At 56.5% G+C, this 59955-nt stretch overlaps 2 protein-coding genes across 2 annotated transcripts; one reads left to right on the forward strand and one right to left on the reverse strand.

Moving 5' to 3' along the window:
• The first annotated feature begins 3527 nt into the window (after positions 1-3527).
• On the forward strand, positions 3528-16882 carry LOC115506938 (putative GTP-binding protein 6). Its single transcript, XM_030304880.1, is given in 12 exon segments — positions 3528-3896; positions 3959-4301; positions 8790-8927; positions 9501-9571; positions 9706-9836; positions 10186-10253; positions 11174-11227; positions 11230-11331; positions 13436-13644; positions 15306-15454; positions 15993-16145; positions 16516-16882. Coding segments are annotated over 12 exon segments (1923 nt in total). The 3' UTR covers positions 16652-16882.
• A 4060-nt stretch (positions 16883-20942) lies between these two features.
• On the reverse strand, positions 20943-44882 carry PLCXD1 (phosphatidylinositol specific phospholipase C X domain containing 1). Its single transcript, XM_030305293.1, is given in 8 exon segments — positions 20943-22407; positions 29225-29408; positions 30757-30869; positions 30872-30911; positions 31728-31856; positions 35899-36035; positions 40034-40171; positions 44857-44882. Coding segments are annotated over 7 exon segments (960 nt in total). The 5' UTR covers positions 40152-40171; positions 44857-44882; the 3' UTR covers positions 20943-22168.
• Between the last annotated feature and the right edge of the window lie 15073 nt (positions 44883-59955).

Genomic DNA, 59955 nt, shown 5'->3' on the forward strand with positions numbered 1-59955 from the left:
GGAGGAGGGGAGGACATAGAGGGAGACACAGAATCCAAAGCAGGTTCCAGGCTCTGAGCTGTCAGCACAGAGCCCGATGCAGGGCTCGAACTCACGAACCGTGAGATCATGACTTGATCTGAAGTCGGATGCTCAACTGACTGAGCCACCCAGGTGCCCCTAAAATCCAATTATTTTAACCTTAGCCCATCCTGACCACACATAAAATTTCTTTCCAAAGATTTCCCCACATAGACCTTCTATGACTTTCCTTTCCATTTAGATTTTCTCCCAAGCCATTTCTTTTAAAATAACCAGTCTCATTTAGGACAAGATTACTTTCTTTTACCTTCAACAAAAATATATTTCAATTTTTTATATCTTTATTTCATATCTCCTACTTCTCTACAGAGTTCCTTTTCTTATTTCCATCAGTGTTAACTACATTTAGCAGAATTTTAACTCTTAGAAATCTTAGTCTCCACTGAAAACTAAGTAGTAACCAAATGTGAACTCTACGTTACAGCAGAATTTCTTTAGATGACAAACTTATGAATCTATTAAGCATGTTTCCTCACATATCCAAATATCCTTTGTTTCTCTGCAACAAGTCAGAAGCACAAACTTACATTTAGTAATTAGTAATTAGCCTCTTATCTCGCCTGATATCCAATTAATTCAATCTCAATTCTCAATTTATCATGGAAGCAAAACTTTAACGTTTTAGGTTACCAAAAACTTTGAAAGCTGTCGTAAAAATTACCCATGAAAACTTTGAGACAGACAAAATTAACCATCATTATAAGTCACCTTTTTGCTGACAAATTGTAACAGAGATAACAAGACCTTATTTGACCTTCAGAAAACATTAGGTAGAAAAAAATTTTATGGGGGCGCCTGGGTGGCTCAGTCAGTTAAGCATCTGACTTCGGCTCAGGTTATGATCTCACAGCTTGTGGTTTTGAGCCCCATGTTGAGCTCTGTGCTGACAGCTCAGAGCCTGGAGCCTGCTTCAGATTTTGTGCCTTCCTCTTTCTCTCTGCCCCTCACCCGCTCACTCTGTCTCACTCTCAAAAAATAAACATTAAAAATTTTTTTAAATAAAAAAAGTTTTATTTACTTAATGGTAACTTTAAAGACATGTCTATCTTAAACCAACAAACTTAATACGTTTAAATATCAAATCCCTTTCAATATCAAATATGTTCCATCTGTGTTCATTTAACACAGATGTTCATTTAAAACACAGATGTTCGGGGTGCCTGGGTGGCTCAGTCGGTTAAGGGTCTGACTTTAGCTCGGGTCATGATCTCACAGTCCATGAGTGCGAGCCCCATGTCGGGTTTTGTGCTGACAGCTCAGAGCCTGGAGCCTGCTTTGGATTCTGTGTCTCCCTCTCTCTCTGCCCCTCCTCTGCTCATGCTCTGTCTCTCTCTGTCTCAAAAATAAATAAAAACATTTAAAAACATTAAAAATAAATAAATAAAAATAAAACACAGATATTCAATCTGTGTTCATTCATTAATTTGTTCCCAATTGTCTATTTCTACCTGGGGCACCAGTGCGGAAACTTGAAATGGGTTAGGGTTAAAGTTAGGGATAGGGATAGGGGTTAGGGTAGGTGTAGGGTTAGGGTAGGTGTAGGGTTAGGGTTAGGTATAGGTTAAGGCTGCCGGTCAGGCTTAGATTTTGGCTTCCAGAGCCAGCCTCTTGTGTGGGCCACTCTTCAGCAGGGCGTCAGGAGCCCCGTCGTGCAAATCCAATTGAGCTTTGGAAATGACATGGTGATTTTCCACATTCCCTCAGATTGATCATGCACCGCTACTGGGACCCATGTGCATGGTGTTTTCAGAGTTAGGAATGGGTCCTCATCAGGAGACAGCCTTAGCTTCAGTGAGGGTTCGGTCCAGAGACGTCACCAGGGATGAAGTGACTCCAGTCTGGTGATTTCCCTCGAGGGCTGAAGTGAGGGCCCATGAAGGGTGCAGGTCAAGTGTAGGTAAGGGATAGAGTTAGGGTTAGGGTGAGGGTTATGGTTAGGGTTACAGTTAGGGTTAGGTTTAGGTTCAAGGAGGTTCCAGGCTCTGAACCCAGAGCAGTGCAGTTGTCTCCCTGAAGGGCTGAGTGGACTGCACAAGGGACGGTTCCTGTCAGGATTAGTCCTTGTGTTCCAAAGCCAGACAAATGTATGTGCCACTCTTTGGGTAGGCTCAGGAATCCTCTACTGCAGCTGCAGTCACGCTTGGGAAATGACATGATGTTCCACATTCCATGCCGAGTATTTCTACACTGATTCTGGAACCCGTGTGTTTGCTGTTGTCAGACTTTGGAATTGGGTCCCCATGGGGAGAGAGCCTTAGCTAGGGTTAGGGTTTGGTCCAGGGACATCGCCAGGGCCGAACTGACACCAGTTTCATGATCTCTCTCGAGGGCTGAAGTGAGGGCATATGGGAGGGTACGGATCAAGTGTAGGGTTAGGGTTTGAGACAGGGTTAGGCTTAGGGTGAGGGTTATGGTTAGGGTTACAGTTAGGGTTAGGGTTAGGTCCCAGGAAGCTCCAGCTGCTGAACCCAGAGCAGTGCAGTTGTCTCCCCGATGGGCTGAGTGGAGTACACATGGGAAGGTGCCGGTCAGGATTAGTCTTTGGGTTCCAAGGCCACACAAATATATGGGCCACTGGTCGGGTTGGCAGCAGGAATCCTCCTGGGCATCTTCTGCCGGGCCTTGGAAATGACATGTTGATGTTCCAGGTTCTGTGCCAAGTGATCCTGCACCGCTCTTGGACCCCATGTGCATGGTATTGTCAGGCTTTGGTAATGGGTCCCCATGGGGAGAGAGCCTTAGCTAGGTTAGGGTTTGGTCCAGGAATGCCGCCAGGGCCGAAGCTACTCCAGGCTGGTGATCTCCCTGGAGGGCTGAAGTGAGGGCCCTTGGGATGGTGCAGGTCAAGCATAGGGTTAGGTTTGGAGATAGGGTTAGGTTTCGGTTGAGGGTTATGGTTAGGGTTTCAGTTATATTTAGGGTTAGGTCCCAGGAGGCTCCAGGGACTGAACCCACAACAGTGCAGTTGTTGACCAAAAGGGCTGAGTGGAGTGCATAAGGGAGGGTGCCGGTCCGAATTAGTTTTTGGGTTCCATGGCCATTCAAATGTATGGGCCACCCTCCAAGGCAGGATGTGGGATCCCCCAGGGCAGTACTAGACCTGCAAGGTAGAATTCCGGACCCCCGAAAAGGTCTCAGACCCCCAAGGCAAGATGTGGGAAACCTGGAGGAGCACTCGGACCCCCCAAGGCAGTTTGTAGGATCCCCCAAGGGGTGCCTTCACACCCCTAAGCAGGGTGTGGGAACCCTGGGGGAGCACTCTGAGCCTCAAGTCATGATGTGTGTCCCCCGCGGCCTCACTCGGACCCCAAGGCAGGATGTGGAGACCCCCCCTCCGGGGCAGCACCCGGACCCCCAATACAGGATGTGGGACCGCTGAGGAAGCACTCCTATCTCCCAGGCTGGATGTGGGACCCCCGAGGGAGCTCCTCTAACCCCAAGGCTGGATGTGGACCCCCGCGGCCTCACTCGGACTCCCGCGGCAGGATTTGGAGGCACCCCCACCCCCGGGGCAGCCTCGTACCTCCTGGCAGTATGTGGGACCTCTGGGGGAGCAGTCAGGCCTCCAGGACCAAACCACCGGTCCCGCTCAGAAGCCGGATAGGGACGGGTGTGAGGAAGCGCCCGCCCAGGGTCGGATGCCCGCGCCTGCCCCGCTGGTGGCACTACCGATGCGGGCATACACCCCGAGCAGGATCCGCGGAAGCGAAGCTAATCCCCGGCGGCGGCGTAGTCCCAAATTTTGCCTGCCCAGGACCACTCGCGTCAATCAAGCGGCGACGAGCACGTTAAGTCCGGCGGCCAATGGGGAGTTCGCATGGGAACACGCCCCACCCGAAGCCCCGCCCCATAGCGTTCCGGTGAGCGCGGGAAGTAGGCCCTGCGGGCCGCCATCCGCCCGGGGGCCTGGCTGTCTCGCGTGGTTCTTTGCCACCGGGCTCCCAGACCCGCGCCGCCGCTGCTGTTCTGCCCTGAGCGCGCGCTCGCCACCTTCGGGCCCGGGGGCCTCAAGGGGCGAGGGGGCGGAGGACGGGGCCCACCGGCTGATGGCCCGAGAAGCCGAACGGGAGAGGTGGAGGAACCAGAAGATGCCGAGGACGAGGAAGAAGAGGAGGAGGAGCTGCTGAGGAGGGACCCTTTGCTGCCGGTGGGGACCCAGTGTGTGTGCCTGGCTCACCCTGAGGTCAAGTGGGGACCCGGGAAGCCGCAGCGGACCCGAGGTGCGCAGGAACTGCGCCGCGGGCGGAGCCGGGGACTCAGAGGCGGGGCTTCCAGGGGGCGGAGACTCGGGAGAATCGGGCTGGAGCTCAGTGGGGGGTCGGGGCTTGGGGGGCGTGGTTGTAGGCGCTTGAACTCCGGAGTGGAGGCTGGGGACGGGGCTTTCAGGGCTGGCGCTGGGGGCGGAGATTCGGATGGGCGGGGCTTCCAATGCCAGAGCTCAGGGCTGGCGCTCTGGGGGTGGAGATTGGGAGGGGCGGGGCATCGGGGGGCGGAGACTCGGAGGGCTTGGGCTGAGGGGGCGGGGCGCCAAGCGCAGCACTGAAATGCCAGCACCCATCCCCCTTAAACCTGCTGGCGGCAGCACCAGCTCTCTGCTGCCTGGCCCTATCCCCTCTCTGCCTGCTTCCTGGTTAATCCCTCCTCTCCCCTGCATTGTGTGTTGTGTCCTACCCGTTCTTTTGTAAAGAATCTAACAAAAGTCTAGAGCCAGTGTGCCCCGTCTGTGTGTGTTTGTGAGTATGTGTGTGTGAGACGGATCCTTAAGTACCTTACTGTGCAGCATTTTCATTTATGTAACCACTGAATACTAAAGATTGCGCAAGAAGACGGTTATAGTACATGCACTTTATACCCGGAACCGCAAACCCTTGTCTGCCTGCCCTCTCCAGGGCAGCTGCCTGGGACCACCACCGTTCCCCCCAATAGCTAACAGCCAGTGCTGTGCCCGTGCTGATGGAGGCTCGGGGCACAGCATGCACTCACGGCAGAGAGCCACCTCCTGGGCCCACGTGCTTCGGGTGGGCGAAAACGTGGTTCGAGGGTCTCAGCAGGGCGATCCTGAATGGCTTGGGAAGACCAGACCCCGCAGTGGAAAGGGGCAGGCACAGAGATGTGAGGACAGTCTCCAGAGAGGGGTCCTCCAGGGAGCACGGCCTGTGACCCCCGGCAGGCTGGCTGGGTGGCTTTGGGGAGGCGGGGGCACTTACAGTGGAGTCCCTGGGTGTCTAACACACACTGATGTGGGCTGTAAGTGCTGGGGTTGTCACGAGTACTCTGCATTGAGCAGGAGGGTGACCTGATACAGTGGGTTCTTTTAATTCCCCTCTTCCCCTTAGACCTTTATTAACATGTCATTCGTACAATTAGCCTTCTGCTGGGCACAGTTCAGTAGCATTTAGCACATTGCAGCCAGCCCCTCTGTGTGGTTCATATCACCACAGGAGGCCCTGTCCCCTTAATACCAGCCACTTTGCATCGCATCCCCATCCAGTCCCTCACAGCCACGAATCTGCACTCTGTTCCTGTGAACTTTCCTGTTCAAGAACATTCCATCTCAGTGCTATGTTCCTTGTTTTCTCTTTTAAATCCTTTTAGAGTAGTGTTAGTTGCACAGGAAACTTGAGAAGACAGTACAGAGGGCTCCCTATACCTCCTGTCCCACCTGGTTAGCCTCGTGTGTTACCAGCATCCCCATCAGAGCAGGACACGTATTACGATCCAGGAACCTACGTGAACATGGAATCACCCAGAGTCCATGGTTTACAGTACGATTCACTCTCAGTGTTTCCTGCTCTGTGGGTCTAGACAATGTACAATGTTACGGATCCATCATTATAGGATTCTGCAGAGGGTTTCACTGCCTCTCCTGTTCATGCTTCACCCCACCCCCTTCCTGGCAACTGCAGATATTTTTACTATGTGCCTCGTTCTGCCTTTTCCAGAACATCATAGGGTTAGAACCATCCACTACGCAGCCTTTTCAGACCGGCTCCTGTCGCTCAATCGCATGCATCTAAGGCTCCTGCGTGAGTTTCTGTGGCCATACAGCTCATTTGTTTCTGGTGGTGCTAAGACCCTATTGTCTGGATGGCCCCCAGTGTATTTATTCATCCACCTGCTGAGGGACATCAAGGTTGCTTCCAAGCTGCTGTAAACATCCACGTGCAGCTTTGTGTGGACCTAAGTTTCTGTTCACTTGGGTAAATACCAGGGAGCATTCTGCTGGACCCTCTGGTAAGAGCACATTTGGTTTTATAAGAAAGCACCAAACTGCTTTGCCAGCGGCTGCACCACTTTGGGTTCCCATCAGTGACGAAGGAGGGTTCTTGCTGCACCCGTGTCACCAGTGTCAGGTGTTGTCCGCGTTCTGCGTCTGGGCCAGCCTCACAGGTGTGCGTGGCTCTCGAGGTAACGTGCATTCATTTCCCCGACCACATATGGTGTAGAGCGTCTCTCCCCAGCTTCTGTGGTCAAGTGTGTGTTAGGTCTTCAGCCCAGCTTTTGTTTTTTTATATTTTTATTATAAATTTTTTTAAAGTTTATTTCTCAGAGAGCGGGAGAGGTGAAGAGAGAGGGGGCAGAGGGTCCCAAGCCAACTCCCACTGACAGCCCCGCGCAGAGCTCGATCTCACAAACCATAAGATTGTGACCTGAGCCAAAGTCAGACCCTCAACCGACCGAGCCACTGAGGCGTCCTGTTTGACCCAGCTTTTGATCAAGTTTTTTTTTTTTAATTTTTTTTTAAACGTTTATTCATCTTTGAGAGACAGAGCATGAGCAGGGAAGGGGCAGAGAGAGAGAGACACAGAATCCAAAGCAGGCTCCAGGCTCTGAGCTCTCAGCACAGAGCCTGATGCGGGACTCGAACTCATGAGCTGTGAGATCATGCCCTGAGCCGAAGTTGGACAATCGACCCACTGAGCCACCCAGGGGCCCCTTAAAATACATTTTTTAATGTTTATTCACTTTTTGAGAGACAGAGACAGAGTGCCAGCAGGGCAAGGGCAGAAAGAGAGACACAGAATCTGAAGCAGGCTCCGGGCTCTGAGCTGTCAGCACAGAGCCCGACGTGGGGCTCGAACTCACGAACCACGAGATCATGACCTGAGCCAAGGTCAGACGCTCGACCAACTGAGCCCTCAGGCGCCCCTCAAGTTCTTCTTTTATTGCTAAGTTTTAAGAGTTCTTCTGGATAATAGCCCTTTCTCAGATGTTTTTTACAAATGTTTTCTTCTAGTTTGTGGCTTGACTTTTCAGTTTCTCTACGTCATTCACAGTCGGAATTTCTTCATCACGACTCTTGTCCTGTCTTCAAGCTTAGAGATTCATTCCTTGGCCTTGCCCAGCCCACTCATAAGCCTATTAGCGGATTCTTCCTTTTCGTTGGAGTGTTTGTGACAGCCAGCATTTCTGTTTGGCTCTTTCTTCAAATTTCCATCTGTCTGCTTACGTTGCCCAACTGTCCTTGCGTGCCGGCTCCTTTATCTGTCAGAGCCCTTAGCATATGAATCATAGTGGTCCGATAATTCCAGCATTCCTGCCATATTCCACTGGCTCTGACACTGCTCTGTGTCTTTACATCACGTTTGTCACCTGTCAGTATACCCTGTAATTTTCTCCTAATGGCCGGATGTGATAGATGGGGTATAAGGAAATGGTGTCAACTGGTCTTCAGTGGTGTGGTGCCAAGGTGTGAGGCAGGGGAGGGGAGGTGTGGGGCGGGGAGGGGAGGTGTGGGGCAGGGGTGGGGAGCTGTGGTGCAGGGGTGGGGAGGTGAGGGGTGGGGGAAGCCTCCGTAGTCCTGCGAACAGGGCCCAGTTGTGAGTGAGCCCGTGCATGTGAACTGTGAATACACAAGTGTCCTGAGGTTTCATCCCCACCTGGTGGATCCCTGAGCATTAGCGTTGGGGGTCCCACGTGGCACTTCGACCAGACCCCCAGGCCGGTGGCTGTGGGAGTGGCCACAGGAGCAGGACCGCCAGGGGGGTTGTGGGAAGCTGCAGGTGATCCACGGTTGAGTGGGGATGTGGCCCCCCACGGAGGTCAGGAAAGACCGCGTCTGTGGGGGTTGCTGATGCCCCATGTGTGACGGTTAAGGAGGGAAGTCAGGGGACCCCACCCAGAGGGGCGGAAGTGAGGAGGACCAGCGAGGTCCCTCAGGAGAACCTGAGGACACTGTGCTCCAAGGCGGCCGCTGGGAGAGGGCGGACCGCACTGGGGCACAGAGGGCGCTTAGTACAAGTTTCACAGGGGTGTTACCCAGAACGCTGGCCTCCGTGTCACAGAGCCCTGAGCCCCCCTCAGCCCTGTCGGCAGCAGTCAGGACTCAAAGCCCCAGGACCCACCGGCACCAGCGCCCCACTCCCTGCCTAAGCGGGGGCTCACAGCCCACCCTGCAGGCAATGAATGTAGCCAGTTCTTGGGCTCCGTCACAAGACCCGCTGTGCACTGGGTCACGACAGACCGCGGGGGCCTCACCGAGCACACGTCCCGTTATCTGCCCAGCCCTCGGCGTCCAGCGTGAGCGGAGGCTGCAACGGTCTGGGCCTGGAGGCACACAGCTGTGTTTCGGACCAGGTGCCTACCTGGGTGCTGCGTCCGGACCTCTGTGCCGCCGTGCGGGCAGCCATCCGAGCTGGGGAGCACGGGGCCCCGGGGCCGACCTCGCAGGGGTGTGTCCCTCACCCTGGCCCTGTGTCTCCCCGAAGCTGACCGGCAGGTGGCGGAGGCGGAATCTCTGGTCCACACGCTGGACCGCTGGTCGGTGGTGGAAAGGATGGTGGTGCCCGCCAGAACACCCGACGGGAAGGTCGCGTTCGGCAGAGGGACCTTGCGGCACCTGACAGGTGGGCCCTGCTGCTTGGCTCTCTTCCTCCTGAAGCAGGAACGGTGGGGCTCGCCGTCTGGGCCGAGTAGAGGCGTCCTCACGGGAACTTGGATCAGACGTCCAAAACGCCTCCGTGCCCCGATCGCAACCTGAACTGTGCCCAGTGGGGCCGTCGGGGCAATTCAGAGTCCGGTGGAAACCGGCCCCGGGACCCCAGCCCGGCCCTCCCCGCAGACAGGGTGCTGTGTGTGAACCCTGCCTTCCAGGGACCCCCGGGGGTGTCACACTTCAGAGCGGCGAGCCCTGCGGATACGCTGAGGGGGTGCTCACCGCCCGGCTCTGTCACCGCAGGTCATGGAGCCATTCAGACCCCGTGGGGTCGTGTCACCTGCGTGTGCAAGACCCACGACCCCTGAAGGACCCTGAAGGGACCCCGGTCCTCCCCTCCCCTGCCTCACACACCCGACTTCCCAAATACGCACTCAGGGAGTCGAGGGGTACCCGGTGACCACAGCCAGCCTGAGCCCAGGGTCGGCCCCACGACAGACCCCATGGAGCCCTGACGTCCGACCGAACCTTCTCTTTTCCTCAGAGAAAATCAGAGCGTTGCCAGAAATCACCGCGGTCTTTCTGAATGTGGAGAGGATGGCCCCGCCCACCAAGGTACGCGGGAGTCTCTGGACGCGGAGGGAGTCGGGTCAGACGGAGGAGGCCCCGGGATCGCGGACGCCTTCCCGGCGGCCCCCTTCACCCGAGACACCGCTGCAGATGCCCTCACTCCCTCCCTCCGTTTGCAGAAAGAACTGGAGGCCGCCTGGGGCGTGCAGGTGTTTGACCGGTTCACCGTTGTTCTTTCCATTTTCCGCTGCAACGCCCGGACGAAGGAGGCCCGGCTGCAGGTGGCGCTGGCTGAGCTCCCCCTTCTCAGGTTCGGGGCACACCCCAGCTCTCGCGGCTCGCGTAGTCGCGTGTCCGACCCGACCCGTTGCCTGGGGTGCGGTGAAGACGGAAGGCAGGGCTGGCCGTGCCCTCCTGGACGAGGCCTGTCAGGCTCCTGTCCAAGCAGCGTGCCTACCCGGACAGGTCACCCCGCCGTGGGCCCCCCCCCCCTTCCGTGACGGTGAAGATCCAGGCAGGAGGAAAGACCCCCTGCCTCGCTCTCTCCACCCAGAGTTCTCATCTCACCCTCGCGTCTGTGTGCTGTCACCTGGTGCGCTCCCCCTAGATGGGCACGGACGTCTCACCCTCTCTACTGAGACGCCCCCTTTCCACGGCAGGTCCCACCTGAGCGGCACCACCCGCCTGGATGGACGGGGAGGAGGCTCACGCTACATCATGGGGTCAGGTAACGTGAGGTCTTGTCACCGCGTGCTCAGAAGGGGGTATGTCACGGCAGCCACCCTTAGGAAGGGGACAGCAGCGCTGAAAGATCCCAGTGGAGCTGCATGTGACCTCATACATGGTCCCATTCACACAAACTAGAATATCTACGTGGTCTGCTGGGGTGGCTGCAATGAAGGACCACAAGCCAGAGCCTTAAAACCTCAGGAATCTACTCTGTCAGCTCTGGAGACCAGAAGTCTGAGATCTAGGGGGTGGGGTGGGGGCAGGGCCACTGAGATCGGGTCGGGGGGGTGGGCAGGGCCACTGAGATCCAGGTGGGCAGGGCTGTGCTCCCTCCAGAGGCTCCAGGGGAGGGTCCTTCCTGCCTCTTGCAGCTTCTGGGGCCCCAGGCGTCCCTGGGCTCGTGGCTGCGTCCCTCCCACATGGGTCTTCACATCTTCACACGGCTTCTCCTCTGTCTTCTCTTATGTTATGCAGACATTTGTCTTTGGATTTAGGGCCACACTGATCCAGGATGACCCCTCAGATCTCTCACCAGTTATATGCGCCCAGACCATATTCCAAAATGAGTTCCCGTTCACAGGTCCCAGGGGTCAGGATGTAGATGTGTCTTTGGGGCACCGCTCAGGTGGCTCTGGATATCATGGGGGCTGTCCTTCTGAGGCTCTCCCTTACTCCCAAATAAAGGGGAGCCCAGGTGACCTCAGAGGGCAGAAGTCCGGAGGCAAGGCCACCCTCCACTGGGTGAAGCCATCTGTCAGACAGGAAGGTGCTGGGGCAGTATAGAAGAGCAGACCGGCGGGGCGGGGGGCGGGTCCCAGGGGCAGAATGCCTGTCCACAACGCACACAGGGACCCGCGTGGCTCACTCTGCTCTTATGTCTTTGTGAGTGTGCTGACTCGCCATGTTGGGTGTTTGTAGGAGAATCGCTCATGCAGGTGCAACGGCACCTGCTGAAGGACAAGGAGCTGAAGATTCGAAGGCCCTGGACAGACTTCGGGACAAAAGGCATCTCCTGGGAAGGCAGCACAGACGGCGGGAGTTTCCTGTGGTCTCCATGGTGGGATACACAAACTGCGGTGAGAGAAGTTCTGGGGGCTTCTGGGGGGTCCACCATCCCCCCACCACCCTGCTAGTGCATTTGGGGAGAAACCGCTCACAAATGCAACAAGGCCCTGGGATTCAGAGGGCCGATGGATGATGAGAACAGGTGGAAAGCATGGCTCATGTCCCCAGGGCATTTGCAGGGCCCACGGCGGGTGCCCCATCAGGTCACTAGCGTGGTCATCGAGTGCTGGACAGCGGACTGCACTCCCTTCTCTTACAGGTGTGTTGAGACTGAGAGAGAGACAGAAGGGTGACGGTGTTAAGACCATTCATGGTGGGCAGGCCCGTAGAAGGATAAAAGTGGTTCAGACTGTGCGCAGTAGGACCTCACCACAGGGCTCGTGGTTTAGCTTAATGTGTGCGCTCAGCGCGATCGTCTGCAGGACACGGAACCTCGGGTCTCCTTCATCCCGAAGCCCTGAGCTCACGGCTGTGCTCGGTAAAGGGAGACAACAGCAGGTGCGACTTCCTCACCTTCGGGGTCCGGTCCGCCAGCGGGTGCCGGGCTGCACGAGGTCCACTCCCCTGCCAGCATGAGGTCCCCACCAGCCTCACGCCACCGGCTCCCTGTCCTCAAGGAGGGAGGGAACTTCCCACAAAACCTGGAACAGAAAGTGCGGGGGCACCGCAGCTGCAGAGAATCCCGCTTGGGTAGATACAGGCTCTCACCCTGTGGGAAACGGCGAGTGCGTCCGCACAGCGGCGTCAGCACCGAGCTTCTGGAGCTCCGCCGAGGCTACCGAACTCAGTACTACTAGGTTATGCCCACGGCCCGTGGCTCACCAGCACAGAGGAGTCTGTGCCCTGGGACCTGTGTGGTGAGGGCACCTGTGTGTCCAGGTGGGGCTGCCCTACCGGGTCATCTCCTCATTCACCTGTGGGGCGGGCTGAAGCCAGTGGCCACCAGTAATGTCCACGAGCTGGCGTGGTGCTGGCGTGGCCCCGGCGTGGCCCCGAACACGGGGGCCAGGCGCACACACGGGTGCATTCTTGCAGGAAGGCTGAGTGGAGGGGACGTCCTCTGGGGCCATTGCAGACACATACAGCTCCTGCCTGTCTACACCGCCACACTCCATTAACGCTGTCACCCCCATCTACCCCCCCACACCAATTTCACCACCACCCCGTCTACACAGATGTCCAGTCCAACTTATACAACTCCAACTCCAACAACACCCCTGTCTACACAGATGCCCAGCCTACCTCACAGTGTACCTGCCCCACTCCATCATCACTCCATCTACACAGACGCCCAGTCCACGTTATACACATACCCCAACTCCAACAACACCCCTGTCTACACAGACGCCCAGCCTACCTCATACACAGTGTACCTGACCCACTCCATCATCACTCCATCTACACCGACATCTGGTCCGCCTTATACACATACCCTAACTCCACCAACACCCCCATCTACACAGAGGCCCAGCCTACCTCACACATAGTGTACCTGCCCCACTCCATCATCACTCTGTCTACACAGACGCCCTGCCTACCTCACACACAGTGTACCCACCCCACTCCATCATCACTCCGTCTACACAGACGTCCGGTGCACCTTATACACATACCTCAATTCTACCACCAGCACTCTGTCTACACAGACACCCAGCCCACCTCACAGACAACACACATGCCCCACAGGCACCACGGCCCCTGTCTAAACCATCACCTTTCTGCCATGCAGATACCTACTGCATCTCAGACATGCGGAGAACCTGCCTCGTCTATGTGGACGCCAATCACGTGTCACCCACACGTGTACAAATGTGACCGCTGTGTCTATACTATCCTCATGTGCACGGGTGCCCTCACCCCCTCAGCCATCACCACCTTGTCCGCACCACCGCTGTCCTGCATACAGGCACTCGTACCCTGGGCCCTGGCCCTCTGGGCCGCAAGCGTGACGGAGAACAGCAGGTTCTTTGACCACACAGGGTGGAGACTAGGAGCTCAGAGACCTTACAATGCATGGCCGCCCCTCGGCCAGATGCACGTGGGTTCGACGGCTACCGAGGTGGGACACGTGTGAGGGGGCCTCACACAGTGCGTCCACTGTGACCCACCTTCCAGGAAAAACCACACTGATCAAGGCCCTGACGGGTGATAACACCACCCGGCCCCAGGATCGGCTGTTTGCGACACTGGACGTCACAGCCCACGCGGGGTGGCTGCCCTCCCGTGTGGCTGTCATCTACATGGACATCATCAGCTTCCTCTCCCAGCTGCCCCACAGCCTGATCGAGTCCTTCTCTGCCACCCTGGAAGATGTGGCTCATTCAGTGAGTGTGGGATGATCCCAGAGGCCAAATTACCTAAAACACCTGTGTAACCTGGGGCCCGGTCCCTTCACACGACACAGCCTTGGGGACCAGGTCCCCTCACATGTGACACAACATAGGGATCTGGGACCTTCACACACGACATAACCCTGGGTAGCAGGTCCCTTCATACATGACACAACTTGGGGGGCAGGATTCCCTCATGCACAATACAACATGGGGGCGAAGTCCCTCAAGCATGACACAACTTGGGGGCCAGATCCCCTCACATGTGACACAACCTTGGGACTGGGTGCCCTCACACACAACACAACGTGGGGGCTGGGTCCCCTCACACGACACAACATGGGGGCCAGGTCCCCTCACACATGACACAACCCAGGGGCCGGGTCTCTGGACACACACACCCTCAGGAAGGTGGTGCCTAAGCCACCCTGAGACTGAGCCCTGTCCGGTGACCCCTTTGAAGACTAATTCACAGAAGGAGGTGGAACCGCTGTCCAGGGCGACCAGGCGCCTGCCCCTCAGCCCTCAGGTCACCTGTGTGCACAGCTGTGGCCGCGGGGACTCAGGGCATGCTCTCTGTGGTCTTGCCCCCAAACTCCGAACCGTGGTGTAAACAGGAGAATGAACCAGGCCGACCTCAGCTACAGGGCGTCCCACAGAATGCCTGCACGGTGCTCAACGTGGTCAGGGCTCAGAGGGGCTAAGGACAGGTGACCGGCAATGTGACAAGTGTCCTGGGTGGTGTCCAGAATGGAGAGAGGCCAGTGACTCGGGACAGAGCCTGGAATGTCGTCACAAGTGCACCCGGGGTCACCCCCGGCTTGTGGCACACGCCATGACTAATGTTGGCTGTGGCAGCAAGGTGAGGGCCACGTGTCCACTCTGCCATATTTCCAGAAAATCTAGAACATTTCTGAAGTAAAACATTTTTTTTAAAAATTTTAAGCGCATCTAAAACCTGGAAGTGAACATTCTGGAATGTGGGTGGTGCCTGTTCCCAGGGGCAGAATTACAGGCAGCTCTTTCTTCTTGCTGCATTTTCCAAATTCTTTTTCATTTATCTTGGGAGAGAGGGAGAGAGAGGATCCCAAGCGGGCTCCACGCTGTCGGCCCCGAGCCCGAGGTGGGGCTTGAACCCACCAACCGTGAGGTCATGACCCCAGCCACAACGGCTGCACCAGTCAGATGCCCGCGTTTTCCCAATTGTGCATCGGTCACCTACCTGTAAAGATACTTAAACGTAGGAAGAGGCGTCCTTTAAAATTTGGAGTAACGCAGACTCAGGCTTCCGCGGATGATGAACAAGGCACCCGGTGGGGGGTCGGGGGCCTACCTGAGCCCGCAGGTAGGTGCCTGCAGTCTTCGTGCGGGAGCCGCCCAGGGCCCCGCCCAGGGCCCCCGATCACATGGAGGGCGGTGGCCTGGCCACGGCTGGACCCCTGATCAAAGGACACTGCGTGGGTCCCGGGCCAGCTCTGGTCTCAGGGAGCCCCCGCCCCCTTCCACCGCGACCAGGGCAGGGGACAGCGAGGGGGCCGGGCCGGCTCCCACTCCCACCCCACCGTGCGGTGCCCGTGAGAGCCCCCGGCCGGCGCGGGTCCTCCTGTGTGACCCCCGGAACCCCGTCCCCAGCACGGGGCCCGTCTGCTCCCCAGGATCTGGTCGTGCACGTGAGAGACGTGAGCCGCCCCGAGACGGAGCTGCAGAAAGCCAGCGTCCCGGCCGCCCTGCGGGGCCTGCGCCTGCCCGCCTCGCTGCTGGACTCCGTGCTGGAAGTTCATAACAAGGTCGACCTGGTGCCCAGGTGAGTGGACCCCAGCCTGCCCCCCTCCCCCCGGACCTCATTCCCGCAGGTACTGGTGACGCGGCCCGGTGACCTGTGGCGTCCGCCGCCCCTTACCGACCCCGCCTCTCACCGCCCCCCGCCCCTCCCCGACGGCTTTCCACGGAGCGCCCCCTGCTGGTCCCGGGAGGGAAAGGGGCGGTCCCAGCGCCTTTGTCCCGGCTGCCTTCCCTCAGGTGCCTGAACTCAAGACAATCGCGATGCCATCGGAGGGGCGGCGTGTTCCGAACCCCTCACCCCCACAGGCCCCCTGTGTCACCGCAGCCGTGTTCTGGGGTCGCATGTTCTGAACCCCTCACCCCACAGCCCCCCCCCCCCCGTGTCACCGCAGCCTTATGGTTTTCTCCGTCCCTGTGTCCCTGTCCAGTGGGGTCGCGCCCTCTCCTGGGACCGTCTGACACAGTCACAGTTCAGGCCCCGTGAGCGGGGGGGGGGGTTCTTGGGGACCCCCGCTGGTGTTCCCCGGGCCGAGTGGGGTCTGCCCGCCGCCCCGACGCAGGTACAGCCCGGCAGGATCCCAGGCCGTGGCCATGTCCGCCTTCCTGGGACACGGGCTCCCTGAGCTGAGAGCCCGGCTGGAGGACGCTGTCCTGAGAGCCACAGGGAGACAGGTCCTCACGCTCCGAGTCCGGCTGGCGGGGGCACAGCTGAGGTGCGTGGGGCTGGCCAAGCAGGTGTAGGAAGGGCCGGGCAGAGCACCAGCACACGGGGCAGGTGCCGGGTGTCTGACGCGCCTGCAGCAAATCTGGGTTAATGACTTGGCCTGCGGGGCAAGCGGCCTCCTTGAGCTGACAGGCATGCAGGGGGGTGGTTCGTTGCAGTAAGTCCCCCACCAGTGACAGCAAGGCGGTGTGCGGTTGGGGGAGAGGGCTCTGTGGGGACAGGACTCTTCGGGGACAGGGGACGGGGCTTCAGGGGTAGCGTTCTGTGGGACAGCGCTCTGCCTGGGACCAGTTCCTGGGAACATAGCCCTTTGGGGTCCTTGCCCGCCTCACAGACGTGTCCCTTGCTCACTTCCTCAGCTGGCTGCACCAGGAGGCGACAGTGCAGGACGTGGACGTGATCCCTGATGCAGGGGCGGCCAATGTCAGGGTCGTCATCAGCAGCTCTGCCTACAGCAAGTTCCGGAAGCTCTTCCTGGAGTCAGCCAGCCAGTGAGGGAAGGGAGGCTGTGTGGCCTCAGCACCGCCTTGGGGCGTCCTGCCCGCCCCCTCAGGTGCCTTGCTCCCTGCTGGGCCCAAAAGGCTGGTGGCCGCCCCCTTGCGGCCAGAAGTCAAAGGTCAGGTCTCAGGGTGACTCCGCGGGGATGTGCTTGTGACCTGAGTGTGGGTTCCCTTCCACGCTGTTCCAGCTACAGGATATTAAAAGCTCTGCTATTGTGTCTGTAAACCAGCCTTTCTGAGTCTTCCAAGGGCCGGCCACCAGGCACACGGTCCTGCCAGTGTGGCGGGTGTGGGAGGAGCCACTTGGGGCTTTCCGGGTGCTGGTCCCCATAAACTCAGGGCTGCCAGGCCTCCCTGTTCCCCACCGCAGTGTCCCGGCAACAAGGACTGTCTCCCAACGACCCTGAGGCCTCCAAGGGCACACACAGGTCAAGGAGAAACAAGGAGACGGGGCAGTGTGGATGATGGGGCAGTGTAGACAGGACAAGGTGTGGACAGGGCAGCCCAGCCCATCCTGAAACCAGGAGACTGGCCAACCCCGGGGATTCGCTCATATGGGGACCCCGAAAAGACCACAGTGGGCAGGGGAGTGTGCTGCGTGGGCCACCCCCAGCCCCCAAGGTCCCGCCCGGTCTGCCTGCCCCTGGTGTGTGCCCACTCTTCCCTGAGGCCCCGCAGCCTGGCTCTCTGTATGGGACCCACACCAGGGCCACCCTCTTTCAACCCCCGACTCTGTTCTCACCACTGCAGCACCTCCCTGTGCAGGAGACACAAGGAAGGGGTGCGGGTGGGTCAGACCTCTGGTCCCTCACTCCTCCTCACAGCCACCCACCCCAGTGTCCACACCCCAGTGTCCCAGAGGCCCCACCCCAAGGCCCAGAGCCACAGGGTCCTGACGCCCAACTGCTTACAAGCATGATGAGGAGGTGGCTGGCACTCAGGGGGGCCTGCATGGGAGGGTCGGGGGAGGGGTTCGGGGGCCCAGGAGGGAGGATCAGGGACATGGGGGGAGGGACCCCGGACAGAGGGTGTCGGTCTTCCCACTGAGGGGACCAGGTACAAGACCGCCCCCCCCCACGAGCACCCAGGCTTCCCCAGGACCCCTCTGTCCACAGATGGGCCTCTCCCCTCCCAAGGCCCGGTCCACTGTGCCGCGAGCAGCTGGGCCCTGAGAACATGCCCATGTGCTGGGAGGCAGGCAGTCACCCCAAGAAGGGGGCCCAGGCACGGCCGACCCCCAAGGTGCCCACACCCCGATTCTGACATAGGAAGGGCCAAGTATGGGTTTGAGTGACCCAGAGACACTGTCACCTGATGGCACTTCACTCCGCCAACGTTTATTCAGCAGCCACAGGGCAGTGTGCACACCCGAACCACGCGGCCTCCTTTCCCATGGGTTCGTGGTCCACACACGGAGCCACCACAGCACCTGCCAGGCACATCCTTCTGACAGAGTGCGTCCCTCAAATACACAAGGCTCAGACACTCATCTTTAAGTATGGGCAGGGGACGCCTCCGTGGCTCAGTCACATGTCCGACTTCAGCTTAGGTCATGATCTCACGACTCGTGGGTTCGAGCCCCAGGTCAGCTCTGCTGACAGCTCGGAGCCTGGAGCCTGCTTCAGATAAATAAGCATTTTAAAAAATTTAAATAAATTAGGGGCGCCTGGGTGGCTCATTCGGTTCAGTGTCCAACTTTGGCTCAGGTCATGATCTTGTGGTTTTTGAGTTCGAGCCCCACGTCGGGCTCTGTGCTGGCAGCTCGGAGCCTGGAGCCTGTTTCAGATTCTGTGACTCCCTCTCTCTCTGCCCCTCCCCCGCTTGCACTCTGTCTCTCAAAACAAACATTAAAAATTTTAAATGAATTTAAATAAACTAAATAAAATTAAGTATGGGTGGGGAGGGGGGCATCTGGCTGGCTGTGGATGGACCATGCAACTATTGATCTTGGGTTCCTAGGTTCAAGCCCCATGTGGTCTGTAGAGATCATTCAAAAATAACATCTTTTTTATTTTTTAAATTTATTTTAAGTTTATTTATTCATTTTGAGACAGAAAGCAAGCAGGGGAGGGGCAGAGAGAGAGAAAGAATCCAAACCAGGCTTCGCATCTCAGTGCAAGATCATGACCTGAGCGAAAATCAAGAGTTGGACGCTTAACCGACTGAGCCACCCAGGCGCCCCTTTTGTTTGTTATTTATAGAGACCCACCAGCTTTCTTTGGGTTAGTATTTTCTATTTACTTTCACCCTTCTGTGTCTTTCTCTCTCTTTCTTTCTTTCTTTCTTTCTTCTTTCTTTCTCTCTCTCTCTCTTTCTTCCTTTCTTTCTGAGAGAGAGGGAGAGAGAGAGAGGGAGAACACAAGCTGAGGAGGGGGCAGAGAGAGAATCTCAAGCAGGGTCCACTCTCCATGCAGAGACCAACACAAGGTCAGTCCCACAACCCTGGGATCATGACCTGAGCCAAAATCAAAAGTCTGATGCTTAACTGAGCCACCCAGGAACCCCAAAATAACATCTTTTAAAAAAAATAAAGTATGAGGGGCGCCTGGGTGGCTTAGTCTGTTGAGCGTCCGACTTTGGCTCAGGTTATAATCTCATGGTTCCTGAGTTGGAGCCCCTCGTCGGGTTCTGTGCTGACAGCTCTCAGAGCCTGAAGCCTGCTTGGGATTCTGTGTCTCCCTCTCTCTCTGCCTCTCCCCCGCTCATGCTCTCTCTCTCTCTCTCTCTCAAAAATAAATAAATGTAAAGAAAAAAAATTTTTTTAAGACTGTAGAACAAAATAAATAAAATAAAAAATAACAAAATGAAGTAAAATAAAATTAAATGAAGTTAAATTAAGTTAAAATTAAATAGGGACGCCTGGGTGGCTCAGTCGGTTAAGCAGCTGACTTCAGCTGGGGTCATGATCTCACGGTTCGTGGGTTCGAGCCCCACGTCAGGCTCTGTGCTGACAGCTCAGAGCCTGGAGCCTGCTTCGGATTCTGTGTCTCCCTCTGCCTCTGCCCCTCCCCTGCTGGCACTGTGTCTCTTGCTGTCTCTCTGAAAAATAAATAAAACATTAAAAAAAATGAATAAAGTACAGAACCTTTGCTTCATGTCCACATTAAGAGACTTAAAATACCAGAAAACTGAAAGGTTTGACCCAGGATTTTAAGTTATAAGGCAACAATAAAGTGCGGCCCAGCGAGGCAGGTGAAGAAACCTCCCCATGACCCGGGGAACCTGCTCCTTCAACACCGGGCCCTCCACACCGTGTTGCCCAGATGTGTCCGTCACTTGAATGACAGAAACAGAAATCCACGAACGAGGCGGATTTCGTGGGATTGAACAGTCGTGAGGAGCGTTCCGGACACAAATGGAAGGTACTTGTGGGCCGGACGTGGCCAGGAACTACGGCCACGGGGCGTTCAGAGGACGCAGCATCTTGTCCGGCGCCGTCCCCTGCGGGCTTCGAGCTTCCAGCTCCTGGGGCTCGGGCCGCTCCTGGAATGATGGCATCCGCATACCGAAAACATAAGTGGATGTTCTGGAAAATGACCCCTTGGACCTGAAGAGAACACACTCCAACACGGAGGAAAGCGTCGTCTTCAAGACTACCCTGAGAAAGCCTAATGTCCTCCTCCATCGGAGGCAGAATGCTCCGGAACACAAGACACACAGGAACTCCAGGGAGCCCTTCGTAGGGGAGAGGAACACCCACATACTATCGGGGTTCACCGTTGGGCTGAGAAGCTGAAAGGGCCAGCACCGTCAAGGTCGTGTGCGCAATGCGGGACTTGTGACGTTGCGTCCACGCGGCTGGATCCCCGGGTACCGGGGAAGCGGAGCAATGCTGTCCTGCCCCTCACGGGGAGCACGGCCTCATGCACACCCTCAGGGTTTTCACTCCCAGAGGCGGCCAGCCGCCAGGAGAATTTACTAAGTATGTTGCCCCAGGGGGTGGGGTGTGCTGCCCCTGGGCCGCAAGGAAAACCCGTTTGGGGCAGAAATTTGCATGAGGCCACGCAGTTTCCGTGGGAAAGGCAGACGTGACAGCGGGACACCGGCGCCACCCCCCCCCCCCCACCGTGGTTCTTCCTAGACACCGAATGTTGCACAAACCCAAAGTGCCTTGCCAGGCTGCCGGCCCCACTTTTCCAACCACATCCCCTCACTTCCTGTGTCTGCGCCCCAGGTTGGTCATTCTCGCTGTTTCCCACGTTTTCGTTATGACCGTGTCCGTTAAGGTGATCTCTGCCCGGTGGCGGGGACTCACCGACAGCTCAAGGGATGGTTAGCATTTTTTGTTTTTTTTGAGCGATACGGTATGTTTCAGTGAAGGCACGAGCACTGTTTTTCTGGACACCACGCGATCGGTGCGTGGTTAATAGACTACTTCATCAACACACAACTTGTGTATGTCCCGGGAAACCAAACAATTCGTCTGACGCACTTTATTGCGGTTTCGCTGGACCGAAACCCACAGTATCTCCAGCGCGTGCCCGTGTCGGCTCAGGGGTCGGCTCGAAGCCCATGCATGTGGGCTTGGCGAGCGCGGGCTGGATGATGGCGTTGCTTTGCCCGCATATAGCGTGTGCTCCCGAGCCCGTGGTTGCCGTCTCTGATTAGGAATCCGCTAGCCCTGAGGGGGGGAGCCGCAAGGCCCCCAGACGCCAGAGCACCACGAACAGAGAAAAGAACAAAATAGAGTTCGCATCTTGGGCAAATAGAGACAGACAGACGGACAGACAGACCCTAAGAAACCACAGAACAAGGATGTTGGAAAACTGACCACTGCCCAACGTGGTCCTGGGAGAAGAATGGCACGTGTGCCCGAGAGGGGAAACCCCAGCACCACTTGGCCTAATTTCCGGGGATGCCTGAAGGTGGCCTCCCGGCGGGCCCCAGGATGCCATGGCAGCGCCCAGGGTGGACACCCAGCTGCCCGTCACGCGTGTGGGCCCACACTGGCTCGAAGAGAGCGCCAGGGAGGCGTCTGGAAAGTGAGGGAGTGCCAAACACCTCCTTCGAGGGCCCTCTGCTCCTTCCATCCCTGTCGGAAAAGCCAGAGTAGAAGCAGCCCCAGGAACCGTGGCCTGGGGACAAGCAAACGTGCGGTGGTTTCATCGGAAACAACAGTATCTCTTCCCCATTTTAGTGGTTTTCTCCGTGGATCGGACATGCCCAGTCCTACCCCACAGACGCGGTACTTTCGGGTTTTATGCAGCTCCGGGAAAGTGTCATACGTCATCCTGCTGCCGCCACAGCCCCAGGCGAGGGGATGCCCCACGGCAGCCACGGCACCCACCAACGGCAGCCACGCTGCAGCTAAACCTGAAGAAACAGATCCCAGGTTCCGGGTCCTTCTTCCTCTGAGGATTCGAGCACACGTCTCTGATCACCAGCGTGTTCTTTCCACTCCCGCCCCCAGGAGCCGTGAGGCTGGGTGTCACCCGCAGGGGGCGCTCCGTGGATGGGGGAAGGTGGACCCTGCCCCGCATGCCCCCCCCCCCACCTGCGCCCGTGCTCCGTGTCAGCATCGCAGCAGCTTGTCATTGAGCCTGATGACGTCGCTGACAAACGTGTCCACCCCGATGAAGTCCCCCGCGATGATGTTGGTGCACCGCACGCCCGGCCCAGGGCACTGCTCACGCACCCACGCGCACAGGTACGGCAGGTTGGGGAGCGTCATCTTCTCCAAGGACTCGGACGGGTGCGCCAGGATGTACGTCAGATTCTCTGTCAGGTTGATGCCCGCCACGAACAGCCCGCCTGGAACAGGAAGGAGAGGAAGCTGGTGCCACGGCAGTCAGACTCCCCCGGCCCTCGTGTCCACACACTTCAGAGCACAGACTCTCAGAGCTGCGTGCAGATTAGGGTTCCGACGGCAGGGACACACATGTCCACATCAGTGCCAGACTCCTGCCACTCAGCATGGGGACAGATAATGTCCGCAGGGACGTGCATGTCTTAATTCCCGTGAGGTGGACAGAATAACATCCCCAGAGATGACCATGCCCCGACCCCCCACATGATGGACACACTAGTGTCCCCACAGACGTCCACCCCTTGACCCTGAGAGGCAGACACACTAATGTCCCCAGAGATGTCCCACGTGCTGGATGGAATAATGTCCCCAGTGACGTGCACGTCCCACCCGTGTGGTGGACACAATAACCACTATTTGTCACAGCGGCAAATGGACACTCACACACCGCGTGTCAGCCAGTAGATTTCGGGGGGGGGTGGCCCAGAATCCTCAGACACATCGCAGAATCTCTGGGAGGGGCTCAGCACCTGTGTGGTTGGGAACCCCTGGACAAAGGTCTGAGAGCCCCCCACCCCCACCACAGGCGAGTTGGCAGGCAGCCACGGTCAGACGTTTGGTGTCTCTGCCGACGGTTTTCCTTCTAACCCTCAGAGTGCACGCTTGTCAACCGGAGAAACACGAGAGCGCGAGATACCACCTCCCAACCTGCTTCTCGGGTGGCCTTGGGGCCGGGCCTTATGTCCGTCTCTCGGGTTACAACATGGCTTCTGAAACAGGTTTGTGAGCACACAGAGGCGTGACAGTGCGAGCAGGAGGCATGCTCGGAGTGCGTGTGGGTGTGTGTGGAGCCTGTGTGTGTGTAGAGCGCGTGTGGGTGCATGTAGACGTGTGGGTGAGTCTAGAGCGTCTGTGGGTGTGTGTAGAGGACATGTGGGTGTGTGTGAAGCACGTGTAGGTGCGTGTGGAGAGCGTGTGGGTGCGTGGTGTGTGTAGAGTGCGTGTGGGTGTGTGCAGAGCGCGTGTGGGTGCATTTAGACGTGTGGGTGCGTGTAGACTGCGTGTGGAGCGCATGGGTGCGTCTAGAGCGTGTGTGGGTGCGTGTGGTGCGCGTGTGGGTGCGTGTAGACCTCGTGGGGTGCATGTAGAGCGTGTGAGTGCATGTGGATGCTTGTGGAGCGCATGTGGGTCGGGCATCGCCCGCGTGGGCGCGTGTGCAGCACGTGTGGGAGTCTGTACCGCGCGTGTGGGCGCGAGCACAGCACACTGCCCACGACGCGTGTCGCACACCTGCAGAGCAGAGCTGGGGCAGGCTGTAGACCCGAGTCTCCGCACCTCGCTACCGATACCACAGGTGTGTGTACACGTACGTACACACACATAGATGTCTCGTGGATGTGCGTACGTGCGTGTGTATGTGATGTGGGGAATTAAAGCAAAAAGGAAACGCAGACACAATGGAATTTCTTACAACCTGCAGCCCACTGACGATCACTGGACAGCGCTCGCTGAGTCCGGGATTTCTCTGGGAACTTCCTCTGTCCTAACGTTCAGCCTTCGCTAGAGGGAAAAACACCGGTAGCCTGACGCCAGCCGCCAGCTGGGCCTCCAGGATCCCTGAGGATCCCTGATCTTCCTTAGCATACGAAGGTCCTTCTGGGCGCTTCCCTTGACCTCACCTCCCCCAGCTCACGAGTGTATAACCAGCCTCTCCTCAATCCCAGAGCAGCACTTCCCACCCACGGCCCGGTCCCTGCGCTTTAATAAAGCCACCTGTTGCACCAAAAACGTCTCGAGAATGCTTGCTGGGCTGCCGTCTCCGAACCCCAACATTTTCCACATCAGCCCGGACCTAAGCGGCTCTGGCAGGATGTGTCTGGCCCAGGCCAGCAAACTCCCTTGCGATAGTTATGTAGACAGGTGTCCTCTTGATGGCACCCAGGCCGTCCTAGCAAAGGGGACGCTGACCCTGTCTGTTCCTCATCAAATAGATGCAGGGGCTTCTCCTGAAGTCATTTCCTGGCCTAACGGCCGCGATCGTCGGAGCCAGCTGTGGTTAGTCTGCCTCAGGACGGGGACTTTCTGGAATGTTCCCAAGCAGCTGTGAAAACAGCACGCATCCACTGTGGTGAAAAACCCCACGGTGTCTGCTCATCTGTCCGAGCCTATGAAGCTTAGAATCCATCGGGAACCCCTTTCTCTGCCTTCTGGGGTGTCTCTCCTCTTTTGCCTCTCCTCCTTATTTTGCACCACCTTGGGTGGTCCAGTTCCTGGCCCACCACCAGTTCCTGGCCCAGCTCGGAGCCCGGGCTCCCCCTCCCCTCCCACAAGGAGCAAACTAACCCTAACCCTAACCCTAACCCTAACCCTCACAGCGCCCACTTCAGAGATCCCTGCCCGCGTCCTGGAAAAACTGACAGTGGGGAACAAGCTGATTGACTTTCAAATGGACACAAACGGAATATAATTCGGTATTTAAACTAATTTAAATTTGTCGGTTTACTTAAGATGCACCTGTCTTTAGACTCATGAGCCTTAAATACCACGCTGCTATTCTATTCGGGCTCACTAAAGGTGAGGTCAGGTCGAGTTCTCTCTGTCGCAACTGGTCAGCAAAAAGACGACTTAAAATGATGCTTGATTTTTGTCTCAGTTTTCACGCGTGCTTGTTAAGATAGCTTTCAAAGTCTGTAGTGACCTGAGACCTTTAAAGCTTTGCTGCGATGACAAATTGGACTGAATTCCTTGGACATCCAGACCTTTCCCTAATAGGACGTGGCACTGAAGCATGGATTGATTACTGAACGTAGGTTTGTGGTTTTTCGGCTTTTTATTGCAGAGGAACTAAGGGCATTTAAATCTGCTGGAAAACATGCTTTGTGCTTACATTTTTTCATTTAATTTGTGCTTTAAATTTTAGATTCATAAATCTGCCATCTAGAGACTTCTGGCTTAACAGTTTACAAATGGTTACCAGTTAATTTCCGCTGGAGACTAGGGTTTCTAACACGAAAAATTCTGCTAAATGGGGCACCCGGGTGGCTTAGTCGGTTAAGCGTCTGGCTTCCGCTCAGGTCATGATCGCGTGGTTCGTGGGTTCAAGCCCCACGTTGGGCTCACTGCTCTCAGCACAGAGCCTGGAGCCAGCTTCACATCCTCTATCTTCCTCTCTCTCTGTCCCTCCCCCCACTCACAGTCCTTCTCAAAAATAAATAAACATTTTTGAAAATGCTGCTAAATGTAATTAACCTTGATGGAAATAAGGGAAACAACACTGGATGAAAAAAAAGGTGTAGAAGGTTTATGAAGGGAAATCTTTGGAAAGGAATTTTGTATGTGGTCAGGACTAAAGTTGAAATGAATGGATTTTTTTATGTTTATCTATTTTGAGAGAGAGAGAGAGAGACGCTCCACACTGTCAGCGCAGAGCCCGATGTGGGGCTCAAACTCACAAACTGTGAGATCATGACCTGAGTTGAAACCAAGAGTTGGATTCTCAACCAACTGAGCCACCCCGGTGCCCCATGAGTGGATTTTAAAAGTACACTGGTATAAGTTTGAAATTCTGATTTCTCTGTTATAAAAAAGGACTTTTTTTTTAATTGTTAGCCTGCTTTTGATAAGAACATGTAAACAAAGGGTTTTTTTTGTGTGTTACCTGCTAAGAAAGCCAGTTTCTACATTTTCTGTTTATCAGGTCTTTGACTACTTAAAGCTCAGTGTTAAAAGAGCTAAGTTTTGCTAATAACTGTATAACCCTACACACTTGCCTTTGGAATCTTTTATTGCCTCCTTGGTTAAATAAATAACTTTGTGATGGTAGGTAATCCTATTAAGGCGTGTGCTTTGTAACTTCTTTAAGGCTTTTTAAACAAACTTCCCCAAGATTTAAATTGTAAATAAAGTCTTTTTGACCAATTAGATTTGCTTCTTTGGTACATTAGGTGACTCAGGAAGCATCATTAAACAAATAATAGGTCTTAGGGCAAATGCTAGAACTATTCTGGAGACTATGAAATTCCTAAAGTGTTTTTTTTTTTAAGTTTATTTTCTTTTTGCACCAGCGAGCTTGAGCAGGGGAGGGTCGAAATCAAGAGTTGACACTCATCCGACCCAAATGACTTAGCCACCTAGGCGCCCCAAAATTCCTAAAGTTTTAACGTTTTGTTATGAGGCCATCGCTTGATATTCTGATTACTGACGTGTTCTGTGTCACAGAAATAGCCGAATTTCCCTGCCAGCTACGTTGTAATCTCTCACCAGATCTTTAACCGTGTCCATTTCTGAGTCTTTCCTCATTTATCATTATTCTCTTGTGACGATGGGTTTCATCTGCAAGGGAATTCGTAAAAAGGCTTTTGACAGGGGCGCCTGGGTGGCGCAGTCGGTTAAGCGTCCGACTTCAGCCAGGTCACGATCTCGCGGTCCGGGAGTTCGAGCCCCGCGTCGGGCTCTGGGCTGATGGCTCAGAGCCTGGAGCCTGTTTCCGATTCTGTGTCTCCCTCTCTCTCTGCCCCTCCCCCGTTCATGCTCTGTCTCTCTCTGTCCCAAAAATGAATAAACGTTGAAAAAAAAAATTAAAAAAAAAAAAAAAAGGCTTTTGACAAATACAGGTTTTTGACATGGGTAAAATCCTAAAACTGAAATTGGTAAAAATTCCCACAACTAACCAAAAATGTTTGCTTTTCCAGATTAAGGAAACTGTCTCTTGAGAGATCTATGAGTTACAGGAATATGATAAAGTTTTAATTTGTGAACAGACTAAAGCTTCTAACTTTTCTCTCTCCCTGAACCCTCTGAAATTCACAAACCCTCAGTGAGTCTTCTTTCTTTCCTGGCAATTAGAATCATTTACATAAGTTCGATAAGAACCCGTTCTTGTCACAGGACGCCATTGGGACCATTGGTTATTTTACCAAGGCTTTGACCGGAATGTCGTATTTGCGAGTGACCTGTGTATACTCACATATGACCAGACAGCTCTAAGGAACTAAGGTTGACTTTACGAAACACGGAGCCATCAAGCCCCTTGGAAACGTTGGCCAGGTACCTGCTCACAGAGCTCCCAGCAGCCTCACCAGGCGAGTACAGGTCACTTCCTGGCAGGTGCAGGAACCTCAGGATATTTGGGGACCTCGTGACGAGGAGTTGGCCCCATTCTACAGGTACAGCAGGCAGGTCTGACGGAAGTACTTGGCTTGGCTTCTGGCCTGGAGAGGCTATGCATGGTTCAGTTGAGAGATTCCTTACGAAAAGTTCCAGCAAAGCAAATTTTGAAAAATCTGTATGGCTTATCACTATTCCTGCTGAGGTTATGTAAATAATTAGGCCAAGTTTATTAGCACTGGATTCGGTTTACAAACAGATGAGTCTTGACGTGGCTACTTCTCCAAATGAGGGTAATTCTAGGGAAAAATTATGTTTCAACAACACGTCTTTGTAGATACTATTTTTTATTTTTTTAGTTTTTTGGGGGTTTTGTTTGTTTTTATTTTTACCTCTAGATTGAGAGAGAGAGTTGGGGGAGGGGACACAGGGAGAGAGACTGAGAATCCCAACACGGGTCTCAATCTTACAAACCTGAGCTGAAATCAAGAGTTGGACGCTCGACTGAGCCACCCAGGCACCCCTCGAAGGCTGTTTTTCTCATAATAAGAGTAAAGTATTTTGTTGTCTTTTCCGCTGGCTCCCTGCCTGGTGCCAAGACTCCATCACTGCCGTAACTTCCAGCCAACAGACGATCCCCTTGTACTCAAGGAGGTTCGCCTATGTTGTCTGCCGTGGACCGGCTGCCCTGCCTTTGTAACTCCTAACATAAATACCCCAGCTGACCAATGCGGACCCACAAGTGGGGACATCTCTATGCCCCTACCCAGCAGGAAGAAGTTACAGAAAGGAGACCTTCCTGCCTCAGCGACCTTAAAGATTTAAGTGTCAGGGCCCCTGGGTGGCTCAGTCGGTTAAGCATCAGACTTTGGTTCAGGTCATGATCTCGCGGTCCGTGAGTTTGAGCCCCGCGTCGGGCTCCGTGCTGACAGCTCAGAGCCTGGAGTCTGTTTTGGATTCTGTGTCTCCCTCCTTCTGACCCTCCCCCATTCATGTTCTGTCTCTCTCGGTCTCAAAAATAAATAAACGTTTAAAAAAATTTTTAAAAAACCCAAAGATTTAAATGTCAACATTGTTCAGGGGGGAAAGATGTGGGAAACAAAGGCAGAGATGCGTATTAAATGTCCTTATAACCTGCGGCCATTGGCGAACTCTTGACACCCTCAGAGTGAAACATCTTTCCAGCAACTCCCTACCCTCTTAAAGTTCATGCGTTGCTGGAGGGGAAATGACCTTAGCTTGACAATAGCCAGGCCTCCAGCCTCCCGAGTCCTCGTTAGCATATGAAAGTCCTTCTGGAACTTCCTTCCTTTCACCTCCCCCACTTCCCAAGTATCAGTCACTCCTCACAACCTTGTTCTGCCCACAGTCCTGTCCCCGCGCTGTAATAAAAGCACCTGTTTGCACCCAAGACAGCGCAACAATCCTTTCTTTCTTGGCCGTCGGCTCAGAACCCCAACACTTCAAACCGCGTCGTGTGTATGGACTTATCTGTACCTCTGTGCATCTGTGCATCTGTGCACACATGTACACGTACCCACGTACAGACACATGCGCACACAGCTACACACGTGTCCATATATGTTACGTGCACACACACACACACACGCTACATGACTTCTAAAGTTCTTCCCTAAGAGCCGAAAGCAAACCTGTGAGTGATAACGTGTGTGTGAGCCCTGCAGGTGCCATGTGTGACCGACCCACACTGCTCACCTGGGCGGCCACACCTCTTCATGTGCTCCAGGTAGTGGATGAGCTCCTGGGGTTTCACCTCGTCCCCCCACCAGTAGGGGATCCCAGGCCACAGCTCCCTGTGCCGGCTCACGACACTCGCCTCCTCGTAGGACAGAATGACCTGCTGGCCGCGTGTCCACAGCTGGTTCAATGTCGGCACCTCCTGGAGAGGAAGAAGGAGTAGCGGGTACCTGAGAGAGACTGGTCGGGGAGTGTGAGAGACTGATGGTGGAGGATGGGGGTGAGAGACTGATGGTGGAGGATCGGTTGTCTGAGAGAGACTGATGGTGGAGGATCGGGGTGTCTGAGAGCAACGGTGGTCGGTTATCAGGGTGTCTGAGAGACGCAGGGATGTGGCATCATTGGGGTGCCTGTAGTAGGGACATGAGGGGTGGGGCAGGCAGCATCTACAACTGCTCCTTGGCCTCTGGAATATCGGGGACCCAGACAGAAGTGTTACCAACAGCACCCTGAGCTCACGCTGATCCCCCAGAGGCCACGCCCCTCGAATAGCCAGGTGTGTCAGGAAGGTCAAGCACGTGTTACTACAAGGACCAGTGCTCGAAGGACCAGTGATTTTGTACGTGGACCTCCCACCCTCTTCCGTCTCCCCTCTGTGACGTTCCCTCTGGAGACTCAGCCTGGTGGTCTGTCCCCTAACAGCTGCTCCTGCCACCTTCCTTCAGAAGCCCCGAGCACCTGGGTGCTCTGGGTCACAGCAGCCCCACTGTCTTGTTTTGGCCTCAGACCAGGCTCATAGGACGAACTTGGAGAAACGCCCAACAAAGTGATGTAAAATGGACCCCAAATGGATGTGGAGTTAACTTTTCAGCTTCCCGGAGACCCAGGGAGGGTCACTCCAGCCGTCACCAGCAAATGGCACCAATTATCTGGATCACAAAGACCAGGTGTGTTGTGGGCTCGACTGTGTCCCCTCTGAATTCTTAAGCTGAAGTCCTCATCCTGATACCCCAGAACATGACTGTATTTGGAGGTGGGGTCTTGAAGTAGATAATGAAGGTAAAATCAGATCATTAGGATGATCCCTGATCCAATAGGACTGGAGAAGGGCGGATAAAGACACAGACATGCACAGAGGGACGACCACGTGAGGACACAGCGGGAAGACGGGTCTACACGCCCAGGAGACAGGCCTCGGCCCTGCCTGGACCTCAGACTCCCAGCCTCGTCCCCGCCTGGATCTCGCACTCCCAGGTTGTGTATGTGGCACAGTGGTGCGCGGGGCACACTGTGGGTGGGGGGTGGGCAGTGGTCTTTCTCCTTGGGCGCATCACAGAGAGCACTCCAGCAGCGCCCCCACCCCCAGCACCGGAATTATCTCACCATCATGCACAGCAGAACCAAGCAGGCAGGGCAGAATACAATCATACTCCTGCCCCCCACCTGCGCCAAAGGGGCCCTTCCTACCCCTCGGGGACAGTGTGTCCCCAAGGATGTTGTTGATGAATCGTACTCCTGCCCCCCACCTGCGCCAAAGGGGCCCTTCCTACCCCTCGGGGACACAGCATGTCCCCAAAGATGTTGTTGATACAGGCCACTAGGTACTCATGCAGGTTGTCCGTCAGGCCATCGAAGTCCCTGCAGGCCAGGATGACCACCTCCTGGGATGGCTCTCCAGCCACTCTGAGATCTCCTTGAGGGTGTCCTGTGCAGGAGAGAGAGGAGCTCAGTCGGACCGTCCTGAGAGGGGCCAGGAAGCTGAGGACGCTCCCACAGGCCCAAGGGCCTTCTGCAAACAGAACCCACTGGGCAAACGGGCCTGGGTCCTGGGCCAACAAATAGCCAATGCAGCCTCACCAACAACCGCCTGGCCGCCAGCCATTATGCTCGGGGAGAAGCATACGCCTGTGTGTGTGTGTGTGTGTGTGGCCACGTGTGTGCATGCTCACTGAACAGGGAGGGGTGTGTGTGTGTGTGTGACCACCTGTGTGCACCCTCACTGCACAGGGCACCGTGTGTGCAAAGGTGTGAAGTCTGCAAGTGCAGGGAACATGCAAAGCCCGGCAAGTGGCATGTGGAGTGAGTTCCCGGAATGGTGTCACCCGGCCCCAGGCGTCCTGGATGGCAGGGGGGAGTCAGGCTGAGCGGGACGGTGACTCCTCATATTCGGACTTCAGAGCCACTCAGGTTGTGGCGGAGGAGACAGTGCAAGACGCCCCAGGCCCCAACCAAAGGCAGGAAGACAAGCGGCCCCAGGTTTGCAAAACCCAGGAGGTCAAGAGTCGTAACCTCTGGACTGCTGGACCCCACAAGGATGCGCATCACCGCGTGCAGTCCTCCCTGCCACAGCCCTCCAGCACCGCAGCCCCTCCCTGCGCCAGCCGCCCCGCCGCCCCTTGGCGACCTCGCATTCCTCCTCCTCCCCCTTCCCCCGCGCCCCCCCTCCTCAACCCCGTGACCCCCTGCACCCCCCACACCTCCACCAGCGCAGTCGAGTACACCATTCCCCCCCCCCCCGCACCTCCACCAGCGCAGTCGTGTACACCATGTGCACGAAGTGCAGGTTCTTCTCCGAACCCTCCGGCATGTGCGCGACCCGCAGGTCCAGGTACCGCACCCCGGCGTCCGGCTGCTCCGTGACACCCAGCACCTGTGGACAGAGCTCCGTTGTCGCTGCTGGGGGCCGTGGGGCTCCCACCTCGGCTCACTGCCCCCGTCCAGGGCTCACGGTCCGGCCGGAGATGCCCCCCTCTGGGCCACGCTGTCTGAGGTCGAATCAAGAGCTGTTCTAGGTGCCGGCTGCGGTCCGGAAGCCACGCACGCCTGGCACTCGGGCACATGCTTTGGGGTGACACTGGCCACGGTGAGCCACAGACAGAGCCTGGGGAGGCCCTGTCCTGCCGTCCACGCCCCCTCGGCGCTGCCCTGCAGGGTCCCACCTCCCCCTCGCCCGGGGCGGGCACCGGGAAGGAACGCTCTCTGGGCCTCAGCAGCCCTGAGCCAGGCCCCCAGGGCCGCACCTGCACCCTTGGCGGTCAGGACGCGCAGAGGAGGGTCAGCGGAGGTGGGCACCATCCCCACGCCACAAACAGCAGGAGGACAGGCAGGAAGGAATCCAATCCAGAGAGGGTAAAGGAGGGAAAGGCCGTACCCTCCCATACAACGTGACAATGGAAAAAGCGAGAGTTAAGTAATTTGTACATCCTTGCGGCCCTGCAGGGAGCCAGGGTCCCTCCTGTGAGCCCCCCTGTGGAAACATGCAGCACTCGGGTTCAGGAGGCTACCTAGAGGCTTTCGTGTCCCCTACTGTGTGTGGGGGGCGAGGTCCAGCCAGGTGCGCCCCCCTCTCCCCCCACCGTGCAGAACCACCTGCAAGGGGCCTTGACGCCCAGGTCGGCCCTTGCTCAGGGACCCCAAGCTCTCTGCAGGAGCGGACTCCGGGGACAGGAAAGCACCCAGCTGGCTACTCCCCGGGGCACAGGCTTGTGCCTCAGGTGGGCTGAGGTCGTGGACGGACAGGACTGAGAAGTGAACATTTTCTCCCGTAAAACACCCCTTCAGATGCGTATGGTGTCTTTTCAGAACGTAAACTAGGTGCTCGCGGTGTCAGTATTAGTAAAGCCGCGGGATCTGAGGAGGTTGTCACACGACGCACGTGCGGTCTGACCGCCCAGGACGGATCCCTGCCTACACCTGGGGACGCAACAGGGGGGCTGCGGCCGAGAACCTCCCTGGAGCTGGATGGGGCGTTCCTGCCCCTTCCCCTCAGTGTGTGAGCTACAAACTTAACATGATGCCCTCCCTGGTGCTTCTTCCCTGAACGGTGTGCATTAGCAATGACACCGTGTGACATGCGGCGTTCTGCAGCAAACTCAGGGTGTGCACACCTTCCCGGCTGTGGATGCACCCCATATGCTTTCCTGTGGCCGGTGCTTATGAATCAGCAGTTCTGGTTATTTCCTCAACCGATTCCCTGGAGGCACCCAGACTTTACAACAGCATACCCCCACCCAGACCTCCTCATGGCCCCCAGCACCATGAGACCCCAGCACCACGGGGACCCAGCACCATGAGACCCCAGCACTGTAGGGCCCAGCACAAGGAGACCCCAGCACTGTAGGGCCCAGCACAAGGAGACCCCAGCACTGTAGGGCCCAGCACTGTGGGGACCCAGCACTGTCCAGGACCCCAGCACTGCTGGGACCAATCACCACTCAGGACCCTAGCACCACGGGACCCCACCACCATGTAGGACCCAGCTCTGTGGGGACCCAGCACCATGAAACCCCAGCACCGCAGGACCCAGCACCATTCAGGACCCCAGCATCACAGGCCCCCAGCACAATGAGACACAAGCACTGAGAGACCCAACACTGTGGGGACCCCAGAACCGTGGGGACCCAGCACCGTAGGGACCCAGCACCCAGGACCCCAGCACTGTGGGGACCCAGCACCCAGGACCCCAGCACTGTGTGCCCCCAGCACCGTGGGACCCCAGCACCGTCGGGACCCATCAACCACTCAGGACTCCAGCATCACAGGCCCCCAGCACCATGAGACTGCAGCACCAGAGACCCCAGCAATGGGACCCATAACCACCCAGGACCCCAACAGCATCCAGGACCCCAGCACTGCTGGGACCCATCACCACTCAGGACCCTAGCACCACGGGACCCCACCACCACATAGGATGCAGCACCACGGGACCCAGCACCATGAGACCCCAGCATTGAGAGACCCAACACTGTGGGGTCCCCAGAACCGTGGGGACCCAGCACCCAGGATGCTAGCACTGTGGGGACCCAGCACCCAGGACCCCAGCACTGCGGGACCCCATCACCACCTAGGACCCCAGCACTGCGTGCCCCCAGCACTGTGGGACCCCAGCACCGTCCGGGACCCCAGCACTGCTGGGACCCATCACCACTCAGGACCCTAGCACCATGGGACCCCACCACCATGTAGGACTCAGCACCACGGGGACCCAGCTCTGTGGGGACCCAGCACCATGAGACCCCAGCACTGAGAGACCCAACACTGTGGGGACCCCAGAACCATGGGAACCCAGCACCATGGGGACCCAGCACCCAGGATGCTAGCACTGTGGGGACCCAGCACCCAGGACCCCAGCACTGCGTGCCCCCAGCACCGTGGGACCCCAGCACCGTCCAGGACCCCACCACTACTGGGACCCATCACCACTCAGGACCCCAGCAGCACAGGCCCCCAGCACCATGAGACTGCAGCACCATGGAGACCTCAGCAATGGGACCCATAACCACCCAGGACCCCAGTACTGCTGGGACCCATCACTACTCAGGACCCTAGCACCACGGGACCCCACCACCATGTAGGACTCAGCACCATGAGGACCCAGCTCTGTGGGGACCCAGCACCATGAAACCCCAGCACCACAGGACCCATCACCACTCAGGACCCCAGCATCACAGGCCCCCAGCACCATGGGACCCAGAACCACCCAGGACCCCAGCACCGCGGGGACCCAGCTCGGTGGGACCCCAGCATCTTGGGACCCCAGCACCGGGACGGCAGCGAACCCGCTGACCCCTCCCACAGGGCTCTGTGGTGACATTTCAGGCTGGCCAGTGCAAGCACCTCACACAAGTAGGGAATCTGGTTTCTCCACATTCCAGACAGGCAGGTCTCCAGAAGGATTCCTGCTGCCCTTGTGACCTGAATTCCTGCTGCGCAGCGATTACAAAGCACAGAGCCCGGGACTGGGGCCTCCAGGAACCCGGAGTTTCCAATGCACATGTCCAGGGAGCAGAGAATTCGGACCCCTGAGCCCCCCACAAGTGGCGATGGGGGGCTGGGCTGCTCCCCAGGTGGGTCCTGCGTTGCTGCCAGAACCTGGAACCATCACGTGCCTCTCCTCCCTCACTGACACTGTGCGGTGATGGCCATACTGCCAGCTGCCTGCCCCCAACCCTGAGTCTGCTGTCCACACCCCCCACCGGGACCCTCCAGGTCACCCCACCCCCCACCAGGATGCCCTGGGTCTCCCTGAGTCTGCTTTCCCCATCCCCCACCAGGATGCCACAAGTCACCCTGGGTCTGCTCTCCCCATCCCCCACCAGGATGCCACGGGTCACCCTGGGTCTGCTCTCCCCACCCTCCACCGGGTCCCTGTGGGTCACCCCACCCCCCACCGGGATGCCCAGGTCACCCTCAGACTGCACGCCACCCGGACCTGCCTCTCCATGTACACCCTACCCCAGGACGACCCCCCCACCCCAGTGCTCACAATGCCCTCAGACCCCCAGGAGCAGAGGCCTGCAGGGAGTTTGAGCAAACCCCAATCAGACAGGAGACTGACCCCTCCCAGGATGTGGGGACCCGGCCCCTCCCTGTTCCTCCCTGAGCATTCAGGGCAGAAACCTGTCATTGTGGGTTCTTTCTCCTCCTTTTCAAACGTGCGCACGTCTCTAAACAGGCCTCTGGACAACGGCACGGCCCAGAGGAGGTTTCCCAGGACTGGGGGCTCTGAAGTGGGATCCCGTGAGGGCCTGCCTCCAGCCAGCAAAACACCTCACAAAGACATGGGGACGTGCGTTGTTTATGGCTGCTGGGTTGGCCGGACGTCTGTTTTCAATAGTGTTTCCCCTGCCAGGGAGGGCACCCACCCGGCAGATGGCACTGATCGGCCGGCCCCAGGGCCCCGCGCCCCTCACCTGGGTGGTGGACCACTTGAGCACGATGGGGCGTGTGATGCAGGGAAGGACCTTGCCCAGCAGCTGCAGCAGCCGGGACTGGCTCTGTGCAATGGGCGACTTCTTGTCCAAGCAGTACGTCATGGTGTCGTGACTCCCTGCAAGCAAACCCGAGGGGACTTTGCACCCGGAAGCCCCCTCTGCCGGGCACCCTGTGAGCCCCCTCCACGAGGCGCCCCGTGCCCGGCGGTGGGTACTGCCCCAAACTCATGCCCACCGTGCCGATGGGACAGGGTCGTCCAGGACCAGGGTGGCCCTAAACCTGGGTTTCCTTTTAAGGGACACAAGAGGAGAGACACAGACACAGAGGAGATGCCACATGACACCACGCGGTTCCTCGCTGGGAACACCGCCCCTGGTTTCGGGGACCTTCCTGTGCCAAGTGATCCTCATCCAGCAGAGCCACCAACGTGCCCCCCTGACCTGGAGAAACACCCCCACGTCCGTCCGCACTGACGTCCGTGAAGGTTTTCCAGAAACTCTTGAAGAAGAAAGGGGCACGTTTACTGGGTGCGAACGTTCACATGTTGTACAGGGACGTCCGTGTAAATAAGCACAAATACGTATAAATAAGCGAAGCTGCTGGAATCGCTGAGACCCGATGCTGCCGATTCCACAGATCAACGCATCAGAGTGCGGACTTCAAAGATGGACGCAGTTTTACGCATCTAAGGTGTTATAACGGGGGCGTTCTGCTCGCTGGACAAAATCAGTGAGCACCGAGATCAGGAGAGATTCCTGGGCCCTTTGTCCCATCCAGCGGAACCCACGATGTTTACAGGCTTAGCTGGAAAAATGAAGCTGTCCTGCTTTGTCGGAATGTGCCAGGAAATCTTTCTGAGGACAATCCCGAACGCAAACGTATGAAAGGAGAAGACGGAGGCTGGAGGCAGCAGAGAAAAGAGAAAGGGATTCTCCCTGGGGCTTCCGGAAGGAGCCGGGCCTGTGGGCACTGAAAGGTCACACCCGTGCAGATTTCTGGCCCCAGAGCTGTGAGTTCACACAGCTGTTTGGAACCACACAGATTGTGGCCCTTTGTTACAGCGGCCCCAGGACACTTTCACAGCCACCCGGACACGGCGCCTTGGGGACTAGGGGCCCTTTCCCCTGAGGTGCTGGGGCGTCCCCTACCGCCCACAGCTGCCCCCGCTCCCTGGATCTGACCCCTAAGGGAGCTAAACTCCCACACGCTCCCCAGAGGCCACCTGCTTCTGTGGGGCACGGAGGGGAGGGGACGGGCCTGAAGAAGGGCATGCCCTGGGCCCTTGGTGGCTCTTCGTCCCAGAAGAGTTCCCTGCAGATCCCCTGAAACCACCCGGAAACCGCCTCCCACAAGGAAAATGGCCCCAGGGCAAACTGGAAACCCTGTGATGTGATCACCAGGAAGTGAGAGCACAGTGACACCTCTCTCCTAGAGCACGTGGGTGTGGCCAGGGGTTCCTGACACTGATGACGGGGGCGTGGCCATAGGGCATGACATGAAGGCAGAGGGCAGTGGGAGGGCTCCCCTCCCACCACCTGGTCAAGCGTCCAAGACTCAGGATGCGCCTGGAGAAGCTTGCGATGGGGAAGTGGACGGTCCCCACGCCCAGGGACAGTCCTCACTTACATACACTCCTATACGAATGTCAGCGGAGGGCACACAGCCAGTAAGACGATACTGCGGCTCCATATTTGCTGATACAGAAAATGCAGACAATATTATGCTAAGTGAAAACGTAGATCAAAAATAGTACAGTTGGGCCTTCTTTTCGTTTATAGTATATATCTTTATATATAAAAATGGATTATCCCTATATGTAAATGGATTCACATATATATTATAATATAGAACTATAAACTGCAGGCAAATCTATATACGTCACAGAGAATGTAATTTTTTTTAACTTACACGTTTGCATTTGTCTGCAATTATTATGTATTGGCTATATGAGTTTTTTGTGGCTCCCTTACAAAGTGGGAGGCTTCAAAGAACAAAAATTAATTGTATCCCAGCTCTGGCGGCCAGAAGTCTGATATCCAGGCAGGGCAGGACCACTGAGATCCAAGGGGGCAGGACCAAAGTCCCTCCAGAGGCTCCAGCAGAGGGTCCTTCCTGCCTCTTCCAGCTTCTGGGGCTCCAGGGGTCCCTGGGCTGGTGGGCCCGTCCTCCTCATCTCTGCCTCTGTCTTCACGAGGCTTCTCCTCTGTGTCTGGGTCTCCCCTTCTGTCTCCTACAAGGACACCTGCCATTGGATTCAGGGCCACCCTGACCCAGGATGGGCTCATCTCAGATCCTTCACTTACTCACATCGGCAAACACCCTATTTCCACATAAGGCCCCGTTCTGAGGCTATGCGGGACGTGAATTTGTAGGCACTGGTCAGTGCCTAGAATCGGGTTTGTGTGGTCACCCCTCGGGCCCAGCAGGGACACAGCCTGACCCCCAGGGACTCTCTCTCGTCTGTGAAGTCATTCGGGTGTTGGGACTCGGGCCACTGTGGGAGTCCAGCTGACAAACAACAGACAGCCATCTGGGAAATAACCAGACTGGGTCCTGCCCCATCAAGAGAAACTGCATTCGAATCAAGGATTTAAACGTTTTTGAGAAGTCGTCGTAAAATCCCAAAGGAAAGCGCTAAGACAGGGTGAAAACGTGGCTCAATCTGAAAAACTACAAAAATGTACCCAGGTGAGAAACCTGCTTATTTTTGAGGGAGGATCTCCAGATACCGCACGTGCACGGACGTGGAGACATGGAGTGGGTCCACTACAGCCCTTCGTTTTTGCAAAAACAAAAGGCTGGTAATGCCCACATGCTCATCAGTGGGGAGCGGCGGCCACTGGTTCTGGGGCCACTGGAGCCGCAAGGGCCCAGACAGAGCCCAGCAGGACTCAGGGCCACCAGGTCGTGCCCCGCGCAGGCCTGGCAGGCGTCCCGGAGAGAGGGGTTCTGTCCCCAGGAGGGGGGGGTTCTGTCCCCAGAGGGGGGTGCTCTGTCCCCAGAGGGGGGTTCTGTTCCCAGAGGGGGGGTTCTGTTCCCAGAGGGGTGGTTCTGTCCCCAGAGGGAGGGTTCTGTTCCTAAAGGGGAGGGTTCTGTCCCCAGGGAGGGGGTTCTGTGCCCAGAGAGGGGATTCTGTTCTCAGAGGGGAGGGTTCTGTCTCTGCTGCTCCTCTGCCCTCAGCCCCTCTCTCCCTCCCCTGCACTCCCAGCCCTCTTCGACTGGGCCTGACCTGCCAGCCAGCTGCGCTGGCCGCACCAGACCTAGGGTCCCACAGGTCCTGTGATAGGGATGGCTCACGGCCAGCTGGCAGCTCAAGGTGCCCCGCAGGAATGCAGTGCTCAGTCCTTACAGTTGAAGGGCTAGTGAGTTCCCTACACAGAGGGACAGACTGGCGGGGGAGCAGTACCCCAAATCCCTATGCCATCACATCTCCCCTCAGCCACACTCCCTGGGACTGTGCACGTGCCTGCTGGGCCACATCAGAATGAAGGAGATGGAGAAGGGAAGACGGTCATTTGGTGCATGTGTGTGCATATGGTGTGTGTGTGCATGTGTGTCTGTGTGTACATGTGTGTGTATGTGTATGTGTGCCTGTATCATGTGTACATGGGTGTGTCTGTATCACATCCATGCGTGTGTGTCTGTATTGTGTGCGTGTGTGTGCCTATATTGTGTGCACGTGTGTGCCTGTATTGTGTGCATGCATGTGTGTCCATATTGTGTGCATATGTGTGTGCCTGTACTGTGTGCATGCATGTGTACACATGTGTCTGTCTTATGTGCATGTGTGTACGCATGCGTGTCCGTATTGTGTGCATGCGTGCGTGTCTGTGTACATGCGTGTGCATGTGTGCACACGTGTGCCTGTTTCTGTGTGCATGTGTATGTGTGTCTATCTTGTGTCCATACGTGTGTGCGTGCATGTGTGCTGTATTGTGTGCATGCGTGTGTGCCTGTACTGTGTGCATGTGTGTTCATGCATGAGTGTCTGTGTTGTGTGCATGCGTGTGTGTGCCTATATTGTGTGCGTGTGTGCATGGTTCCTGCGGTTTCCGTGCACTCGGGCCCCACCCCATGACCGGCCGTGCCCCTGGGGGACGCAGAAGCCCTCACCTGGGATGGACAGGTGGTGCAGAGGCACATCCCAGAGCAGGGGGCACAGCGCTGACATCCAGTCTGCATTTGTACCGCAGCTCTGGAAGTTGCCAGAAGCGCTTACCTGTCCGCCCATCAGGGGCCACTCGGTGCGACCTGAGGAAGGAAACAAAGTTTTGCTGACATAAACCAAAGGGCCCAGAGCCACTCTCCTGGGGGGCGCTGGCGAAGCGTGCATCCTACCCCCTGCTGGTGCCCCCTGCTCCAGTCTTGCACTAATCCCTCCACCACCACCCCCCCCCTCGCCGCGCAGAGGGGCTCACACGCCAGTCGGCCAGGTCTGTGGGTGTAGGGCTTCAATCCTGGGGGTGGTGGTGCCTTGGGGGCCCAGGTCAGCACCCTGCCCTCTGCCTCCCTGGGTTGGGGTGCTGGGCTGTGGTGCAGGGAATCTGAGATCTGTTTCCACGGAAGCCAGCGCTCCCTTAGAAGCAATGGGGAGACGTCTGGGGCTAGGGGAGAGGAGGGAAGGTCTCCTGGTCCTTAACCTACGGCCCTGGCCACTGTCTTCCCAGCATCTGCCAGGTGATGAATACGCATGGGGTGTAATTTACTCTCAAGATAAGCCGACGAGGTGGGCACAGGACATTGCCTGCCCAAAAAGGAGCCCCAAAGACAGGAGCCCATCCTGGGTTGAGCTGTGATCTGCCACCAGATTCCCACGTGGCCCCTTCCCCCAGCACGTCCCCAGCCGTGGAAACTCTGTATGTACAGTGAGGGGGTCAGACTTGGCTTCCCTGGAAATAAGCCATTTCACCCTAAGGGTTATTTTGAGCGGAAGGAGACTGAAGAAAAGCAGAAACAAGAAAAACTCTCCTCCCTCCTCGTCTAACCCTAACCCTAACCCTAACCCTAACCTTCGCCTGCAAGCAGGTATAAATTTCCCTGTGTGCAGCCGTCCCCTTCCATCCCCTGTACCCGGAGGGGAGGGCACCCCCCTTAGGTCTGCACAACTAGCCTCAAGGAGTAACACTGACCCTGCCCTTAGCCTCCCCCAGCCAGCTACTTTCTCAGGATTTAGGGTCCCTACCACCCCCAGCCCTTTCACTCTGGCTTGTCAATTCCACACAAATTCATCAACCTTTGGTGAAATGGCAGATAAGGCCTAACATCCAACTATCTCCCTGGGTCCACTCCTCTTCTGGGAAGGCCTCTACAAACATTCAGAATAAACCCTGTCCCCTGTCCATCTGTCTTCTGTCATTTCACTTATTTATTTATTTATAACGTAAGCTGTGCACCCGACATGGGGCTTGAACCAACGACTCCGGGGTCCAGAGGGCATGCTCCAACGACTGAGCCAGCCAGATGCTCCCCTCTGTTGTCATCTTATCTAATTTTATTTTTAACTTAATTTAATTTATTTATTTTGAGAGAGAGAGAGAGAGAGAGAGAGAATCACAAGCAGGATTCACACTGTTAGCGCAGAGCCTGATGCGAGGCTCAAACTCACAAACCAGGAAATTGCGATATAAGCTGATGCTCAATCGACTGAGCCACACAGGGGTCCCTCTTTGCCATTTTAAAATATATTTTTTAAAGTTTTTATTTATTTTTGATACAGAGAGAGACAGAGCATGAGCAGGGGAGAGGCAGAGAGAGAGGGAGACACAGAATCTGAAGCAAGCTCCAGGCTCTGAGCTGTCAGCACAGAGCCTGACGGGGGGGGGGGGGGGGGGGGGGCTTGAACTCACAGACTGTGAGATCATGACCTGAGCTGAAGTCGGATGCTTAACCGACTGAGCCACCCAGGCACTCCCCTCTTTGTCATTTTAATTTGCAGGTCTTGGTCCCAGAAGCTAAGAGGTTAGAAAAAATTTGTTCCTTGTCTACACTGTGTCGAGTGCACCAACAGCCAACAGTACGGTATTGATTCTCATTCTGCCTCGGCAGACAAAAGCCCAATCCCTAACCCTAACCCTACCCCCCCGTCCATAAGAGGGTCCTAGAGCTAGCACCCCTGCCATCCATCTTCCCTCATGGTGTGTCCCAGGGCTCTCCCAGCTCACACCCAGTCCATCAGTGTCCCTGCAGGAGTGAGTGTGGGACCCCGGCCCTCCTGCGGGGGCAGCAAGCATCCAGGTGGTCTGGGGCTGGCCTATGCACACAGGAGACATTCCTCAAGGCACTGTGCCATCCAGGGGCAGATGGGCCACCGCCTGCCCTCCGGCCATGCAGGTGTCTGGAAAGTGGGCAGATCAGGGACCGTGTAGCCCCAGCCTCAGGAACCCCTATATGTGTCAGCTGGACCTCATCTGGGAGTGTGGTCAGCCCCAGCTAGGACACACAGAGCAGGGGCTGTGGCTATGCCTCTCCCAGCTGCCACCCAGGGGGCCTCATCACACCCAACTGAGCCCTCCCCAGTCCCATCCCAGCAGGGCCCACGTCTCAATGGGCCCAGGAAGAGGCGCCTTGGGTGAACCCTGAGATCTGCCAGGGGCTCACCAATTTGTTTCCAAGGAAAACCACTCTGTGAGTTTCAGCTGACAGGTAACGAAACACACCCCCAGAATGTGCCCCTGGGGCATTAGGGTTCCTACCAGCTGGTGGGAGCAGCAGACCCCAGAGAAACTGCCCAACGGGGCACTAGTTTGTCTGCGTGAAGGCAGTTTCCATGTAGACGTGAAATGTCCACCTGAAGAGATGCCTCTGCCCCTGCACCTGGGAGAGCTCCTCAGTGCCCCAGCCCCCCAAGTCCCCTCCTCTGAGCCCAGCCCCTGGGGAAGGTCGTGGGAGCACCAGCACCCCGAGTCCTCTCTGGAGCCCAGCCCCAGGGGAAGGTCCTGGGAGCACCAGAACTCCCAGTCCCCTCTGCCAAGCCTAGCCCCTGCGAGAGGTCCTGGGAGCACCAGCACTCCGAGCCCCCTCCGCTAAGCCCAGCCCCTGAGAGACATCCTGGGAGCCCCAGCACCCCGAGTCCCCTCCACCGACCCCAGCCCCTGGGAGAAGTCTGGGAGCATCAGCACCCCAAGTCCCCTCCGCCGAGCCCAGCCCCTGGGAGAGGTCTGGGAGCACCAGCACCCCAAGTCCCCTCTGCCAAGCCCAGCCCCTGGGAGAGATCCTGGGCGCCCAAGCACCCCAAGTCCCCTCCACCGACCCCAGGCCCTGGGAGAGGTTTGGGAGCATCAGCACCCCAAGTCCCCTCCGCCGAGCCTAGCCCCTGGGAGAGCTCCTGGGGGCTCCAGCACCCCGAGTCCCCTCTGCCGAGCCCAGCCCCTGGGAGATGTTTGGGAGCACCAGCACCCCGAGTCCCCTCTGTCGACCCCAGCCCCTGGGAGAGCTCCTGGGGGCCTCAGCACCCTGAGTCCCCTCCACCGACCCCAGCCCCTGGGAGAGATCCTGGGCACCCCGGCACCCCGAGTCCTCTCCAGAGCCCAGCCCCTGGGAAGGTCCTGGGAGCACCAGCACTCCGAGTCCCCTCCGCCAAGCCCAGCCCCTGGGAGGGGTCTGGGATCCCCAGCACCCCGAGTCCCCTCCGCCGAGCCCAGCCCCAGGGAAGGTCCTGGGAACAACAGCACCCCATGTCTCCTCCGCCGAGCCCAGCTCCTGGAAGGGGTCTGGGAGCACGAGTACCCCGAGTCCCCTCTGCTGAGCCCAGCCCCTGGGAGAGGTCTGGGATCCCCAGCACCCCGAGTCCCCTCTGCCGAGCCCAGCCCCTGGGAGAGATCTTGGGCACCCCGGCACCCCGAGTCTTCTCCAGAGCCCAGCCCCTGGGAGAGCTCCTGGGTGCCCCAGCACCCCGAGTCCCCTCTGCTGAGCCCAGCCCCTGGGAGAGGTCTTGGATTCCCAGCACCCCGAGTCCCTTCCGGTGAGCCCAGCCCCTGGGAAGGTCCTGGGAGTACCAGCACTCCGAGTCCCCTCTGCCGAGCCCAGCCCCTGGGAGAGGTCTGGGAGCACCAACACCCCAGGTCCCCTCCTCTGAGCCCAGCCCCTGGGAGAGGTCCTGGGAGCACCAGCACCCCGTGTCCTCTCCCGAGCCCAGCCCCTCGACAGCTGGACGGCCTCCACCCTCTCTGATCACATCAAGGCACGGCTCAGGGGTGCCCTGGGAAGGAGGGGGGTGATTATACAAAACCCGGGTGAGGGCAGGTTTGCAGGCTCCCGGCCCAAGCAGGTGAGACACAGCAGCCTCCCACTCGTGAGCCTTCGGGGAGGTGGCTCCGTGTCCACGCGGCGCATCCGGAAGTGGTGGCTGGCGACAGTCACACTCAGGAAATAGCTCTTAGGTGAATAAAAGGACGGACGTGCCGCCGGCAAACCCGCGTGACATTCTGTCCCGTTCACGGGCCCCCAACGCTCCCCGACCCGCCTGCGCGCACGCAGGCTCTGCCCCAGCCCCAAGGACCCGCGATGACACCTGGGGCGCTAAGTCCTGAGCCAGCGGCAGAGCAGGGTCTGAGGACGCACGGGCATCTGCCGCCCTCACCATCCCGGAGCGGGTCAGCGCTGACCACGGCGAGTTCCCGCGGCCGCGGAGCCCGGAGTCGAGCCTGTGGCGGCCCCTCCTGCTAACCCTTCCCGTCCGGTCCGGAGGACGTGCCGTGCCCCTCCCCCGCCCCAGCCCGGGACCCCCCCGCTGTCCCCACCTGTCCCCACTGTCCCCCCAGGAACCGCGACCCGCCCGGAGGCGCTCACCGCGCGCCGCGGACTCTCCAGCGGACTTTCCGGCGAGGCCTGAGCCCAGGACGCGCCCCGCCCGAGCCCCAGGCCGGGATCCCCCGCCCCCGTCCCCACCTGTCCCCACTGTCCCCGCAGGGACCCGCGACTCGCCCGGAGGCACTCACCGCGCTCCGCAGACTCGCCAGCGGACTTTCCGGCGAGGCGCCCTCCCCCAGCCGCGGAGTCAAGCACTTCCTAAAATGCTCTGGCCTCGCCATTGGACACCGGGAACCCTCGCCCCCTCGAGGAGGAGGGGCCGCCTCCAGACAGTCACTCCCAACCCCACACGTGTCGCAGGCTGCAGCCCCCACGTCCTAGCAGGACCCGTGCGGGGAGAGCACGGCGTGGTGGGAGGGGGGAGTGCCCCACACATCCCGGGCAGCCCCACCTGCAGGGTCCAGACCCTCCCAGAGGACGGGAAGGTGTCCTGAGGGGACCCGCGGGGTCAGCGGTCAGGGACAGGAGGGTGTCCTGAGTATGACCACCGGGTCAGTACTAGGAGGGAGGGCGCCCTGAAGTCATCCTGAGTGTGACCACGGGGTCAGGGTCAGGGGACAGGATGGGAGGACATCCTGAGAGTCTGGCCGTGCTTTGGCTGCGGTCCGTTCCTGTCACTCTGGACCCCAGGCCCAGAGCAAACAGGACTTTCATCAGAGCTTGAATGGCCTCATGTCCTCGGCGCCTGTGATCTCTGAGGACGTTGGTCTGCAAACCGACCGCGTCCTTTACTGAAGTGTGTGGCCCTCTGGCCTGAGTGGCTCTTGTCCCGGTCCCGGCCGGGCCAGGGCGTGTGGCCTCCGTCCGCGTCAGCGGAGGCGCATTCCAGGGCACGTGCACACCTGCAAACCCACCCACCCTGACGCTGACCCCGGTGACCCGGAGCCTCGTCCCGTCGGCTCCTGGGCGCGGGGCGCTCCGCACGTGCGCCTGGTGCGGGCTCTGCCCTGCCTGCCCGAGGCCAGCCGGGACCCAGAGCGCGCACAGGACAGCCCAACGTGTGCGGCGGAACCCCGCGCGGCTGCCCCCTGCGCCCTCCGCCCGCAGCGCAGTCCGGCTACTGGGGCCGGGAGGCAGGGCGCTGCCTCAGGGGCTCTCCGCCCAGCAGCCCAGCGGCGTCTCTTTCTGCGCCCTCTCCCCGCGGTCCCTGCCTCCTCCTCCTGCCACCCTCCCCCTTCTTTCCCCTCCTCCCTCCGCCCTCTCTTCTCCCCTCCCCTCCTTCCCCCTCCCTCCCTTCGCCTCCCTCATCTTCCCCTCCCCCCTCCTCGCTTCTCCTCTCCCCCTCCTTCTCGTCCCTCTTCCTTTCTTCCCCACTTCCCTCCTCTCTCTCCTCTCCCCTCCCCCTCCCTTCCCCTCCTCCACTTTCTCCCTTCCTCCCTCCTTGGAGACCCAGCTCCTTGCCGGCAGCTCCCTGACTGGCCCCCTGTGCCCCGCCCTCCACAGCCCGGGGCCCCACGTACCGCCTGTGAAATGGGGCTCTGAGCTCCTGGGGCCTGGGCAGCGGCCGCCACTGGGGTCCCCCGCTGCCTGCGGAACAGACCCTCCCTCCCCGTCTGTCCGGGCTTCCTGAGGCTGGCCTCCACTCGGCTTCCTGCCTCAGGTGGGGAGACCCAGGGCCTCGAAGTTGTCCAGATCCCCAGAACCTGTGACCGTTAGGCTCCACTGCGGACGGGACTCCAGGTCTCTGCACAGCTGAGCTCAAAGCAGGGGGCGGGTGTGCGTGCAGTCCCAGGGGCTGTGCTGGGCCCGCGGGCCCAGGACTGGGCGGGACCCTCGACAAGCACTCCAGCCTGGCTGGCTTTGCCGAAGTGGGGGGGGGGGGAGGAGCGCAAGGGAACCCAACATCGGCGCATTCGCACCCCAGTGTGGACGTGCCTACTATCTGAGCCTGGACCCCACAGTGGACTACCCTGCACCCGGGTCCCCTCCCGGACCCCACTGTGGACATCCCTGCGCCCCGGTCCCGAGTCCGCCCCCCCACCCCCGACCCCACTTGGACATCCCTGCGCCCGGGTCCCCACCCCCCACCCCAAGTGGACGTCCCTGCACCTTGATGTCCTATAGCCAGACAGGCCAGGGGGACATTCATCACTGAAATAGGCGCCCCCCTCCCCACGTCCCTATGTCCAAAAGATCCCTTCCACAGACTCTGGGGGTCAGATACGGCCATGTCTCTGTGGGGGCACTGCCAGCAAGAGGCGTACTAGAGGAGGGTGTGCTCGCAGCACAAGAGCAGAGGTGAGTGATGCTGGGCTGGGTCTCAGCCAACACTATGGGTAGATGCACCAAGGCCCCTTGGAGGGGACACAGGCCGGGCCACCCCAAGGTGCTGCCATTGGGGATGCAGCACCTTGTGCTCTGTCAAGTTGGGGTCACCCCCTCCCCCAGAGGCCACCCCCACCCTCACACTGTGCTCAGCCAGGTTGGGGTCACCCCCTCCCCCAGAGGCCACCCCCCCCACACACCTGTGCTCAGCCAGGTTGGGGTCACCCCCTCCCCCAGAGGCCACCCCCCCCACACACCTGTGCTCAGCCAGGTTGGGGTCACCCCCTCCCCCAGAGGCCACCCCCACCCTCACACCTGTGCTCAGCCAGGACCCGCAGTCCCCGTCCCCTGTGTCTGCACCCTCCCTAAGACCCTCAAACAATGTCTGGGACCCACACCTGCCGCGAGGTGAAGAACAGAGTATGTGCTGGGGCAGCTGCTGTGGGCTGGTGGCCACAGGGTCCTCGTGTGCAGCCCTGTCCACCTCCAGACACAGAGGACGGCAGCGTGGGCCACACCCCATGTCTACAGTGGCCTTGTGTGCACGGTGGGGGGGGGGGGCTCAGGTGTTCCTTGCGGGGAGCTCCTGCTGGACAGCCTCTGGGGCACCAGCACTGACCACCTGTCCCCACAGGAAACACCAGAACACCTGAAAGTGACAGTATCAGAACCTGTCCGGACTCCCTTCTCCCACTGTTGTGCACACACAGGTGTTCACATGCGCGTGCGCACACACATGCGTTCACGCCCATTTCAGTTTCTACCTCCTGTTGGACCACAACTGGAAGTTTCACACAGTTTGCAAAATACACACAACCTAAAATTTACCATCAGTGACATTTACACATTCATTGTTGTGCAGTGACCACCTGTGCAGTTCCAGAACGTTCTCAGTCACCAGAGGACACCCCACGCATCAGTGTCCCTGCCCACTTCCCCCAGCCCTGTGACCCCCAGCCCTTTGTGACCCAGCCCTGTGACACCCACCCTGTGACCCCCAGCCCATGACATCACCCCCAGCCCTGTGACACCTACTATGTGACCTCCACCCTGCAACCCCCAGCCCTATGACCCCCAGCCCTTTGTGACCCAGCCCTGTGACACCCACCCTGTGACCCCCAGCCCATGACATCACCCCCAGCCCCGTGACACCCACCATGTGACCCCCAGCCCATGACATCACCCCCAACCCTGTGACACCCACCATGTGACCTCCACCCTGTAACCCCCAGCCCATGACATCCACCATGTGACCTCTACCCCCTAACCCCACTGAATGACCCCCAGCCTCATGACACTCCAGCCCTGTGCCCCTGACCTTGTGACATCCCCCCCAGCCCTGTGCCCCCCACCTTGTAATATCACCTCCATACTGAGACCCTCACCCAGTGACCCCACCCCATGACATCACCCCCAGCCCCATGACATTCACCATGTGACCTCTGCCCCATAACCCCCACTCAATGACCCCCAGCCTCATGATACCCCCGGCCCGATGCGCCCCATCGTGGGACATCTCTCTCCATCCCGAGACCCCAGCCCCCAGCGCTGTAACCCCTCTCCCCTTCCGTCTGCTCTGTGTGTATGATTTTCATAAAGACCATGTTGTGCACACAGCCAACCCTCCCAGGGGTTAAACCCATGGATATAAGACGCGTCTCTGGCGCCAGGTCACTGTGATCTTTTCCTCGGGTACTTTTCCTGACGCGCACACACTTTCTAGCAAGAACATACGGTAAAGACACAGGTTACAACACTTGTAAACCAGTGTTTGCTCATTTGACAGATTTCTCGGCATTCTTTCGTACTAATCCTTCAGGTAACAACTTATTCTTGAATCCCTGCAAACGACACTCACGGGCTGTGTTCCAGGACGTCTGCCCAATGGCAGGGGCCCCGTTCCAAGTATTTCAGGAATTCCAGACTGTCCACTGGGAGGTACAGGAAGTTCCTCATGACCTCCTCACCCTGCCTCCTGTCCCCTGTCCCCCCCCACCCGAATGCTCTCTGGGGTCTGTCCCCTTTCCTCCCCCCTATGGGGTCTGTCCCTTGTCCTCCCTGCTCTGGGGTCTGTCCCCTGTCCTCCCCACTCTGGGGTCTGTCCCTGTCCCCCTCTCTCTGGGGTCTGTCCCCCTGTCCCAACTATGGGGTCTGTCTCCTATCCTCCCCACTCTTGGGTCTGTCCCTGTCCCCCTCTCTTTGGGGTGTGTCCCCTCTCCTTCCCACTCTGGGGTCTGTCCCTGTCTCCTTCTCTCTGGGGTCTGTCCCCTATCCCCCTCTCTCCAGGCTCTGTCCCCTGTCCTTCCCCCTATGGGGTCTGTCCCCTGTGCTCCCCCCTGTGGGGTCTCTCCCCTGGCCCCCATCTCTTTGGGGTCTGTCCCCTGTCCTCCCCCCTATGGGGTCTGTCCCTTGTCCTCCCCGCTCTGGGGTCTGTCCCTGTTCCCTTTTCTCTGGGGTCTGTCCCTGTGCCCCTCTCTTTGGGGTGTGTCCCCTCTCCTTCCCACTCTGGGGTCTGTCCCTGTCTCCCTCTCTCTGGGGTCTGTCCCCTGTCCCCCTCTCTCCAGGCTCTGTCCCCTGTCCTTCCCCCTATGGGGTCTGTCCCCTGGCCCCCATCTCTTTGGGGTCTGTCCCCTGTCCTCCCCGTTCTGGGGTCTGTCCCCTGTCCTCCCCATTCTGGGGTCTGTCCCTGTCCCCCTCTCTTTGGGGTCTGTCCCCTGTCCCTCCCCATGGGGTCTGTGCTCTGTCCTCCCCGCTCTGGGGTCTGTCCCTGTTCCCCTCTCTCTGGGGTCTGTTCCCTGTCCCCGTCTCTCCAGGCTCTGTCCCCTGTCCTTCTCCCTATGGGGTCTGTGCCCTGTCCTCCCTGCTCTGGGGTCTGTCCCTCTACCCCTTTCTCTGGGGTCTGTCCCCTGTCCTCCCCGTTCTGGTTCTGGGGTCTGTCCCTGTCCCCCTCTCTTTGGGGTCTGTCCCCTGTCCTCCCTGCTCTGGGGTCTGTCCCCTGTCCTCCCCGCTCTGGGGTCTGTCCTTGTCCCCCTCTCTCTGGGGTCTGTCCCCTAGCCCCCTCTCTTTGGGGTCTTGTCCCCTGTCCTCCCCCCTATGGGGTCTGTCCCCTGTCCTCCCCGCTCTGGTGTCTGTCCCTCTCCCCCTCTCTCTGGGGTCTGTCCCCTGTCCTCCCCGTTCTGGTTCTGGGGTCTGTCCCTGTCCCCCTCTCTTTGGGATCTGTCCCCTATCCTCTCCCTATGGGGTCTGTCCCTGTCCTTCCCGCTCTGGGGTCTGTCCCTGTCCCCTCTCCAGGGTCTGTCCCCTGGTGCCCCTCTCTTTGGGCTCTGCCCCCCTGCTCTCTGGGATCTGTCCCCTTGCCCTCCTGTGTCTCCTAGTCACTGTCCCATATTGCTACCTTTCCTCCACACCTTTTCAGTGTGTCATCTGTCTGTCATATTAAAGCCTCCTGCTCAGGTCACTTCTTCCGACCATCAATGTCTTTCGTCTGCCTGTGCAGTGAGAACTTCAGTCACCCCGTGCTTGTGCTCCTGTCCCGGGTCTGGGTCCTCATCATTTGTGTCTTGGGCTCAGCAGAGACACCGAGACTGAGAGCTGAGTCCCCTAGGAGCCTGATGAGAGAGTGTATCACTGTCCATCCTGGGGCTGTTGTGGTTGCTGTTCTCCCATGTGTGGATCTCACACAGCGACCCCCAACCAGTGCTGCTGGGGCCAGGCTGCTGTGGTTCCACACCTGGACGGGCTCCCCGTTCTGGACAAAGAACAGTGAGATCAGTTTGCTTGGTTTCGAAATGGCTTCTTGCAAAATATCTGAGATCCAATCATTATTTTATTTTTTTAGTATTTATTTTTACTTTTGAGAGAGACAGAGAGGGAGAGAGAATGAGTGGGGGAGGGGCAGAGGAGAGGGAGACAGAATCTGAAGCAGGCTCCAGACTCCAAGCTGTCAGCACAGAGCCCCACGCGGGGCTCGAACCCATGAATCGTGAGATCATGCCCTGAGCCAAAGTCAGACGTTTCACCGACTGAGCCAACCAGACGCCCCGTTTATTTATTTGTTTGTTTGTTTGTTTGTTTGTTTTCATCATTTTTTTTAAGAGAGAGAGAGAGGTCGTGAGTGGGGGAGGGACAGAGAGAGAGAATTCCAAGCAGGCTCCACAGTGAGCTCAAAGCCTGCACTCATGAACCTTGAGATTATGACTTGAGCAGAAATCAAGAGTCAGACACTTAACCCATTGAGCAATTCAGGTGCACCAGTATTTTTTTTTTTTAGAAACCAATTAGTTTATTTTTTTTTAATTTTTTAATGTTTGTTTCTTTTTGAAGAGACAGAGCGGAGCGGGGGAGGGGCAGAGACCGAGGGAGACACAGAATCCAAAGCAGTCTCCAGGCTCTGAGCTGTCAGCACAGAGACTGATGCAGGGGTTGACCCCATGAACCTTGAGATCGTGACTGGAACCGAAGTCGGACACTCCAGTGGCTGAGTCCCCAGGCGCCCCGAGACCAGTTACTTTAACCCCTCCTCACAGAGCATGTGGGGGCTCCAGGTATGCATATTTCAGACTCTGCAGCACAACCTTGTCTCCCTTGTGCTCGAGACCGGTCCAACTCCAGCCACCTGCCCCAGGAATTGCCCTCCCCGAGGGCAGAGCCTGCCTCATCCTGTCTCCTCATTGCCCAGATGGATGGGTGCCCACAGGTCTCTCCCTGTTGGTGTCTGTCTCTGTCTCTCTTCTCTCTGTGTGTCTCTGTCTCATCTGTATCTCTCTGTCTCTGGCACATGCTCCTACAGGTGCACAACCAGGAACAGGACTCACACCCCATCCCCCACTCCTGGGTCATGATCCCGGGTCTTCAGATCCAGACGGACCCCAGTCTGCAGGGATGGCAGCCCTCCAGCACCACCTGTGATCCAAACCCAGAACTCTGGGACTGCAAGAGTTGAGCAGAGAGGGAACAGGCTTGGGGCAGAAGCCACGAGCACCCCAGCAGTGTGGGATGTCACCTCAGCCTGTGCTCCTGGGAAACCACAGTGATTAAACAAATCTGCAGATGAAAGACCTGAATGAAGACAGGAAACCATCCAAACCCTAGAGGAGAAAGCAGGAAAAAACCTCTTTGACCTCAGCTGCAGCAATTTCTTACTCGACACATCTCCAAAGGCAAGGGAATTAAAAGCAAAATGAACTATGGGACCTCATGAAGAGAAAAAGCTTCTGCACTGCAAAGGAAACAATCAACAAAACTCAAAGGCAACCAACGGAATGGGAAAAGATTTTGCTAATGACATATCAGACAAAGGGCTAGTATCCAAATCTATAAGAGCTCACCAAACTCCACACCCAAAAAAAACAAATAACCAGTGAAGAAATGGGCAGAAAACATGAATAGACACTTCTCTAAAGAAGACATCCAGATGGCCAATCAGCACCTGAAAAGATGCTCAACGTCGCTCCTCATCAGGGAAATGCAATCAAAACCACACTGAGAGACTACCTCACGCCAGTCAGAGTGGCTAAAAGAACAAATCAGGAGGACTATAGAAGATGGAGAGGATGTGGAGAAACGGGAACCCTCTTGCACTGTTGGTGGAGTGCAACTGGTGCAGTAGCTCTGGAAGACAGTGTGGTGGTCCCTTCAAAAATTAAAAATAGATCTACCCTATGACCCAGCCATAGCACTGCTATGAATTCACCCAAGGGATACAGGAGTGCTGAGTGCATAGGGGCACTTGTACCCCAATGTTATAGAAGCCACTTTCAACAATAGCCAAATTATGGAAAGAGCCTAAATGTCCATTAACTGATGAATGGATAAAGAAATTGTGGTTTATATACACAATGGAATACTACTTGGCAATGAGAAAGAATGAAATACGGCCTTTTGTAGCAACGTGGATGGAACTGGACAGTGTTATGCTAAGTGAAATAAGTCATACAGAGAAAGACAGATACCATATGTTTTCACTCTTATGTGGATCCTGAGAAACTTAACAGAAGACCATGGGGGAGGGAAAGAAAAAAAAAGGTTAGAGAGGGAGGGAGCCAAACATTAAGAGATTCTTAAAGACTGAGAATAAACTGAGGGTTGATGGGGGGTTAGAGGAGAGGGTAGGTGAGGGCATGGAAGAGGGCACCTGCTGGGATGAGCCCTGGGTGTTGTATGGAAACCAATTGACAATAAATTATATTCATAAAAGAAAAAAAAAAGGAATCTCCAGAAAACATCTTTACTGTGGGTGGAAAGGACGCTGGAGTCTGAAAACCCAGGACTTTGCACTGTGACCTTATGTGGAGACAGGGTCTGCACAGAGGCAATCACGTGAAGTGAGGTCATTAGGTTGGACCATAATTCAACAGCACTGGTGTCCCTATAGAAAGGGAATTCGCATGCGCACACACACTCAGACACACATAGAACGTCGTGTGAAGATTTGACTGAACCCACAGCAGTGCAGTTGTCTCCCCGAAGGGAGGACACCAGTGACTGGAATTGCCACAAGCCAAGTTCCAGAAGCTGGGACAGACGCCTGGAGCCAACCGTTCAAAGGGGACCCAGACTTGCAACCCCAGAACAGGCCATCACTTGGGCATAAGTTCTCCCCCTCCTAATCTGCCTAAAAGCAGGGTACACATTTCCCTTTGTGAGGTTGGTGTGGACGTCCACACCCTGTCCTGTGCTGGGACGAGGAGAGAGACCCTTATCACACAGAGGGGCCACTGACACCGAGAGGACACTGCATGAAGGGACCTCACTAGAATAACCTGTACCTGCCATTGAGTTCCCCATTCTCCTAGTCACGACCCACAATCTATCTCTCCTTAAAGCCCAAACCCTGTTTTCTTTGTTAAAAGGATACATAAACCCCTGAGTGTAACTACTTCTTTGAGTATCAGTTCTCGTCTGTGGAGACATCTCTGCATGTCAGTATTCATACAAATTGCGTTGTTTTTTTCTCTTAATCTATTTTTTTTTTAATTCACACGCCTCCATGACAGAACATAACAGGGTAGAGGAAAGTCTTTCCTCTCCAATATGTCCACAAAGCGTTGAGGGGAGTCAGGCCCTGCCGACGACTTGATGTGGGACTCCTGGCCCCTGGAACTGAGGGACGACAGACACAGTTCTGATGTTTCAGCTACCTGTTTGTGTTTATTAATTTTGGCAGCCTCAGTGAAGTCACGCCACTGTCCTCAAAGACTCAGATGAGACCCCTGAAGACGCTGTTTCCTCGGACAATGCTGCTGGGCCCTCCGCTTCTCTCCTCCATCCCATCGGTGGCCCGCTGAAGTGTCCGTCCCAGTGATCCTTCAGGATAAGTGCTAGTCAACTTGCCTCTGTCATTGGGCCTCTGGACTTTGCCTGCATCCACCTGAGCCCCCAGACGGCCCTCCTGTGGGCCCATCTGGAGAGCCGGCTATAGGCAAGGACAGACGTTCCTTGGCTCTGTCGGGCGCACGGCACACTCTCCCCACCCAGGCGGTCCAGCCCTTTTGCTCCTAACGCTGGAGACGCCTGCAGACCAGTGGCCCCAGCGTGCTGCCTGTCCCTCCGTTCTGCGTGTACTGGATGGACCTTCACACGTCAAACCTCACCGCACTGATCTCATCCCTTGTGTCATCCATTCAAACACCCAGGAAATCACAGCGAGGCTCTGTGGCTCGTTCTGAGGGACCACGGGTGCACACGTCGGATGGTCACCTGCTTGGGTCACGTCACCTGTCTGGATCACGTCACCAACCTGGATCATGGTCACTCACCTGGAACTTAATCCATCTGCAAAGACCCTTTTCCAAATAAGGTCCTGAACCACAGCTTCCAGAATTAGCAGGTGCCACATATTTCGGGGTGTGGGGTCACTGTTCAAGACACTTCAACACCTAAAAAGTGTATACTCTCTGCACCTTGTGAAAGGATTTATGGTTTATGTAATCTTTTGGAACTTACTTTTCCCTTGAAGTTGCCTTCCTAAGATTCATCTTTTTTTTTTTAAGTTTATTTATTTTGAGAGAGAGAGAGAACAAGGAGGGAGGGGCAGAGAGAGAAGGAGGCAGAGAATCCCAAGCAGACTCCACACTGTCACAGAGCTTGAGGAAGGGCTGATCGCATGAACTGTGAGATCATGACCTGACTCAAATCGAGAGTCAGATGCTTACAGCCGAGCCCCCCAGGTGCCCCTCAGATTCGTCCTTATTGTGAGGCATCAGCAGGGCATTTGCTCTGGCTGGGGCACACTCGCCATGCGACCCGCCTGCCAGGTCTCCCATTACCAAAAAAAAAAAAAAAAAAAATTCCTGGGCTCTTGGGTAGTTAAGTCTGTCAAGTGACTGACTCTTGATTTGGCTCAGGTCATGATGTCATGGTTCGTGAGGTCGAGCCCCACATCAGGCTCTGCACTGGCAGCACGGAACCTGCTTGGGATTGTCTCTCTGCCCTTTCCCGCTTGTGCATGCACCCCCCCCAAAATACATAAATAAACTTAAAACACAACTGATTAAAAAAAAATTCTCCACTCAACGTATAAAATATAGAGAGATCTGTATTTTCTTCATTTTGTATTATATATATATTTTCTGTATTGTACGTGTGTATATACAATATACAATGTATGTGTATACTATATATATATTTCTGCATTGTATGTGTGTATTTACAATATACAATGCATGTATACATATATATTTCTGTATTGTACATGTGTGTATATACAATATACAATGCATGTATATATATATATTTCTATGTTGTACTTATGTGCATATACAATATACAATGTATGTTACATATATATATTTATGAATATATGTGTGTGTATATACATTATACATGCATGTATATATATATATTTCTGTATTGTATGTGTGTGTATATACAATATACAATGCATGTATACATATATATATATATACACACATATATATTTCTGTATTGTACGTGTGTATACCCAATCTCTACATGGTCGGCACTTAATTCCTGTGGAGCTGATTTCTCCGTAGAGGGAGCTGGAGAAGTCCACTTTGATCCTCTTTTTTATGAATAATATGCTGCCTCTCCCTCCCCCTGTTATACATTAACACCTTATTGTTGTAGCAGTTTTAGGTTTGAAGAAAAATTGGACAGGAAGCCCACAGAGTTCCTGTGACGTCCCCAACCGTCCCAGGACCTCCCCAACCTCCCCCTTCTCAGTCCCGGGATCCCAAACATCATCCGGCAGAGCCTTGTTACACCCTATAAGTGATGTTGCTACAATGTTATAACTGGACTCCACCCAGTGTAGGCGGGTCATCCTGGTGGGTTTACACACATTTACACAGACGGGACTCTGCCCACAGGACAGAGCAGAGCAGGGTCTCGGTTCTGCCTCCCCTCTGCCTCCCACCCTGGCCCCACATGACAGTTCTGTCCTTCCATGGTCATTGTGCATTTGACAGCGGGTCATGTTGCCGGGGCCACACGGGGGGGGGGGGCAGCCTTCCAGAGTGGTTTCCTCCTATTCTGTTTCCACTTGAAATTATATTTTCATTCCTCACCGCTCAGAGATTGTTAGATACTCTTTTTTTCCTGCAGACTTTTATGCTAAAAGTCTTTTATTGGTCACGCCAGCATCCCCATGCTTACAAATGGTTAAAAATTTCTTGTATGTATTACAACCATAAAGCTAAGAGCTACCTTTTCCCCTGAATTAGCATCATAATTTGAGTAGTTGCAACATGTTAACATAGTAGTAAATATGTTTTGGTATGTCATATACTGTTTATACCAGTAGATAAAATGTATCTGAACTGCATCTTTGTATAGGACGAATGAAATGTCCCCTTTCTCCACATGTATATGAAGGAGGACCACAATTTATTGCTAGAAAAGAAAGGTTTGGGGGCACCTGGCTAGCTCAGTCACAGGAGCATGTGACTCCTGATCTCAAGTATGTGAGTTCAAGCCCCACGTGGGGGTTAGATTTCTTCAATGAATAAATAAAACTTAAAAAAAAAAAAAAACATGGGGCGCCTAGGTGGCTCAGTCGCTTGAGTATCTGACTCTTTTTTTTGTATGCCTCACTTTTTTCTTTTTTCTCAATATATGAAATTTGTCAAATTGGTTTCCATACAACACCAGTGCTCATCCAAAAGGCGCCCTCCTCAATACCCATCACCCCCTCCCCAAGTATCTAACTCTTGATTTCAGGTCAGGTCACGATCCCGGGGTTGTGGGATCAAGTCCGCACTGGGTTCCATGCTCAGTGTGCATCGCCTGCTTGGGATTCTCTCTTTCCCTCTGTCCTCCCTCGCTCTCTCTCTTTCAAAAACAAAAAAACTTGAAAAAAACAGAAAAGATTCAATAATAGATATATTCATACTTTTTATTTATTTGTTATTTATTTTGAGAGAGAGAGACAGACAGACCCAGAGGGCACAGAGGAGGGGCAGAGACAGAAGGAGAGAGAATCCCAAGCAGACCATGTGATGCCAGCATGGACCCCGACACCGGGCTGGATCGCACCAACCGTAACCGTGGGACCATGACCTGAGCTGAAATCAAGTCCGCTGAGCCGCCCAGGTGCCTCCCTAGTTTCTACTTTTAGCCATTAGCATTGAGCCCCTGTGTTTACATGAGAGTAGAAGTTTTGTTATAAAAGTATCAGTTACTCTTTCAAGTCTGCCCTACTGACAAGCCCAAGTGTTACACAAAAGGTTGGGTAATCAGTCCGCTGAGTGATCTGCTTCTCTGCCAGTTGTGTTGAAAGTAAACAATGGCAAACGTTCAAAAGGATGTGGGATTCACTCACGAGAAGGGTCCCCTTTCCGAGGGTCTGGGAAGCCCGGCCAGCAGGCTTCCTCAGTGCTTAGCAACTGAGAAGCTGGGTTTTGCCAGCCAGTTCTAGGACCGAGACATTCTTTGCGTGTGCCTCTTTAAAAATATCTCTACACCCACGGTGGGGCTCGAGCTCCCAACCATGAGATCGAGTCACCAGCCGGAGCCCCTAGAAATGCTTGTGTCCTGATGTGTTCAAAAGACTCGGGAGATTGGGGTACGGTTTATTCTGCCTTTGCTCCTGTGGTATTTTACTTTCATAAAGGCTCCTACCGGTGAGATCTGAGATCCACGTGTCTGGGGTCATTCTGCTTCTGGAAAAACGGTGTATCCGCCCCTCCCTCCCAGCCCCTGCAACCAGCTGGTCAGTTTCCACTGCAAGAAAAGTGTGGCTATTGTGGCAAAGGCAAGCTCACGGCACCAAGAGAGGCGACCTTCAGGGCAGTTTTCTAGAAGCCCGCCGGCAAGATCCAAAGGGAAGAAAAGGAGTATCAGAGTGACTCTCTGCATGTGCAATGCTGCGTCACTACCTGCAACTCTTTGAACAGCAACTTCTGAGCACACTTCAAGCCCGCGGCTTGATACGTGTTGAAATGTGCGCACACCGGGGAACGGTTCCTGCCATCGAGATAAGGACCTACCCCTCATCCGAAGACAAGCCTCCGGCCCCTGCCCTCGCTCATCTGCAGACAACTGCTTTCTCCCACACACATGCCCGCGCATCTGGTAAATGCTATGCACTTACCAGTGTGTCTGGAGCTGGGCTTTTCAGAGTCCGGGATAAGTGATAAGAACACGTAACAATTACAAATGTTTTCACCGGGTTTATCACAGCCTTTAACGCAACAGAAACTGTGCCCTTGGGGTGAGGGCGGGGACGGCGCCGAGCAGCAGACAGAATATACTGTATTTACCGGAAACGTGCTGACACTGTGTTAATAGGAAAAGCACGAACACTTTGCAAGATTCTGTGAGGCTCGGCTACACCCGGATCGGCATTTTAGGGCAGGAGTAGGTCCGGGAAGCTCTGCCCTAACAAAGCCGGTCTGTCGGCCAGGGGCACAGCAAGCTCACCGTCACTCTGTCACCACCTGCAGCCCTGTGGGTATGACCGTTGACAGCCCGTTTTCCTCTCGAGGCTCCTTCCGTCCAGCTCAGGAAGCACACGAAGATGAGCGGGGTGGGAAGCCGCGCTGTGTTTAAGGCTGTGAAGTGCTGCACGGCTAAGACACATTTCAGATGTGCTGCTCACGTGGGCTCTCGCCCGGATGCAGTGACTCCTGGCGTTGCCGGAGGGCGGACGCCGTCTTGGGTCCCACGTACAGCTGAGTTCATGAACCGTGAACACCACCTGCTCTCCTTTGTTTTAATGTTTATTTATTTTTGAGACAGAGAGACAGACAGACAGTGTGCCCGAGGGGACAGGGCAAGAGCGAAAAGGGGACGCAGGGTCCCAAGCAGGCTCTGCACTGACAGCCGAGAGCCTGACGCAGGGCTCAGACCCACAAACCACGAGATCGCTGAGCCCCCCGTGTGTCTCTCTGCTGTAACCCTTAACAGAAACTGGCCCAGGCTGGGTAAGGCAGGAAACCTTTTCTTATGGACTGAATTGTGTCCCCTGAATGTCCGCATGTTCAAGTCCTCAGCCCCAGGACCCCAGAAGGTCCTTGAAAGAGATAACTTGGCTTAAATAGTCAGTGGGGGGTCCCCAACCCAACATGACTTGGGTGCTTCGTTCTGAATAATTAACTCACGATGACCACACTTTCTGCCTCGTGGAGAAAAGATGAATTATTTCTCCTACTAATTAGAAGGGAGCGGGAACACACGGAAGGAAACGATTACAGTAAACGTAAAGAGAGAGAGTATCGAGAAGAACAGAGAAGGGTTAATCCACCAAATCGGGTGCTCACGACATCCAACCTCTCGGCTGGGGAAGCCCCACAGTGAACAGGCAGCTGGAGTCCCGACTGGGTGTCCTGGAAGAGTGTCTCCCCTCGGATGAGGCCTCCCACTCCCTCTCCCCGCCAGGGCAACACATACACCCGGCTTGTGTGATCCACGGTTAGTCATCAAGTCGGGCTCGGTGCGGTCCCGAGCGAGCTGGTTTTTCTGCCTCTCGGACGGTACTCACAATCTTAGGGACGGGCGCCTGC

Source organism: Lynx canadensis, chromosome X (assembly GCF_007474595.2).
Source record: "Lynx canadensis isolate LIC74 chromosome X, mLynCan4.pri.v2, whole genome shotgun sequence".
Taxonomy (NCBI): Eukaryota; Metazoa; Chordata; class Mammalia; order Carnivora; family Felidae; genus Lynx; species Lynx canadensis.